General features: G+C 42.8%; 1 protein-coding gene across 1 annotated transcript; it reads left to right on the top strand.

Moving 5' to 3' along the window:
* Window positions 1-60,231: 60,231 nt before the first annotated feature.
* On the top strand, window positions 60,232-71,824 carry SSX4 (SSX family member 4; the record flags this gene model as incomplete). The annotated part of the gene is made up of 4 exons (XM_056128619.1): window positions 60,232-60,306; window positions 60,940-61,054; window positions 61,575-61,661; window positions 71,721-71,824. Coding segments are annotated over exons 1-4 (381 nt in total), but the record flags the coding sequence as incomplete, so codon positions are not given.
* Window positions 71,825-72,089: the final 265 nt, after the last annotated feature.

Below are 72,089 nucleotides of genomic sequence, written 5' to 3'. Positions count from 1 at the left end.
TGATGTATCTTGAGAGTGACACACTAAGTGAAATCCGTCAGGCAAGGTAAAGGACAGAATGATATCTCCATATGTATGAAATAGAGAGACAGAGTAGGGGGGATAAGAAATGGCCAAAGGCAAGATAACCTGAGAACTGATTTACATTCTAAGTTTATCTGTCACTGTCACTGTCCCCCTGTTGTTCATCAATTTTCTCAAGCGGGCCCAGTAATGTCTCCATTGTGAGACTTTGTTGTTACTGTGTTTGGCATATCGAATACGTCACGGGTAGCTTGCCAGGCTTTGCCATGCGAGCTAGATATTCTCAGTAGCTTGCCACTTGCCGAACTCTCCGAGAGGGGCAGAGGAATCGAACTTGGGTTGGCCATGTTGGCTGCGTGCAAGGCAAACGCCCTATCCACTGTGCTATCGCAGGTGAGTGGGGTGAGTGGGTGAGTGGGTCTTCAGGGTGGCATACTGAGACAGCGGTAGAGAGAAGCTGATATTCTGGTGAAGAGTGTGTTGTTGGAACGCTTTATGTGGGAAACCCTACCATTCATAGTATTATAAAACATGGTGACTAAAATAAATATAATAAATTAAAACAACAGGAGCTTCAGGTTGGGGGGTGCCTATTTCAGAAACTGTGCAGCACCCATGAAGATTCTCTATATGCACACCCCATAGCTCAGGACCTAATGTGATCTGTGACTAAACTCATAACATATTTAAGAACTGCTGACAGCACTGTAAAATACTTATGCCACATCGATGGAAATACATCAATGCTTTTAAATGTTGGCAAATTAACAGGAACCTGACACTAATGCACACCCATCAGAAAGAGGAAATACCTACTTGCTTCTGCCAACCTGATTTTACTATAGAGGACATAAAATCTCTCTCCTCAGCCAAGTTTCTCCATAACCCTCACGTATCTAGATGAGCCTAGACCTCTCCTGTAAAAACCCAGGTGCTGACTATGCAGGTTTATTTGACTGGAATATTCTATCCTGTTAACCCCATCTGGAGTTGCACTAAAGCAAATTTGTTGTCACAGAAGCAGTCAGGCAGCAGAGGGAGTCAGGTGGGCCTGTAAGGAAGACAAGCTGACACCTGCTTCCCTCATCTGACACAGAGCAGTCTCCCATGTTTGTCTCCAAATGCCAGCTGATTTTCACTCAGAAGCAGAACCCCCAGGTAAATTCCCCCACCAATCACTCTGTAGCAGAACTCCAGAAGGTCACAGTAGGCTTTGCAAACATTTCCCCGCTACTAATAGTTCTGTGGCAAACAGTGGTTATCTTGGGGTCATAAATGTGGGTACAGTTGAAAGAGCACAAGTGTAGGACATCATATAGAATTTCTATGCAATACAGGTCACTGGTCCAAATAATTATCTACAGAAATAAGTCAATTACCCAAGGACTCTATATCTCAGTATGAAATCTTAGTATGAAATCAAATAATAATATTGCTCTAAAAAACATTATCCTGGCTTACCTTGTTATAAAAGAAGTTTCCCCCAAACATGAACAACTTTGTAACTGTGTATCTCACCATGATTCAATTGAAAAATAAAGAAAAATAAAATGAAGGAAAAAAAGAGATTTCTAAATTTAATTTACCACTCTCTTTTCAGAAAAAAAAAACAATTACTCAGTGCTTGGAAATCTACCTTTTTAAAGTAAAATCAAAGGAAACTAATAAACAAGTTAGAAAGCAGCCCCCAGCGTTCCGGTCCGTCCTTCACGTCCTACCGAGGTCACCAGTTGCCCCCCGCGAGCGGCTCTCCAGCACGGCCACGGCCCCAGAAACACAAGGACTTAATGCAGAACCCGACAGCTTGGAGCAGAAAAGTGAATGGACTATGCGTTGATCCAGGCCATCAGGTCTGTCCGGAGGGGAAAGGGTGTTGCCCCAGTCGCCTTCTCCTCTCTGGAAAGAAAGATGGCGGCCGCATGGGAGCCTTGTGGACAGCAGGTATGAGCCGGGGGAGTGGGGGCGACTAAAACCTCATGGGAAGGGGGGCGTTTCGGTCCACCCTTCACGCCCTACCGAGGTCACCAGTTGCCCCCCCATGAGCGGCTCTCCAGCACGGCCACAGCCCCAGAAGCACAAGGACTTAATGCAGAACCCAGCAGCTTGGAGCAGAAAAGTGAAAGGACTATGCGTTAATCCAGGCCATCATGTCTGCCCGGAGGGGAAGGGGTGTTGGTCCCTTCCGCCCTCCTCCCTCTGGAAAGAAAGATGGCGGCCACATGGGAGCCTTGTGGACAGCAGGTATGAGCCAGGGGTGTAGGGGCGACTAAAACCTCATGGGAAGAGGGGCGTTCCAGTCCGTCCTTTACGCCCTACCGAGGTCACCAGTTGCCCCCCACGAGCGGCTCTCCAGCACGGCCACGGCCCCAGAAGCACAAGGACTTAATGCAGAACCTGGCAGCTTGGAGCAGAAAAGTGAAAGGACTATGCGTTAATCCAGGCCATCATGTCTGCCCGAAGGGGAAAGGGTGTTGGTCCCTTCCGCCCTCCTCCCTCTGGAAAGAAAGATGGCGGCCACATGGGAGCCTTGTGGACAGCAGGTATGAGCCGGGGATGTGGGGGTGACTAAAACCTCATGGGAAGGGGGGCGTTCCGGTCCGTCCTTCATGCCCTACCGAGGTCACCAGTTGCCCCCCGCGAGCGGCTCTCCAGCACGGCCACATCCCCAGAAGCACAAGGACTTAATGCAGAACCCAACAGCTTGGAGCAGAAGAGTGAAAGGACTATGCGTTAATCCAGGCCATCATGTCTGCCCGAAGGGGAAAGGGTGTTGGTCCCTTCCGCCCTCCTCCCTCTGGAAAGAAAGATGGCGGCCACATGGGAGCCTTGTGGACAGCAGGTATGAGCCGGGGATGTGGGGGTGACTAAAACCTCATGGGAAGGGGGGCGTTCCGGTCCGTCCTTCATGCCCTACCGAGGTCACCAGTTGCCCCCCGCGAGCGGCTCTCCAGCACGGCCACGGCCCCAGAAGCACAAGGACTTAATGCAGAACCTGGCAGCTTGGAGCAGAAAAGTGAATGGACTATGCGTTAATCCAGGCCATCAGGTCTGTCCAGAGGGGAAAGGGTGTTGCCCCAGTCGCCTTCTCCTCTCTGGAAAGAAAGATGGCGGTCACATGGGAGCCTTATGGACAGCAGGTATGAGCCGGGGGACTGGGGGCGACTAAAACCTCATGGGAAGGGGGGCGTTTCGGTCCGCCCTTCACACCCTACCGAGGCCACCAGTTGCCCCCCACTAGCGGCTCTCCAGCACGGCCACGTCTCCAGTGCACAGAAACCAATTTCTTAACTATCTGACTTTCAGTAGAAATACTTCCAGGGTCAATAAGTAAAATAGCAGAAATCCAAAACCAACATATAATTCTTGAACCCAGCTGTAGAAAGCAAATCACTTCACAATGCTTTTTCAGCATGTCTGATTTGGGGGGGGAGGTAAACTCTAAATAATAGTGGTGAATCTTTTGAAACAATGAATCTAATCAAAGCAGATAGAGTGTTAACTAGAATTCATCTGCCCCACAGGGACTGGGAGGGGTGGGGGTGGGGTTTTATTGGGGTTCTTCATGGTAAAAAATAAGTTTTGGTAAAGGGAAATGTGTTTGATATTTGCATGACTGAGACCTAAACCTGAAAGCTTTGTAACCTTTCCCACGGTGATTCAATAAATAAATAAATAAATAAATAAGCAAAAAAAAAAAAAGAAAGAAAGCAGCCCCCAAATGACCCAAGGCTACTACCTCCCCCAATCCTTCCAGTACTCCCAGTGGTTTCACCCACTCAGGTTCACTCTTGTTAGACCTGAAGGACATGCCTGGGCTCTTATAAACATAACTTTCTACATGTCCGTTGCAAAGGAAAACAAATCTTGTCTTTAAAGGACTATTGCAAAGGAGGGAAAGTGGCTCTCACAATGGGGGTTGGGGGTAGCAATAGTGGGAATGCTGTGACCATAAGGTCTGCAAGTCTCAAAATCAAACAGCCAAACACTTTTTCTTTTCTAGGGTGAGAGGCAAAGAGAGATCAGCAGATTCTTTGAAGGGGAAGTTGAGCAAGCAAGGGGAAACAATTAGTGGGCTTTGACAGGAAATTGTCCTGTTTTGGCCAGTCAATTCCCCAGCAAAGCTAAGCTAGCAGAGGGCTTGTTACAGTCTTTCGTGTGCTGGCTCAGGCGCAGGGTCGAGGGGAGGAACCTGGAGAAAGAGAGAAGCCTTAATGAAGTTTGGTCAAGATCAAGCAGAGGGGCTGGAGCGATAGCACAGCGGGTAGGGTATTTGCCTTGCACGTGGCCCACCCAGGTTTGATTCCCAGCATCTCATATGGTCCCCTGAGCACCGCCAGGAGTAATTCCTGAGTGCAGAGCCAGGAGCAACCTCTGTGCATCGCCAGGTGTGACCCGGAAAAAAAAAAGATCAAGCAGAGGGTGAGCAGTGGGGGACTGGAAACAAAAGTCCTCTCTTTGCTGCCAAGAGATCAAGTCTGTCCTTCAACAGTGTCAGAGACAAAGTCAGGAAGGGAGTCTGATCTGGAAGTTTTCATGGAGGAGCGGCCCTTCCTGTTCTAGTCCTGTGGCGGGTTTGAAAGTGTGGTTAGGGAGGCAGGTGTTCCTGAGACTAGGAACTTAGCTAAGAAGCAACGTGTTCAAAGGATCCAAGGACAGAGCTCAAAGGGCTGGAGCACAGGCCTTGCATGCAGGATCCCCTGGCTCCTGAACTGCAGTACTGGAGAGTCCCTGAACATTGTTTTAGACCCAAGGAAACAAAAAGAAAGCCTATTATTATAGTCATTCAAGTTTGAATAAGAAATAATTAAAAGCAAGGTTTGCAGTTGAGAGACTGTTGAAAAGATTCGTTCACATTAGGTCTGGGTCGTACTCTGATAATCATCGAGCGAGGATAATGACGACAGTGGCAAACCCACAAATTTGCTGGATTGTCTAAATGTATTCGTGATGCTTAAAACATCAGAGACTTTCTGGCCAAACAGATATCTCAGTGTGATGAAGCACATGCTCTGCCCCACAGGAGGCCTGATAGAGGCTGGGTTCAACAGAGAGAGCACCAAGTGCCTGCTGGGCCTGAAGCCCCTGAGAACTGCCAGCTGTCTCAAAAACATCAATAGGTTTTAGGTGACACATGTACAGCAGTGGCTTCTATTCACTGCACAGTGTTCCTTCAAGAAGCCAGGATAGTGCCGAATGTCAGAGATTATGCAGGTCAACTCACTAGAGTTTCTTGTTTTCTAATTGCTTTCAGTAAAATTGTCCACTGCTATGCTTATTTCCTATATGAAAGATGTTGGGGTTCTAGTGGCCACATCGGAATGGTCCAAACTACAACACTTCTGGATATTCAGGTAACACAGAATTTGCTGTAGCAATTGTTTTGGTTTACTCTCATTTCCTAGTCCTTTATTCTACTTCTTTTGAACCCGATGAGAACAGAAAGCCACAGCCTTCATCTGGAGCTATAATTCTGCCTCATCGGGTTTAAAAGAGGTAGAATGAAGGACTAAGATACCTAAAAATTTAAGTAAACCTAAAAATTTGCTACAGCAAATTATGTGTTACCTGAATATCCAAAAGTGTTGCAATTCAGTTTGGGCCATTCAGATGTGGCCACTAGAACCCCAACTCCTGAGCTGCAACATGCTCTGTTAGAATGGGTGGCTTCTGGAGAACCTGAACAACTTAAATCAGAGGTAATGCAGTAGTCAAGGTGAGAAAATAAAGCAATCTGGTAAAGCATCAATTGCCCTTTATGAAAAGTATTGAGGTTATACAGGATTCTGTTTGAAATATGTCTAGGGAGAAAAGCTACAGTGCCTCTGAGAATGAACACAAAAGATGCCCGTAAATATGGGACAGCTATAATAATTTAGGGAAAACTAGAGGCTCCCTAGAAAAGTAAGTCCACTATTAGCAATCACACATAGGGCAGGCCAGAACCCCATCAGAAAACATGAAGGAAAGATAAACAGTCACTTGTCAGAAGAAGACATATGGGCAGCCAGTTGGCATAGGAAACAATGCTCATCATCACTTATTATCAGGGAAATGTGAGTCAAAATGACAAGGGGACCTGCTACCAGTTAGGATGGCAGTGCAGTATTGTTGGTCCGGGTTTCAGATCCAGTGGCAATCAGAGGCAACAAGGCTATATTCAATGATGCTCAGGGGCCTTAACCTACCAGACCTAACAGGCTGGCTCTATCCACTTATTTGATATGGGAATAAGCCAAAGATCAAAGGATAAATTTTAGGTCTGGAACCAAAAAGACATTACATGGGTGAAGGCCCTTGCCATGCATGCAGCTGACCCCAGTTTGAAACCTGGCACTAACAGGAGTAGCAGAGCCAAGAGTAGCACAGAGCCAGGAGGAGCCTTGGGCATCCCCAAGTGTGGTCTATACTCCATAAAAAAATAACTTTAACCTGTGGGGGAATTGAAATCTTAAATAAATTTAGCAAGTTTTAATTTTTTCTTTTTCTTTCTTTTTTTTGGGGGGGGAGGGGTGGAGCAATGCACAGGGGTTACTCCTGGCTCTGCACTCAGGAATTACTCCTGGCAGTGCTAAGGGGACCATATGGGATGCTGGGAATTGAACCCGGGTCAGCCGCATGCAAGGCAAATGCCCTACCCGCTGTGCTATCACTCCAGCCCCACCAAGTTTTAACTTTAATAGTTCATTAGCTCTGTGTTTCTATATGAATGTCTGTAATAAGGACAATATAAATTTTGTAATAAAGGAAGTAAATGTTGGATTTCTTGGGTGACTCCAGTTCTGAAAAGGATCTGTCACTCAGTTAAAAGGGCTTATGTGAAACACTTGTCCATACGTCTCCCCTCCTGGGAGGATCCTCCAAATACCCTTTATTTGGTGTTCCATTCTCTATCTGAGCTGGAGGGATGGATATTTGATCATTGTATAATCGTAACCCAAGCACAAAAATTTGTAAATCTACAACTGTACCTCATGGTGTTTCACTAATAAAAATTTTAAAAATTTAAAAAAAACACTTGTCCAGATAGCAATGTAACCACTGCAGTGTCAGATGCTCTTTGATTAGGGAGTTTTCCAAGAAAGAGAACATACGGGGATTGAGCCATAGCACAGCGGGTAGGGCATTTGCCTTGCACGCGGCCAACCCGGATTCAATTCCTAGCATCCCATATGGTCCCCTGAGCACCACCAGGAGTAATTACTGAGTGCAGAGCCAGGAGTAACCCCTGTGCATCGCCGAGTGTGACCTAAAAAAAAGAAAAAAAGAAAGAGAACATACATGTTTATAATCATGACAAAGGAGCTAAAGAAAAGGTGTTAATAACATCTGCATATTAATGACTGCTATATAGAAGTGATATAAATTTCTGAAACCACTAACCTAGAATATACTGGAGTTTTTAAGAATAAATTTTATTGGATCACCATGAGATACAGTTACAAACTTTCATGATTACGTTTTAGTGATAAAATGATTGAGCACCCATCCTTCCAGCAGTGCATATTTTCCACCACTATTGTTCCCAGTGTCCCTCCCGCTACCCCCACCCCATCCCACCTCTTACCTCTGTGGCAGGTACTTTCCTTCTTTTTTTTTTTGGTACTTTCCTTCTTACTCTCTAATTTGGGGCGTTAAGACTTTCAATACAGATACTAAGAGGACATCATGTTTGGTACTTTGTCTACTTTCAGCACATATCTCCCATCCCATGCGATCCCTCCAGTCATCATTTAGTTAGTGGGCCCTTCTCCATCCCAACTGCCTTTTCCCCAGCATGTGAGACTGTCTTCTAAACCATGGCATGATCCTCCTGTTCCTTGCCTCTACTGTTCTTCGGTATTAGTCTTATATTACGCTACTTTATATTCCACAAATGAGTGCATTCTCTGTCTGTCCCTCTTTTTCTGCCATATTTCACTTAGCATGATACTCTCCACGTCCATCCACTTATATGCAAATTTCATGATTTCATCTCTTCTAACACCTGCATAGTATTCCATTGTGTAGATGTACCAAAGTTTCTTTAACCAGTCACCTGCTCTTGGGTCACTGTTACTGTCACTGTCCTGTTCATCGATTTGCTGGAGCGGGCCCAGTAATGTCTTCATTTTTGAAACTTGTTGTTTCTGTGTTTGGCATATTGAATACATCACGGGTAGCTTGCCAGGGCTGGAGCGATAGCACAGTGGTAGGGCATTTGCCTTGCACACAGCCAGCCTAGCCGAGTCGGGTTCGATTCCTCCACCCCTCTTGGAGATCCTGGCAAGCTACCGAGAGTATCTCGCCCGCACGGCAAAGCCTGGCAAGCTGCTCTCAGGTACTCGGGTTTTTTTTCCAGATTCTGGCTATCGTGAACAGTCCTGCAATAAACATACAAGTGCATCTATGTCATTTCTACTGTGTTTTTATCCATCTCCGGGATATATTCACAAGAGTGGTATTGCTGGGTCATATAGGAGCTCAATTTCTAATTTTTGGAGGAATGTTCATATTGTTTTCCAAAAAGGCTGGATCAGCCGGCATTCCCATTGACAATGAAAGAGAGTCCCTTTATCCCCGCATCTGCACCAGCACTAGATGTTCTTGTTCTTATTGATGTGTGCCAGTTTCTATGTAAGATGATACCTCACTGTTGTTTTGATTTTCATCTTCCTGATGATTAGCGACTTAGAGCATTATTTCATGTGCCTTTTGGCCATTTGCATTCTTTTTTGAGGAAGTTTCTGTTCTCTTCTTCTCCCCATTTTTGATGGGATTGGAAGTTTATTTCTTTTAAAGTTTTACCAGTGTCTTGTATATCCTGTATATTAAGCCCCTATCTGATGAATATTGGGTAAATATTTTTTTATATTTATGCCCATTCTGTGGGCTTTTTTTGTATTTTAGTCACTGTTTCTTATGAAATGCAGAAGCTTCTTAGTTTAATGTAGTCCCATTTTTTATGTTTGTTTCCACTTGCTTGGTCAGTGGTGTTACATCCTTGAAGATGCCTTTAGATTCAATATCATGGAAGTTTCTGCCTACATTTTCTTCCATGTACCTTATGGATTCAGGGCTTATATTGAGGTCTTTAATCCATTTTGATATGACTTTTGTGCTTGGCGTTAGACAGAGGTCTGAGTTCATTCTTTTGCATGTAGCTGTCCAGTTTTCCCAGCACCACTTGTTGAAGAGGCTTTTTTTGCTCCACTTCATATTTCTTGCTCCTTTATCAAAGATTAAGTGATCATATACTTGAGAGGCTGTGTCAGAATATTCCACTCTATTCCATTGGTGTGCAGGTCTGTTTCTATTATCATACTGGTTTAATTATTACTGCTTTGTAGTACAGTTTGAGATTGGGGAAGGTGATGCCACCCATCTTCTTTTTCCCAAGGATTGCCTTGGCTATTCGTGGAAATTTGTTACTCCTTGTGAATTGCAGTAGTGTTTCGTCTATTTATTTGAAAAATGTCATGGGTACCCTCATATGGACTGCATTGAATCTGTACAATGATTTGGGGAGTACTGCCGTTTTGATGATGATAACCCTCCTGATCCATGAGCAGGGGATGTGTCTCCATTTCCTAGTGCCCTCTTTTATTTCTTGAAGTAGTGTTTTGTAGTTTTCTTTGTGTATGTCCTTTATCTCTTTAGTTAAGCTGATTCCAAGGTACTTAATTTTCTGAGGCATTATTGTGAACAGAATTTTTTAAAAATATCTTTCTTCTTTTTCATTATTTGTGTACAGGAAAGCCAGGGACTTTTGGGTATTGATTTTGTAAGCTGCCACTCTGCTATACAAATCTATTATTTCTAGGAGCTTTTTCTGTGCAGCCTTTAGGGTTCTCTAAGTATAGTATCATGTCATCTGCGAATAGTGCTAGCTTGACTTCTTCCTTTCCTATCTGGATGCCCTTGAGATCCTTTTCTTGCCTAAGTGCTATATTGAATAGAAGTACTATATTGAATAGAAGTGGTGAGAGTGGGCAAACTGTTCCTAATCTCAGAGGGAAGGCTCTTAGTTTTTCCCTCGTTGAGAATAATGCTTGCTGTGGGCTTGTGGTAGATGGTTTTGACTATATTGAGGAAATTCAATTCCCATTTGCTGAGAGTTTTTAATCATCCAGCATCACAGGTGCTGCATCCTGTCAAATGCCTTCTCTGAATCTATTGATATGATAATGTGGTTTTTCTCTTTCCTTTTATTGATATGGTGTATTATGTTGATTTACTTGCAAATGTTAAACCATTTTTGCATCCCCGGGATGAATTCTACTTGGTCGAGGTGTATGATCTTCTTGATGAGTTATTGGATTCTATTTGCTAGCATTTTGTTGAGGATCTTTGCATCTTTATTCATCAGGTATATTGGTCTGTAGTTCTCTTTTTTGTGGTTTCTCTGTCTGCCTTTTTATAAGAGGGATATTTGCCTCACAGAAACTGTTTGGAAGTGTTCGTGTTTCTTCAATTTCTTGGAAAAGTTTGAACAGGATTGGGAGTAGGTTCTCTTTGAAGGTTTGGAAGAATTCACTAGTAAATTCATCTGGGCCAGGCATTTTGTTTTTCAGGAGGCTTCTGATACTATTTCAATTTCCTTGATAGTGATAGGTCTGTTCAGATATTCCAAGTCTTCTTGAGTCAGCTTTGGGAGATTATAGGAGTCCAGGAATTTATCCATGTCTTCAAGGTTGTCTAGTTTCGTGGCAAAAAGCTTCTTAAGGTAAACTGATTATCCTTTGAATTTATCTGGTTTCTGTTGTGATGTTCCCCTTTTTATTTCTGCTTCTGTTTATTAGGGGTCTCTCTCTTTCCTTGTGAGTCTTGATAGTGGTTTATTGATCTTGTTTATTTTTTGTCAAGAAACCATATCTTGGTTTCACTGATCTTTCAGATTGTTTTTGGGTTCCCATATCGCTAACTTCTCCCTTAAGTTTTATTTCTTTCCTCCTGTCTGGTTTGGGCTCGTTTTGTTGGTCATTCTCCGAGATCTTAAGCTGTGAGGTTAAGTTACTTATGTGGGCTCATTCTTCCTTCCTGAGGAATGCTTGTAGAGCTATAAACTTTCCTCTTAACACTACTTTTGCTGTGTTCCATAGGGTCTGTTAACTTGTGTCTTCATTCTCTTTCTTTTCTAGGACTCTTTTGATATCCTCTTTGATTTCTTTTCTAAGCCACTTGTTCAGTAATGAGCTGTTTAATTTCCAGGTGTTTGGTTTGAATTTCTGTTTCTGGGTGTGATTCACTTCCATTTTCAGTGCATCATGGTCTGAAAATATCGTTGATACAATTTCTGTCCTCTTAATTTTATGGAGGTATGTTTTGTGGCCTAGTATGTGGTGTGGTCTACCTTGGAAAATTTCTCAGGTGCACTTGAGAAGAACATATATATATATGGATATATACCCTTTTTTCCATTTCTTCCCTCAGATAAAGTCTATCCTTGTTAAGTGTGGTTGATCTAAAGCAGTGTTGAAATCTCCAACTATCATTGTATTGCTATCAATCTCTTTCTTCAAGTCTATGAGCAGTCATTTTAAGTATTTTGCTGGTTCCTCGTTTAGGTACATATACATTTAGGAGCGTGAGTTCTTCCTGGTGTACAGATCCTTTGATCATTAAGAAATGACCTTCACTGTCTCTTGTAACCTTCTTCATTCTGAAGTCTACATGATATGATACTAGTATGGCCACTTCAGCTTTTTTGAGGGAGTTGTTTGCTTGTAGAATTGTTTTCCATCCTTTCACTTTGAGTCTGTGTTTGCTCTGCTGTTCAGATGTGTTTCTTGCAGACAGCAAAATGTTGCGTTTAATTTTCTGATCCACCCTGTCACTCTGTGTCTTTTAATTGGTGTATTTAGCCCACTAACATTGACAGAGATTATTGTTATGGGGTTTGCCCCATCTTTCTTACAGTAGATTTTTAAAGGTTCACTTGTGAGCTAGTCAAGTCAAGATCTCTACATTTTACAGGATCCGAGAGCTAGTGCAGTGCCTTGCATGCCCAGGTTCAATCCCTGGCATCCCATATGGTCACCTGTGCACCACCAGTAGTAATTTCTGAGCGTAGAGCAGGAGTAACCCTTGAGCATTACAAGGTGTGACTTCCCCAAAAAACAAACAAAAATATTTCTACATTTCTTGGGAAATGAACCAAGCAGTGCTGAGGGAGCCTAAGGCCACTCCCTGCAATTCTCCACCAAATGAACTACACACTTGTAAACAATGACCTGAGGATGCATACTTCTCAGACCTTGTGGTGCCAGGGAATATAAGAACAAAACTGGAAGTGCTCAGGGGTCTCCAGAACTATATCCAGGGCTGCATGGTGGCCATGTGTAGCCATGGACCAAACAAGGGTCCCACAAATGCAAGGTACTACCTCTAACCGCTGTATTATTTCCCCAGCCAGCTGCTTAGCATAACTGACATCACCATGGGTCAAACTGTATTGTTTCTGCATAACATAAGACAAAGAAGCATTCAGGCCAAAAAATAAAAACACTGTAAGAGCAACAAATCTTTAGGAACATTATAAAATTTAAACAACATTTTCTCAAATAACTTCAACCTGGAGAAACTGAGTATTTGGGGGCCTCCCCAGCAGTGCACAGAAGTCTGGGGTTGACTCCAGCAATCCTCAGTCAGCAGAGCAGACTTGTCAGTCCAGTGTGCACGTCTGGTGATGCTCAGGTACGGTGGGGCTAGGGGCCCTCAGAGACACTCAGGTGATGCTTGGGAAGCCTCGCCTGCCAAGGGGTCAAACTTGGGACCCTGAGCATGCAGGGCATGTGCTTGAGCCATCTGAGTAATCTCCGTGGCCCATCCCTGAGGACTTTTGAGACTAAGTAATAGAATTTATATAATATCAACTAAATGTAATTATTGACAGCCTCACATTTTATAAGATGAAAAAGCAAATCTTTGTGACTTTTTTCAAGAGCCCTCTGAGAAATCCTAAAGGCAGTTTATGGGGGTTCATTGGGGGATCCCACGTGGAGTTTATATAGTCTGGGGACTACTCCCTATAGTTCTAAGGAACCAAATCTGATGGTTCAATGTTCAGATACAAGGATGGAATACTGCTTTGGTCCTGCGGTGCTGGGGGTCCACCAGTACCACCGTGGAAATGCTCAGGGGTCTCAAGAATCACACCTAGTTGTACTCAGGTGCATCTAGGGCTTCACCCAGATGTGCTCTGGGAAGTCATGTGGTGTCAGGATTCAAATTCAGGTGCCTGAGTGTTGACCTATCTCCCTGGCCCCTTCAAGTCAGTTTTATATATAAGTTATCCTATCTGATATAAGAAATATAGAATTTGACTCAGGTGTGGAAAAAAAAAGCTTATGGCACTGGAGAGAATGTACAATGGGCAGGTCTCTTGCTTTGCACACCGCCAACCTGGGTTTGATCTCCAACAACCCCAGAGAGTTCTCTGAGTATGACCAAAAGCAATCCCTAAGCACAGAGCCAGGAGTAAGCCCTGAGCACAGCCAAGCATGGCCCAAAAGTCAAAAAGAAAAAAAGAATTGTCAGCATATTGGAATAATCATGGGTCACTAGGAAGCAACCCTTGGTTACTTATTTAACCAAAATAACACTAAAGGGTTTTTAAAGAAAAAAAATTCTCCTAGTAACATGGTACTAAACAAATAATCCCAGCTCTTTACAAAGTGACAAAATTTGATTCTCTTAAATAATAAAGTACTTGATACTGTCAAAATTAAACACTGGAAAAGCTAATACTGCATAGTCTAGGCTGAATACTCAAAAATGCTGAGAAAAAACACTTATTAGTAGCAGAGCAACAGTCAACAGAAAAATTGTGTCATGATGTTTTATTGGGGGGCGGGAGGATTCTCAGGTGCTGAAAGGGCCAGAGTTACTACGACAACACTCGGCCAAGCAATCTGGATGGTTTAATGCTCAGGCCGAGTGAGGGGGTACTGCCAAGGTACAGCTGTGTAGGGGCCTTCAGGGCAAGACCCAGAGGTGTTTGCAGGGCCATTCATTGCGGGGAACCAAACTCTGATGCTCCCCGATAAAATACCAGCACTCCTGACCCCTGAGCTAGCTCTGGAGCACCAACAATTTTAACAGAAAAAATCAAATTTTCTATTATTGAATACAGAAACCTCTCTGGGGTAATTTTTTCTTTTCTTTTTTGTTTGGGGGCCACACTTACCGATGCTCAGGGGTTACTCCTGGCTCTGCATTCAGGAATTACTCCTGGAGGGTTCAGGGGGTCAAATGGTTTTTAATGTCCCAACACTGATCCCACCATCAATGTTAACTTCTTTCCATTAGTGTCCTCCCTGGGATATACTGACATCTTAGAAACAAACTTATCATATTTTACTCCATTTCAAGTCACTGTCACTGTCACCGTCCTCCCATTGTTCATCGATTTGCTCGAGCGGGCCCAGTAACATCTCCATTGTGAGACTTGTTGTTACTATTTTTGGCATATCAAATACATCACGGGTAGCTTGTCAGGCTTTGCCACGCAGGTGAGATACTCTCGATAGCTTGCCGGGCTCTCCGAGAGGGGCGGAGGAATGGAACACGGGTCGGCCATGTTGGCTGCATGCAAGGCACATGCCCTACCCGCTGTGCTATCGCTCCAGCCCCCATTTCAAGTCATAAAATTCTTTCCTGTGAATTTTCTGCAACCTTCTACAGCCACTCAAGTTTGCCATAGACATTCTTTTTCAGTATTTTGGTGCCACAAGTCAATTGAGTTTAGAACAAACTGTCATTTTCCTGAAGAGAAGAATATTTGGCTGCAGGAAGTAGAGGATCTACTGCAGCAAGTGGCGGTGCCTTCAGAGCTGCACTGGAGGGGTTGGCTTGAGTCTGTGCTACCAAGCCAGCAAAGGAGGAAATGAGAAGGGCTGAGGCAGAAAAGACCCTGGAGTCAAGGAGTAGGGCTGAAATGACCAAGAGTCAGGCAGAAATCAAAGTACAGCACCCCTCAGCGGCAGATGAAGCAACTGGTGCCCCTGTCAGTCACCATTAGATGTGCTCCCTCTCCTGAGACCTGGGAGCTACAAGTAAGAGCATTATACCCTGCTGGGAGGATTGGTGCCCTGCTGAGAGACAGTCCCAGAGCTGCATGGATGCCTCAGACCCTGCCTCTGAGGAACACTCGCTGCAAGTGACCTGATCTATCAGTCTCTTTCCTTCCCAGTAAAACAGGGCAGGTTCTGCCTCCTCCAGGCATTGCCATGCAGACAAAGTTTGACTGCGCTGGATGCCTTGAGCCTAATGTGTCCCTGTCGGCAACAAAACTGGGTCAGCCTCTGAGTCGGAAATCCTGGGCTGCATTTGATAGTTGACTGTTATACACTTAACAGCCAGGGTCCCTGGGCTGGTACAGGCCAACCTGACCTGACTCTATCTATGTGCAGTTGTAGAACAGGTTAAAGGAATCGGTATAGAGAGAAGTCAGGACAGTGCTTGTGTCAGCAGGGGATGGTAGCAAGAAACAAGGAAGAAACTATCTGGAGGGAGGGTCATGTCTGGGGGATCTCAGGAGCTTGCATTGGTCAAAACTCTTTGATAACTGGGTCTGGGGCGTGGCTCAGTGTTACAGCACATGCCTTGCTTATTTGAGGCCCTGATTCAATCCTCACCATGGCAAAACAGAAACCAAAAAAAAAAAAGACCCTGAGATTTGTACACCTCAATGTTACATAAATTTTACTCTGTTTTATGATATGCACGTTGAATTAATTATGTGGTGCACTGAAATCTGAATTATACCCAAAAGTCAGCTGGATAAACTTGACAAACAGAGAAGAATGGATGGGATGAAGCAAGATTAGCAACATGTAACTGTCTGGATAGAGGACAGACAGTGGTTTACTGACAGTCTGGATCAAGCATAGACTGGGCCTTACTGAACAGTTTTGTTGATCTTTTGTATGTTTGAACACCCCAGAATAAAATGATGAAAACATAGCATGCCTTATGCACAGAATTTTTTCCTTTGTTGTTATTGCTTTGAATCCTTTCATTTACATATATTGACTATTTTTTTACTGCTACTACTGTTTACACAGAAAAACTAGGAAATATTGTCAACTTCCTACCCTATAACAGCATTTGTAACAAGCTAGCAAATCTTATTAGAATACAGTTTATTATATGCTTATATGTATTTACTTCCTTAAAGCACAGATGATCAGGCTGCTATAAACAAAACGTAACTTTATTTATTGTTTTAAGTTTTTTATTAATTTTTTAAATTTTATTTTCATAGTTTTTTTTATTTTAATTAGTACCATGGAGTAAACCTCCTGGTACTAATCTTGGCTATTCTTGTGTGTTAGTCTCCTATATAAAACGTAACTTTAATTGGTAGATCCAAATACATCTATATCCAAATATTTATATATATTTTTCAGAGACATACACACCAGTGTCCTGGCCCACTCCTGCAGTTCTGATGGACCATGCAGTGCTGGATTGAACCCAGGTCTTCTGCATACCCAGCAAATTGAGTCCTGTCTCCAGCCTCACCATGCTTCTGACAAGATATCCTCATAGGTCATCTTTTAGGAACAGGTCAAGGGTCAGGCCTGAAGACATTTTTGGGTCACACTTGGAAATCCTCAAGGGTTACAGGGTTACACTCCTGGCTTTACACTCAGGAATCATTAATGGAAGTGCTTGAGGGACCATATGGGATGCCAGGGATCTAACCAGGATTGGCCTCGTGGAAGACAAATGCCCTACCCACTTCACTATCTCTCCAGTCTCATTTGAATATATATTTTTTACCTCGCAAGCTGAATTCAGAAGGCCTGGAGGCACCATCTGAGTATTCTCTGCCAACCCAATTGGTGGTTCAATATGAAGTCTCCGAGGAGGAGGTGCTGCTCCAGACCTGCAGTGTCAGGGGTTTCCCTGCCCCCCTGCCCAATCAGGGGCCTCCAGGGCCAAATCCTGGTATGTGGGATCCTGCAGTACTGCACACATCCTCATGTGGGGCCTAGGATGTAAGCAGGGTCATGTGCCTTAAACCCTGTACTATCTGTCCCATTCTGGGATATGTTCCAATACAATACAATGATGAACGGGATGGAGCAATTGTCATTGACTGAATAGAACTCTGTGCTAGCATCCTTTGGCTTGTTTTTGAGGATACATCTACTCAAAGTAGATCCTCTGGGAAGAAATTTCTGGGAACTACCCAGTAACAGACCATCATACTTTGTGGTGAAAAACTCTCATGGGGGGTTGAAGTGATAGTAGAGGGGTTAAAGCTCTTGCTTTGCATGCAGCCAATGCAGTTCAATTCCCAGTACTGAATATTGTGATCCCTGCACATAGAGCCAGGAGTAAACCCTGCACATCCAGGGCTGTGGTCCAGAAACAAAATTAAATACCTCTGAGAAGGCTGATTTCTTTTTTTTTAATTTTTATTAATGAAACACCATGAGGTACAGTTGTAGACTTACAAATTTTTGTGCTTGGGTTTCAGTTATACAATGATCAAGTACTCATCCCTCCACCAGTGCCCATTCTCCACCACCACTAATCCCAGTATCCCGCCCACCCCCCCTTACCCCCATCCTACCCTGCCTCTGTGGTAGGGCACTCCCCCCTGTTCTCTCTCTCCTTTTGGGTGCCGTGGTTTGAAAAAGATGAATTGGGTGGCAATCGTGTTTGGTCTATAGTTTACTTTCAGCATGCATCTCCCATCCTGGGCGGATCTTTCCAACACCCTTTATTTGGTGCTCCCTTGAGAAGTCTGATTTCTATATGACTATGAGCCTTGATGAAAGAATGCTTAGAAAGGTCCCCGGATATAACGGACAAAATAGAGTGATGGCATATCTGACATACCATAGTGTGTTTATTATCCTGTTTTTGTGAATAAAATGCTACTCACCAGGACAGAGAAAGCACTGGGTCTCTGATGAAAACAGTACAAACATGGATGGTCCAGTTCTCCGGAGAAGAGCCCCTTGCCCCGAGATGAAGTAATCTGGTGCTGGACTCAGACTAAATGACACCTAGATGTATGCCACAGTAGCCCAAAAGGAGTACATGCCTGCCATGCACAAAGCCAACCTTTTCTTTGTTTTTTAATGTAGGAGTACTGCTATTTATTTATTCAGCCATTACTTAAGCTGATTGAATTGGGCATGAACTCCACATTACTTTTTAAAATTTTTTAATAAACCCAGAGGCTTTTGGAAGAAATGTGTCTGGACCACGCAGTAGGTTACTGTCACCGGGCCATCACAGGGGGGAAAGGGTGCTGTCCCTCCGCCTGCTTCCCCCTGGTGGCTCAGTGGCCATCATCCTCCAGAGGCCATTGGACAGTCAGGTTTGGGCCCGCAGTGACAAGACATTTTGGGCCTCACGGGATGGGGGTGGAGCCGGTCTTGTCCTCCCCACCCCAATGAGACCCCAAGTCGTCGCCCACGAATGGCCTTTCTGGCTCCTGATCAAGCTGCTTAACGGCCATGATCCCAGAGACTCAGGAGCAAATCTCGGAACCCAGCAGGTTTTGGCAGAAATCCCTCCAGATTTAAGTGTTAAAATTTTGGAATTTCAAAATTGGGCGGCCACTACTGCAGCCACACGACATCATATGTTATTCATAACCAGGAATACAAAACAGATTGTCTACTGTTGCCTTTTCAGCAGATCTGAGTGTTGGGGTAAAATCTCAAATCATAATGGTGGGTCTGGTGTCAAAATATTGAATGTGATCAAAGTAGAGAGAGACTAAAGTGGAAATGATCTGCCCCACAGGTAGGGGGAGGGTGTGCAATGGGGGTATACTGGGGTTGTTGTGGGTGGAGAATGGGCACTGGTGAAGGTACGGGTGTTTCATTGTATGACCGAGACTTAGACCCGAAAGCTTTGTAACTGCTCTCACGGTGATTCAATAAATAAAATTATAAAAAATTTTTAAAAAGTAAGGTGTAGTTCATGCACAATCCAATCAGCTAATCAGTGGCTGAATAAATAGCAGTACTCCTACATAAATAAATAAATAAATAAATAATTTTAATAGAATATCCGTGAGATAGACCATTAGAAATCTGTTCATAATTGGAGTTCAGTCACACAATGATACAGCAGCCACCCCTCTACCAGTATACATTTACCACCCCAATGTCCCCTGTTTCCATTCCCCAACACCCCACCCCCCTACCTCCAGCCTCCCTCTACAGGAGGCACTTTCCTTCTTGCTCTCTCTCCTTTCCCTTTTGGGCATTATGGTTTGCAATACAGGTGCTAAGAGGTCATGGTGTTTCTTGAGTGCATTCAGTACTTTTATCAACAAGGTCTACTTTGATCCCTGGCAGAACACTGCAGGGTATCATCTTGAGCACCTCCAGTGAGCACCACTGGGAACACCACATCACTGTGCTAAGCATTGAACTGTCTGACCTGCACAGCCAGGCAAACTACTGCTGACAGCATCCCAGGGGACTACTGAGCACTGCATGTGACACTCCCTAAATTTATTATCTTGTGGTTGCCACCACTCATCTACCATTGTGGATGCCAGCATTTTGGGTACAAAACAGATATACTAAATGAATTCAGAGCACTGGTACACAATGAAAGCAATAGTAAACAGTATTGGCCCCTGACATAGAGAGTGAGTGGCTTTAGAGAGGATAGGGACTAGACTAGGTATCATGAGACAAGTTAAGTTTGATTGTAATGAGGAGTAGCATCAGAGGTAAAAAATGCATTAAAAAGAATTATCAGATGAAAGGAGTCCTCTTCAGGGAGGCAAAGATTGGGAGGGGAGGTGGGCGGGCGAGGGAAGATGAGGCTTTCTCATGTAGGTCAGATTCAACAAATGCTGGGTCCAGAATAGGGAAAAAACCTGTCCTCTAATAAACAGGACCTTCTTATTGTTTTCATGCAGATGGACGTTGGAAGAGACTCCATGGGACAAGAACCTTTCCCTCAGCTATGGAGGCTCCAGGGGCAACTTCCTATGGGAGTCTTCTGGACCTCCAAACCTATAGAATGTCTCAGGAAAAACCCTGTAGTATGACCCAATGTATTATGACTTCAATGACCAAGAAAATAGTAGAATGAGATCTGCCCTGCACTGCAGAGGCAGAAATTAAAACCTGTCCTTGGAGATTACCATTATATATCTCAAAGGCAGGAAAGAGGTGGGCCCTGCCCTATGACTGCATTCAAAGGAAACCAGTCCCAGTACAAGCCTGTGGATTGGGATAGCTAGCTTTCTCCCATCTGAGTTGGAAACCAGAGAGAACTGAATTACAGCAAACTGTAATGATGACTTCTAGAGAGAACTTCTAGAGAGATATCTGGCATATGGGCAAGTTCTGATTCTACTGAAAAGGCCTAGCAAATACTTCTGCAAACCGTACTCACAATGAACTCTGACCATGCTGTGGTATGTGACATGGTAGAACATAGGCACTGTTAGGAAGATTCAGCTGCCTTATGTCAACAACTCATGTGAGACTACTGATTACTGATGGCCATTGGGAAATGGAAATAAAGCCTCTTAAGGATGTAACATGGATGGGGAATGATTAAAGGTAAAGGTAAAGGCCCTCCCGTTGATCATCGATTTGCTCAAGCGGGCCCAGTAACGTCTCCATTAGAGACTTTGTTGTTACTGTGTTTGGCATATCGAATACGTCACAGGGAGCTTGCCAGGCTCTGCCGTGCGGGTGAGATACTCTCGGTAGCTCGCAGGGCTCTCCGAGAGGGGCGGAGGAATCGAACTCGGGTCGGCCATGTTGGCTGCGTGAGGTAAACCTGTATTTCGCTCATTAACTACTCATGTCTATGTGGAGCCGTTCTCTACAATTTTAGCATAAGGCAGCAGATGAAGAGGATAAAAGAATATGCAGATTTGTACCAGAGCTCAATGGTTTTATAGAACATATTAATTTGTTTTATAGAACATACTAAATATTATAGAACATTTAAATTGACCCCTCCAAGACTAACACCCAAGAATGGCCAGGATTAGTACCAGGAGGTTTGCTTCATGGCTTGGAGGCCAGCCGCACATGCTAGGGGAAAAGGGAGCTCAGATAGAGAAGGAAGCACCACATAAAGGGTGTTGGGAGGATCCTCCCAGGATGGGAGAAGCATTCTGAAAGTAGACTATAGACCAAACATGATTGCTACTCAATGCCTCTTTTGCAAACCACAACACCCAAAAGGAGAGAGAGAACAAAAGGGTATGCCCTGCCACAGAGGCAGGGTGGAATGGGGGGGATGGGGGGTGGGAGGGATACTGGGATCCGTGGTGGTGGGAAATGGGCACTGGTGGAGGGATGGGTATTTGATCATTGTATAATTGAAACCCAAGCACAAAAATTTGTAAGTCTACAACTGTACCTCATGGTGTCTCACTAATAAAAATAAATAAATAAATAAATAAATAAATAAATTGACCCCTCCAAGAATTAGGATTAGTTGTACCAATGCTATTGTTTTCCCAGATATTTGCTTTTTTCTAAATATAGGTGAATAGACTAGTAGGAGCATTTTGGAAAGAGTCTTGCCAACCATCAGGGGATGATGGAATATGCAGTAAATGGTTGACTCAGCTGGCCTGGATCACCCAAATACCGCATATTACAAACGTCCTCAGGCCTGACCCTTGACGAGTTCCCAAAAGATCACCTACAGAGCTATGGAATATATTGCCTGGTAAAACTCTTTGTATACCTGGGATCTTGCGCTATGGCAGATAATTATGCTAACAATGTGATCTGTGTTAATGCCTATTTTGTGTGCCTGGAACTCTTTGGGTCACACTGCATAGGGCTTTGGGTTTTTGCTGTTGTTTTTGTTATTGTTGTTGTTGTTGTTGTTTGGCCATACCCAACAGTGCTCAGGGGTTGCTCCTGGCTCTGCACTCAGGAATTACTCCTGGAAGTGTTCGGGGAACCATATGGAATGCGAGAGATTGAGCATAGGTAACTGTGTGCAAGGCAAGAACCCTACCCACTGTACTATCACTATGGACCTAACACAGCAGCATAACCTTTATGGAGCTAGAAAGCAAATAATGAAGCTCACCATGAGATAATCCATGGCCTACAGTGAAAACCCTAGACAGCATGACTCAGGTGAGCTTCTCAGGCTATACGGAGGCATGTTTTTAGACATGGTTTCTGTAGTGGTGTTATCCTTGGAGGTCTCCTCGGAGGACACCTGGAAGCTCACACCAAGAGTTCCTCCTCAATACTATCCAATGCATCTCTTCCACTTGCTGATTTGAAACCATATCTTTAGCTATAATAAGTTGTAACTGTAAGTATAATACCTCTTCTTTTTTGTTGTTTATTTTGGTTTGGGGCTACCCCAGCAATGCTCTGGGGTTACTCCTGGCACTGCACTTAGGTACCATATGAGATACTGGGGATTGAACCTAGATCCACCTCATGGAAGGCAATCTCCTTACCCTCCGTACTATCTCTCTGGCCCTGAATAACAGCTCTTCTGAGTTATCTGTGTCCATTCAGTTAATCATGAAACAACAGAGTGGTCTTGGGGCTTCCAACACCATATTCATACCTTTTTCCCCCACCCAACAAAATGAAGACAGATAAGTCATTAAAACAGGATCAGAAAAATCTGTAAAGAGCATAGATAGATAGATAATGCACTCTTATGGTCTTCCTGATATATAAATGACACACTTGTCTGAGAACTTCCCAGCAACCACAACAGAAGGAGCAAACATGATTTGTGTTCTTGGTAAGAAGAAAACAAATTGATTCCTAATAAAATGAAGGTTTCCAGGGCCTGAAAACATATATTGTTGGTTATTTCCCAAGATGAGTGATTTCATTTCAGCCCAGGATTCCCCCAAAGAGGCAACATTCTATTAAAATTTTCTAGCTGCTACTTTCAATGTGGATGTTGGCTTTTCTAGTTTTCAGTGGATTATTTTCTGTCATCTCTGTGAATTCAAATCTGAACATAAAGCAAGTTATTTTTCCCATGACTTTCCATTTGAAAAGTATTATTTTTCTCCCCCAGATTTAATTATATGTGGAGAAAATTTTCAAACACAAGGAAAGGAACACCCACATAAAAGGAAAACCTTCCGTAATATCTTTTTCTGATTGCCAATCCAATGTGACATGATTACCTGATTTGAAGATGATCTGGTCAGATCCTGTTTAACACTCATAAAAACTATGTAGTTTGTGTGAAATGAATGTATTGTTTATTACATGATGCATATTACCTTGACAAAAATGTATTCTCAGTTCTGTTCAGCCATTTATTCCACGGTAAATTACCTCCTATGAAGGCATGAAGCAGCATATTCAATCCCCAGCATCACTCCATATGCTGAGTGTAATCCCAAAAATGCTGCCATTTGGGATCCGGGGGCCACAATAAACTGTGATCTCTGGTGCTTTTCAATCAAGTGTGTATGAGCACTGCAACTAAAAATAAATGCATGTGGCCCATGTTGAACACCACAATTAAGTGTGAAAACACCAGAACCAAGTGTGTAAGCACCACAATCAAGTTTGTGTTCCATAGCAAGTAACCGCAGTCAACAAAATATGCAAGGATTTCCACTCTGTGTGATCCCTGGTTATCTCAACAACAGCAGAGAAAAAGAAGTAGGGGAAAGGGAATATGCTATGAATTTTCCATAAAAACTGTCCTTTTATTTGAGATATATCTTTTAGAATTTCCATTAATGAGGATATGAGCAAGATTTCTAAATATTGGAGTCAGAGACATTGTACAGTACACAAGGTGTTTGCCTCGCTCATGGCCGACCCAGGTTCAATCTCCAGCACCTTATATGGTCCTCTGTGCTCTGCCAGGAATTATTTCTGAGCAAAAAGTCATGAGTAAGCCCTGAGCATCGCCAGGTGTGGCTCCCCCCAAAAAAAATAACAAAAAATATTTCTAAATGCCAAGTTGTCTGAAATGTCTTTATTTTTATCTTCCTCTTCAAAGATATTTTTCCTGGGCAGGCAATTCTAGATTGAACAGAAAAATTCCCATCCATATTCTAGAATACTTTAAGGAAGTCCCCCACTATTGTTGAGGTGCGCTGCAAGTCACTGATTTCATACGAGACAAAGCCAAGAAGGCTGGCCACATCCACTTTGGCAAACAATCATGCCTCCATTCACTTTAAATGCATCCTCTAAACAAAGATTACTCATACTTAGGTTTTGAAAAACATATCCTGCTCAGGTTTGACAAACATTGCACAAATCTATTAACAAAATGTCTTCGCTCTCAGTGAAATACAGTAGAAATAAAACCACTTCTGCACAAGGGACTACAAGTTTAAGTATTTATCTTAGATTGGAAATTAAGTGACAAGGTTATTAAGATGCTCTCAAATGTTTATAGTCATAGTTCTGTGGGTCATCACATTTCTACGCAGCATTTACTCCATCTCCCAGGTATTATGAATGATCAAGGTTAAGAATATTAGGATTCTGGAGCTGGAGAGACAGAACAGAAAGTAGGGAGCTTGCCTTGCACACAGTCAACCTGAATTCGATCCTTGACTTCCCTTATGGTGCCCGTGCACCTCCAGGAATAATTCCTGCGTGCAGAACCAGAGTAACCTCTGAGTGATGCAGGTGTGGTGCCAAAACAAAAACCAAACAAACAAAATAAGAATATCAGGATTCATATCAATATGCTCAGCTCCACTTCTCCTGAACCTCTGCTTGTTCCCCCACCTTCAAATTGAGATTAACCTCCCAAGTTGACAAATCCCAAAGCCTTTCTGGAACTGGGGGTGGCTTACTCTCCCAGCTAGGTTTTAGCAGCCTCCATGCCTGACCTCTGCCATATAAAGAGGCCAGCTCCACATATTATGAACCTTTGTATGCTCCCCAGTCATTCCAGGGAGATTGATCTCACGGATGACGCCTCTGGGGCAGCCTTTTTTGGACCAGGAGTAGATTCCCCTCCCTTTCAAATAAGTCCTGGCAGTTTTCACACCTGACCTCCTCCATATCAACATCCAAGCTCCACATCTCCTGAACCACATAGCTGCACATATGGTCACATGACAGTTTTACTTCCTGTCACTGGAAGAAGGCAGGCAGGAAAGCAACTCCCAGACTATTCTGGCAGTCTTCCAGGTGGGGATAATTACAAGGATTCACCCTCAGCACAGCAGAACCACACCAAAGGCTATGAGGAAGACGCACAGAAGCTCACCAAGTTCAATGAGCAAAAAAACAGTAACATGGAAGGCTCAATCAGCCCCACTCAGATCAGTGAATCCTCATGGCAACAAAGTGAAGATGTTTAATGTACTAAAAAATGATGGCACGGGTAGTCAGTAAGCAAAACAAAGTACAAGAGGGGTTAGAAAGATAATATGGTGAGATAGGGTACTTGCCTTGTATGCTACCAACCTGGATTCAATCCTAGACAATTCAATCCTATGGTTCCCCAAGCCCCGCCAGGTGTGATCCATGAGCTTGGAGCCAAGAGTAAGCCCTGAGCACTGCCAGGTGTGCCTTCTCCCAAAAAGGGAAGGATGAGCATCAACATGAGAAATTACAGTTAGAAATAATGGCAGGTTATATAAAAAACTCAATAGAAGGTCTGAGAAGTAGAACAGCCACTGAGAAAAAAAGAGACGAACCCCACGATGAGATAGAAGAAACCACTAGAAAACAGAAGATGCAGGGGGAGTCTGGAAATATATGAACAGCACACCAGAGAACTATGGAATGAGTTCAAGAAGAACAATATAAGAATGTCAGGGTCCCTGAAGAACAGGAAGGCAAAATCTATTCATAGAATCAATAGTTAAATGAAATCCTAGATGAGAATTTCCCAGAGTTCAGGAATACAGGCACCCAGACCCAAGAGGCCTAAAGAGTCCCAGCAAAAATAGACTCAAATTGAAAAACTCAAAGACACATTATACTCAGAGAAAAGCCAAAGACATACAGATTATTGAAAGTAGCAAGATCAAAAACGGAACTTATAAACAATGGAAAGCCCATAAGATTCAGAGCAGATCTATCAAATGAGACTCTGCAAGCCGGAAGATAATGGAGAGACAGGTACAAAAACTCAATGAAATAAATACCTTACTGGGAGTGGAGTGATAACACAGCAGGTAGAGCATTGCCTTGCACGCAGCTCACCGGGGTTCAATTCCCAGTATTCCATATGGTCCCCCAAGGAGTAATTCCTGAGTGCAGATCCAGGAGTAACCCCTGTGCATTGCTGGGTGTGACCCCCCCCAAAAAAAGAGAAATGAATACCTTACCAAGAGTGCTTTATCCAGCTAGATTGTCATTTAGATTTAGAGAAGCAATACCAAGCTTCCTGGACTGGCAACAGTCTAGGGAATTCATGGCCTTGAAACCAGTTTTGCAAGAAGCATTAAAGGAGCTTATTTTTTAATTTTATTATAATTTTATAATGTAGTTCACAATATTTGATTACATTTAATAATTGAACACTAATCCCAGAACCATTACACCTTCCCACCTAAAGGAGCTTTTATAAAAGACAAGACAATACTTAGCACTTGGTATCAAGTATGGCATTCACTCATGGCACTTATGTTTGCCCTCTAGAAAAGTTTTGTTTACTCCAAGCTTGCCAAGATACTTTATAAATTTCCAACGATGAATTAACTTCTTATTTATTAAATGTTTTATGTCTAACCACATGTTTTTAACATCCTTATAGATTTTATTACAATCTCTTATTTATTAATGAAGTCACGGTCACATGGTCCTCCCATTGTTCATTGATATGCTCGAGCGGGCCCAGTAACGTCTCCATCATGAGACTTGTTGTTACTGTGTTTGGCATATCGAATACGACCCGGGTAGCTTGCCAGGCTCTGCCGTGCAGGCGAGATACTCTCGGTAGCTTGCCGGACTCTCTGAGAGGGGCGGAGGAATCGAACTCGGGTCGGCCATGTTGGCCGCTTGTAAGGCAAATGCCCTAACGCTGTGCTGTCGCTCCAGCCCATTAATGAAGTATCTGTAATAAAATATTTTCTAACATAAAAAAATCCAGGATTATGTCAGCATCCTCAATACATTTTAGCAGCATCCCTCCCTTTCCTATGCTCTGGAGTATAAGTAGCACCTTCTAAACAGTGCAACAGACACTAGGATGCCATGATGAACAATCCAAAGATATAAAAGAGATAAAAGCAGGCCAGAGAGATAGTACAGCAGGTGAAGTGCCTGATTTGCATGAGACCAACCCACATTAGATCTCTAGCACCACACCTGGTGATCCGAGCCACTTCAGGAGTGGTTCCTGATCATAGAGTAAGGAGTAAGCCTTGAGCAAGTCTGGATATAGTCCACACACACACACACACACACACACACACACGCACACACAAAGAAATAACAACAGAATGCACAGTAAGAAATACACTGGTATATCTAAAACTAAATAGATCTGTCACATCTGCAAACAATAGAAATTACCAACTAAAAACCAGAATATTTTCAGATTGGATGAGAAGTGGCTAAAGTAGTTCTCAGATGAAAACATAATCCAAAATGCACAGATAAAGGATAATATTAAAATGCAAAATGTGGGGCTGGAGCAATAGCACAGCTGGTAGGGTGTTTGCCTTGTGCACGCAGCCAACCCGGGTTCGATTCCAAGCATCCCATATGGTCACCCGAGCTCTGCCAGGAGTAATTCTTGTGTGTAGAGCCAGGAGTAACCCCTGTGCATCACCAGGTGTGACCCAAAAGGTGAAAAAAATACAAAATGCACCCATAAAGGATGATAGGGAAAAAATTACACATTTAACTAAAGCAATTAGAAAAAGGAAAAATTGGGGGCTGGAGAGATAGTTTCGCAGGTACTTGTTTTGCACACAGCCAACCTGGGTTTGATCCTGGAATCCTATATGGCTCCACAAACCCCACCAGGAGTAATATCTGAGTGCAGAACCAGGAGTTAACATAGCTGGATGTGGCCCAAAAATCAAAAAGGAAGGAAAAGAGAAGAAAAATTTAAAAATCATATAAAAGGAATGTAATGAAATAAAAACACAAATGAATAACTCAGAAAACAAAGAAAACTATATAAAGGTGAAACTAAGCTTCAGGTGGATGGGTAGAACATACAACAAATAAAACATTCTAATTAATTTAACTAAAGAAAAAAGAAATATACTCTATGGAAATGATACTGGAGAAACAACCTTTTCATTGAATCACTATGAATAACAAAGTTTCATAGATATTTATAATTGAGTTTCCGGTGTATATTGTTCCAACATCAATCCCTTCACCAGTGCCTATTACCCTCCAACAATGTCCCCAGTTCCCCCTCCATTCCCCAGCATGCCTCTGCTGCTCTGTGCACTCCTACACTCAGAGGGTCTCTCCCCCATTGGAATTCTCTGACTAATAATTAGGGGTGATTTCTAAGAGAATGTCATGCAACATTTGCTACACTCATATAGTTTCTCCCCAGTGTGAATCTTCTGATGCAAAATGAGGTCTGACTTTTCACTCAAGGTTTTCCCACAATTTGCACATACATATGGTTTCTCTCTAGTCTGAATTCTTTGAAGAATTCTTCTGAATTCTGAAGTCACAACAATGAGCTGTGACTTTCTAATAAAGCCATCACACACACAGTACAAACGTGGGGTTTCTACCCAGCTTGAACTTTCTTATACTGAATAAGGGCTTCCTTATAACTCAAAGCCTTTTCACATTGTGTACATAGGGATTCGTTGCACTATGAATTTTCTCAGGCACTGAGCTGGAAGTACTATAACTAGCGGGTCTCACACATTCAAATCTCTCACTGGGGTTCTGGCCTTCATAGCTCTTATTACAAGCCAGTGAATCTTAATCAGACTTCAAGCTCTTTTCACATGAATAAAAATTATGGTATTTTTAAAATAAAGAATCATGGTCTATGAATCCACTGAATAACTTATCTGACATATTCCATGTAGGTTCTCTCCACGAAGTTTCATGGTTGTTGACTGTGAACTGCTTCAGAATTCTAATTTGTTTTCCTCAACATTGTCCTACTTGACCATGAATATGACAGACATTTAAGATATAGTATAACCCTTGGAGAGCTTTCCAATATCTCTATTTGAGATTAAAATTGTGCAGACGTGACCTGCTAAGAAAATCCATGGCTTTTGTCCCTATGTAATAAAGGGGTGATCAGATATATACCAAAAGAAACCATATATCAAGAAACAGAAGTGTTAGGAAGATGGCTGATATAGGTTAAATGTTATAAAAAGTTGCCTGATCAGCATGGCAGCAGAGGTGCCTCCTCTGCTCTCCACTGGCTCTGTGGCCTAGCTGTCCTGCCCACAAGCTTCCAGTGGGTGCCATCTTGGAGCACCAACAACCCTGGTCCAGAGACACAGCAGCGAGTACCAGATGGCACCACAGCACCAAAGATCCCTCCAGGCCCCATGCTGAGCCAATTTTGCTGGGGAACTCCAGATGGAGCAGGTGCAGTCTCTCCGCCTACTCCAGATGGAATCCCGGCACCTAAGAGCTCCCACAAGCAAGGCGCAGGTATGCGGGTACTAGGACTAAATCTCCAGGCTGAATGGCAGCAGAGGTGCAGGGCGGTTCCACCGCGGCTCTCTGCCCGCTCCTCGGCCAAGCTGTCATGCCCACAAGCTTCCACCAGGAGCCATCTTGGAGCAATAACAGCCCTGGTCCAGAGACTCCCAATTGAATCGCAAAATGGACTAGTGCCCTACAGAGATGTCTCTGGAATCCAACCATCTACAATCTAGAATCCCAAAAGTGCACACCCACAAAGCAGCCACGTGAATTCTCATGATATTCAAAATGAGGAATGGAAAATAAATCATCTAGCATCTGCCCCTGGCAGGCATTCTTGAATGATGGTGGGAAAATTTGGACGAAACATAATTCCCAAAAGTGGAGAGAGAATATTGGGGAAATTGTCTGCCATAGAGGCAGGGTGGGGATTGGGATGAGAGGTATACTGGGGACATTGGTGGTGGAAAGTGTGCACTGGTGGTAGATGGGTGTTCGATCATTGTATGGCTGAATCTCAAACATGAAAGCTTTGTAACTGTATCTCACAGTGATTCAAAACAATTTTTTTAAAAAGCGGCCCGATGAATTTTAAGGAAGATAGAGTTCCATTGATGTCAGGGGAGAATAAATACTCTCTTGATTATCTACCCCATTCTCACTGACTGAGTAGATCCACCTTGACAACTCGTTCTTATGACTCAGGAGTTTCCTTCATATTCCCAACTTGAAAGATAACATCGGGTTTTATACCTGAACATTCTGCTAAGGAAAAATTATAATGGCTATGGCTTAAGCAATGCAGAAGATGCAACTCAGGAGCCTCCCAAAAAAGACAGATCTTTAACTCACAAAGGCAGATTATATATACAATGAAATATAAACCTAAAAAGTAGAAGCTATTAAAGAAAATACCCTGTTAGTGGAAAATCATAAAGGTCATGGCTTTGACAGCTCTGAAGGATGAAGAGAATCCGATTCAATTGTTATGCAGAGAATTTGTCCTTAACCAGAGATATCAGATGGTTAAGGATTTCCAGTGTCACATCGCTATGAAGGGTCTTCTGAACAGAATCTGGCTGCCACCACTCTTCCATAGTTACATCTTCAAATGTCACTGGATCATGTAACAACAGATTCCTTTATAATCTGTTAATTCTGATCATTTTTACACAACATATGCAAGCTTCCTGCTTTCACCTCATGAATCTACTGAGAAAGACTTGATATTAGCAATAAAAGATAGTGGAATTGTGCTAGAGAGATAGTACAGTGAGTAGGGTACTTCCTTGCACACAGCTGACAGTTCAATCCCTGGCATCACATATGGTCTCCCAAGTACACCAGAAATGATCCCTGAAAATAGAGCCAGATCACTGAGTGTGGCCAAAGAAAAGAAAAGATTGTGAATCAAAATAGAGTTTAAAAGTAGATGCAAATAAAAGCAGGAAATCAAATTCATAATAAAGTTAGCATTTAAAGTAACTAAAGGAAGATATTATTCAAAAACAGCTTATTACAAAAATATGTAGAGTTGAAGTCTTTATCTCATGATATACACAAATTTTGAAAATAAGAAAAATCTAGGCTATTTGGAGAAGAAACTATAAATATGGTAGAGATTTTTTAAAATAATGTTATAGCTCCATGGCAGAGCACATAATTCACATGTGCAAGGCCCTAGGTTTCATCCCTGACATCAAAGAAAATGTAAGTGTGGAAGACCCCTCCAAGAAAGCAATATAGAGGCCACAAAGGAAAACTGAAAAATTTGGCTGTTTTATGTATTGCATGGCAAGACAGCATTTCACTAGGGAGAAGATAAGCATACACCATATAAAATAGACAAACTACATTTCTCAATATAGAGAAAAGTCTCCTATAAAGCAGCTAGAAGAAAAGAGCTCTTGAAAAACAATCAGGGAGCTGGAGCGATAGCACAGCGGGTAGGGCCTTGCACATGGCCGACCTGGGGGTTTGATTCCCAGCATCCCATATGATCCCCTGAGCACCGCCAGGAGTAATTCCTGAATGGAGAGCCAGGGTGTGACCCAAAAAGCAAAGAAAAAAGAGGTAAAAAAAGAAAACAATCAAAAGACAGGGCCATCTATTCACAGGAAAGGGAATGTAAATAGGGGGCCAAAGCAATAGTGCATCAGGTAGGGCATTTGCCTTGCACAGGGCCAAGTGGGGTTTAATCCCCAGCACCTCAGGTATCCCAACCACTGCCAAGAGTGATTCCTGAGAATCAGGAGTAACCTCTGAGCATCACTGCGTGTGATCCAAAAACAAAGAAAAAATGTGAATGGCTTCTAAACATGTACAACAAAGTTCAACTTCATTTATGTAAAAGATGAACACAAATTCAAATAATGTACCTTGTTTACATTATATGTTATCAAAGATAAGAGTTTCACAAGTCACTAAGTTGGTGAAGATGCTGGGAAATGAGCATACTCAATTTGTGGTTACACACTGGTGCAACATATTAATATATATGCACCCAACATAGGAGCACCAAATATATATATATATTTATATATATATGTGTGTATATATATAGCAAGTATTCACTTGATCACTTGACATCCTGTTACTCATCGATTTGCTCGAGCGGGCACCAGTAATGTCGCCATTCATCCATGTTGCGTGCTAGTGTACCCCAATGGCGTCTGCTCATTCCAGGAACACGAAGAGCTTTGACAAAGAAGTTTGACCATCTCGTTGGTGGGCGGCCATGTGATCTTTTGGCGTCCCGTGGAATCCAGTCAGTAATGGCTCTAGTCCAGCAGTCATCTCCAAATCACATTATGTGTCCAGCGCATCTGATTTTCGATGCCTTGGCAAAGGAAACAGCGTCCCTGATTCTCGATCATCAACGGAGGTCGAAACTCTGGATTCTTTCTCACACTCAAGTGAAGCGTGATACTCCAAGCATAGCTCTTTCGATTCCTCTTTGGGAAACCCCAATAGCATTCTCATCCTGTTTTCATAGAGCCAGGTCTCTGAGGCATATGTTAATGCAGGAAGAATGGTGGAGTTGAAGAGATGTGCCCAGAGCCTGAGGTCCTTCATCCTCTTAGCTATTTCTTTGATGCTCTTTTGAAGACGTTCCAAACCACTCTCTTCCTCCTGCGCAATTCAGGTGCCAGGCCATTCGTTATGTTGAGTTCTCAACCTAGGTACACATAACTACTGCATTCAGAGATGTTCATTCCATTGAGAGTGAATTGAACGTTAGGAACAAGTCCGTTTCTCATGAACATTGTCTTTGTGAGATTCAGCTGCAGTCCGACCTTTCCACACTCATGGTCAATGTTGTCCAGCATTCGTGCTGCTTGGATAATGTTTGGTGTTATTAGAATGATGTCATCAGCAAAGCGGAGGTGGTGTAGTTGCCGACCATCTATCTTCACTCCCATTCCTTCCCATTCCAGTCATCAAATGATGTTCCCGAGGGTGGCACTGAAGAGTTTCGGTGAAATGGTATCACCATGCTGAATCCCTCTCTTGACGTCAATGATCACTTCCTTGTAGAATGGTGAGATCCTGGTAGTGAATTAGTAATACAGCTCACAGAGCATCCTGATGTATTGAGTTTGTACGCCCTATTTGGCTAGGGCTTCAATGACCGCTTCAGTCTCAACAGAATCAAAGGCCTTCTTTAAATTGATCAACGTGGGGCTGGAGCGATAGCACAGCGGGTAAGGCGTTTGCCTTGCACGCAGCCAACATGGCCAACACAGGTTCGATTCCCAGCATCCCATATGGTCCCCCGAGCACCGCCAGGAGCAATTCCTGACTGCATGAGCCAGGAGTAACCCCTGAGCATCGCTGGGTGTGACCCAAAAAGCAACAAAAAATAAGTTAAAAAAATAAATAAATTGATCAACGTTAGACAAAGAAGCATCTTGAACTCCGGAGAGACCTCAATGAGCTTGGTTACCGTGTGGATATGGTCGATTGTGCTGAACCCTTTTCAGAACCCAGCTTGCTCACATGGTTGTCTTTCATCTAGTGTTCTGCCAATTCCATTCAGGATATCTTGTAGATGACAGTCAACAGGTAGATAGGGTGATGATTGCCAATGTCGTGGATGTCTCCCTTCTTGTACAGTAGAACAGTCCTGGTGGTTTTCCATTGGATGGAACGTTGCATTCAGACAGGTAGCATGTGAAGACCCGAACCAGTGTATTAATGAGTACTGAAGGCAGATTCTTCAGGTGTTCGGGTCTGACCTTGTCTGGGCTGAGTGCTGTTCGCTTCTTTACCGAGAGAATGGCATGTCGGATTTTGGAAGGGAGAACTTTGGGAACGATATATCCATCCTGCAGGATTTGGTATGTTGGCAGGTGGACGTGGCTATCGAAGAGATCCAAGTAGACGCCATGGATTGGCGTGAGCCTCAAGGCAACCATAAGCAAACGTCCAAGCTCGCAGAGCAGTGCAGAGAAGTGATAAAGGAAGACCTCAAAGAGAAAAGAACAGCAGTGCTGGCTGATGCGGCAGAAGCTGGTAAGAGCATTCACAACCCCCGCCTGTCCTTCGCCAGCTACAAGACCAAGATGACTGCCCTCCGACGCCCTGATGTATCTATCACATCTTCCAGAAGGGCAAGGAAGAAGATTATCCATAGCAAGTATTAGACAACTTAAAAGGAGAAACTGATAACAACACAATAATAGTGGTGGACCTTAACGAGATTATATAAACTTCTAAGTATGTATAAGTAAATATACACACAGAACACCTTAACAGAAAGCAGTAGCATGTGCATTCTTTTAAAGTGTTCATGAAAAATTCTCATATCATATGTCAAGACACACAAAAATTTTCAAATTTAGTAAACTTTTCTGGTCACAATAGTACAAAGTTAGAATCAACCAGAAGAAGAAAACTGGGGGGAAAAACCGATAAATATGTGGCAATCAAATAGCATGCTGAGGGGTTAGAGCAATAGTACAGCAGGGAGGGCACTAGCCTTGCACCCAACTGACCTGGGTTCGATCCCTGGCATCCCATATGATCCGCCATGCCCACCAGGAGTGACCCCTGAGCCTACGACCAGGAGTGAGCCCTGAGCCAGGTGTGGCCCCAATACCAATAAGTAAATAAATAATTAAAATGCTCGCATTGCAGGCGTGAGGCCATGAGTTCACACACTCACACCTCCTGCTCCATTCCACTAACATTCACTGAGCACAATCCTTTCAGCTCTGATTCTTAAAATTCTAACCACACAGTGTGAGCAATCTGTGATGCACAGACAGGAGTGTGGGAGACCCCAACTAAAGGGTACATCCAGTCAGGTGGTACAACCAAAGAAAATACAAGATCCACAAGCAATGTAACCAGCAGTATGAACCCTGGAGAACACATATGTGAGCACTCCCCAGTGAGTACTACAACCAATATCTCCAGGAGCACTACATTCCTAAACTAGAGTGATCCCTGACTTCCACATGTGCAATTATCACAACCAAAAGAGTATAAGCAGTAGTGAGCACTGCTAAGTGTGTAAGCACTTCACCCCAAGTCGTGTGAGCACCCCAACCAAGTATGTGCCCCCCACCATGATTGCAACAACAACAAAGGGAGGGGTCAAAAGCAGGTCCGGGATGTGACTCAAAGGTAAAGCATATACCTCATATATGGGGTCTGGGTTCAGTCTTCAACACTGAAAAAATTAAAAGGCAACTTAATGAATAGGAGAAGATATTTGCAAAGCACACATCCAACATAGCATCTATCAGAAATACATAAAGAATTCATATGACAATAATAAAACAACCCAGCTTTTGAAAAAGCAGAAAAAGGTTGGATGTGGATCTGCCATAGAGCATGTGCCCTGCATATTTAAGGTCCTTGGAACCACAAACACAAACAAATGAGAAGTTTTGAGTAGACATTTTTCTCTTAAAGACATAAAGATGGCCAATGGGCACGTGAAAAATGTGTTCATCCATGTTGCAGCAAACTGCATGATTTCATCATTCTTTACAGCTATGTAGTATGCCAAATTGGAGGACATCATATTAAATAAAGTAAGCTGGAAGTAGAAGGATAAACACAGGATGATATCACTTATATATGGTATTTAGAATAAGAATGCAATGTTTTAAAGGGGGGATGCCCAGATCAACCTTGGTCCCAGAGTATAGGGAAGAGAAGGAAAGAAAGAATGGAGGGGAGAGAGAGAAGAAAGAGATGAGAAGCAATGGGGACCAGGTCAGGGGATTAAGATACAAAAGTGGTGTTAAGGAATGACAGAGCCAAATATCCAAACTAGAGTTAACAACACTGATATTAAGAGACCCAAACTATAACAAACTCAAAAAGGTGCCTGTCATTAAGGCTGGCTGGAGGGGGACGGATATGGAAGGGAACCTGGGAACATTAGTAGAGGTAAGTTGACATTGGTGGTAAGATCTGTTATCTAAAACAATATGAAGCAAATACAAATAAAATCTAGAATGATATATGGGGCTAGAGAGGTAGTACAGCAGGTAGGACACTTGCCTATCAATCTGGATTCAATCCCAACCACCTTTTATGGTCCGCAGAACCCCACTAAGAGTGATCCCTAAACGTGAAGACAGGAGTAAACTATGAGCTTACTCACAACTGTCTCATTATTCACACCTGTCTCCTTACTCACACCTTACTCACATGTGGCCCCTCATACCTATCCAAATGGCTTCTATCAAAGAAAAAAAAGAACACGTGTTGGAAAGAATGTGGACAAAAAGGAAGGTTTTTGCAATGTTGGTGGGAATATAAATTGGTGCAGCCACTACAGAAAACAGTATGAATATTTCTCAAAAATCAAGAATAGCTCCTAGAAAGCCGGTTTTCTCCCCAGATCTGTGCGGGACGGGCACGGAGGCCCAGCTCTGGGCAACAAAGCTGAACGGCTCCTCATTCCAACCAGGAGACGTTCCCAACTCCTCGCCCAGTGCCAGGGACTCTTTCTGGAGCCGCGGCCGCATTAGCGGCCGCGAAATATTTTCCAACTACATATGCCATAGGAACCATAAGCTACCTTCTTAGATGGAAACTTCTCTAGTTTAGCTCAGCCACTAGAAACACAGTAGCCAATAACCCATAAGCCTATCTTAACTCACACTGCATATCAAGCAGAATAGTAACAGTGAACGTGAAGGACTAAACCACACTTGTCACAATGGTAAAGCAACGCAAAAGCCCACCAAACTTTCTTATTGAAGAGTCTAGCCCAGATGACACCAACAGTACTGTAGTGTTAGACAACCTCTCTGACAAGGAATTCAGAAGGGAGCTACTTAGGGTGCTTAGGGAACTAAAAGAAACAATGGAAAGCAATGCCAATAGAAGACAAGAGGATTTGACGGCAGAAATGAGGAAAATGCAATCGGAAATGTCAGACCTGAAAAATCTCGTAGGCGAATTGAAAAACTCAGTGGAAGGCCTCAGCAGCAGAGTAACAGCTGCTGAGAACAGAATCAGTGAGCTCAAAGATGAAGTTCAGAGACTCTCCAGAAAAAAGCAGAAAATGGAAAAGAGACTCACAATTCGGGAACAGATGGCAAGAGAAGATCGTGATGAAGCCAAGAGGGGTAACATAAGAATTATTGGAGTCCCAGAGGTACAGGAAGAAAACCTTGATGAAGAAGAAACTGTCAAAGACATCATTGCTACAACGTTTCCAGAGCTGAAGAAAACTTGTGACCACATTCAGGAGGCCCAAGGGTACCAGCTAGAAGAAATCCCAATAAAAATACCCCCAAGACACATTCTGATCAAAATGACCAAAACCTTAGACAGAGACAAAATTCTGAAAGCAGCAAGATCGAAGAAAGAAATCTCTTACAAAGGAGCATCCTTAAAATTCACAGCTGATTTTTCTGATGAACTCTCATGGCCCGAAAACAGTGGTGGGACATAGTGAAAAAACTCAATGAAATAAATGCCTCACCAAAAATACTTTACCCAGCGAGACTCTCATTCATAATAGAAGGAACAACACACAGTTTCACAGACAAACAACAGCTCAGGAACTTCATAGACTCAAAACCATGGTTACAAGAACAACTAAATGGGCTACTTTAAGGCAAGAAAGGCCCCTCAAATACACCAAATACATTTCAACAGAACAATGGGACAAAATCCCATATCAATAATCTCTCTCAATGTCAATGGGCTAAACGCACCAATTAAAAGACATAGAGTGGCAGGATGGATTAGAAAATTGAACCCAACATTCTGCTGCCCGCAAGAAACACATCTCAATAGTCAAAGCAAACACAGACTCAGAGTCAAAGGCTGGAAAACAATCCTACAGGCAAACAGCTCCCATAAAAAAGCTGGGGTAGCCATCCTAATATCAGAACACATCGATTTCAGAGTGAAGAATGTCATAAGAGACAGTAAAGGCCATTTCTTATTGATCAAAGGATCTGTACAACAGGAAGAACTTACAATAATAAATGTATATGCACCTAATGAGAGACCAGCAAAGTACTTAAAACAACTATTCATAGATTTGGAAAAAGACATCAATAGCAACACAATACTAGTGGGAGACTTCAACACCGCTTTGTCACCTCTTGATAGATCAACCAGACTCAAGCTTAGCAAGGACATACTTCATCTGAGGGAAACAATGGAAGAAAGGGACTTAGTAGATATATACAGGACACCTCATCCACAAAAAGCTGAATACACATTCTTCTCAAGCGTACATGGAACATTCTCCAAGATAGACCACATGCTGAGCCACAAAACATGCCTCCATAAAATTAAAAAGATAGAGATTGTATCAACAATCTTCTCAGACCATAATGCGCTGAAATTAGAAGTAAATCACACACAAAAACAGAAAACTAAATCAAACACCTGGAAATTAAACAGTGCGCTATTGAACAACGAGTGGATTAGACAGGAAATCAAAGAGGAAATCAAAAGATTCCTAGAAACGAATGAAAATGAGAACACGAGTTACCAAAACTTATGGGACACAGCAAAAGCTGTGTTAAGAGGAAAGTTTATAGCTCTACAAGCATTCCTCAGGAAGGAGGAGCGAGCACACATAAGTAACCTAACCTCACAGCTTAAGAGCTTCAAGAAGGACCCAAAAAAGGAGCACAACCCGAACAGGAGAAAAGAAATAATAAAACTCAGAGCAGAGATTAACGAGATGGAAACCCAAAAAACAATCCGAAAGATCAATGAAACCAAGAGCTGGTTCTTCGAGAAAATTAACAAGATCGATAAGCCTCTAGCAAAACTCACAAAGAAAGGGAGAGAGAAAACCCTAATAAACCGAATCAGAAATGAAAAGGGGGTCATTACAACAGAAACTACAGAAATTCAAAGGATCCTCAGGGAGTACTTTGAGAAGCTTTATGCCACGGAACATCAAAACCTCGAGGAAATGGATAAATTCCTAGACTCCTACAGACTCCCAAGGCTGAATCAAGAAGACCTGGAATACCTGAACAGACCTATCACCATCAAGGAAATTGAAATGGTAATAAAAAGTCTCCCCAAGCACAAAAGTCCTGGACCGGATGGATTCACTAGTGAATTCTTCCAAATCTTTAAAGAGGACTTACTCCCAATCCTCTTTAAGCTTTTCCATGAAATTGAAATATCAAAAACACTTCTGAACAGTTTCTACGAAGCAAATATCACACTGATACCAAAAGCAGACAGAGATACCACAAAGAAAGAGAATTACAGACCGATATCCCTGATAAACACAGATGCAAAGATCCTCAACAAACTACTAGCACATAGAATCCAACTACTCATCAAAATGATCATACACCATGACCAAGTAGGATTCATCCCAGGGATGCAAGGATGGTTTAACATTCGGAAATCAATCAACATAATCCATCATATCAACAAAAGAAAAGATAAAAAGCATATGATTATATCAATAGATGCAAAGAAAGCATTTGACAAGATCCAGCACCCCTTTATGATGAAAACCCTAGACAAAATGGGTATAGAGGGGACCTTCCTCAACATAATTAAAGCCATCTACCACAAGCCTACAGCAAGCATCATCCTCAATGGGGAAAAACTGAGAGCCTTCCCTCTAAGATCAGGGACGAGACAAGGATGCCCACTATCTCCACTGCTGTTCAATATAGTACTGGAAGTACTTGCAATACCGATTAGGCAAGAAAAAGATATTAAGGGCATTAAGGTAGGAAAGGAAGAAATCAAGCTCTCACTATTCGCAGATGATATGATACTCTACGTAGAGAACCCAATAACCTCCACCAAAAAAACTCCTAGACTCGTATAGTAAAGTTGCAGGCTATAAAATCAATACCCAAATGTCCATGGCTTTCCTATACGCAAACAGTGAGAGAGAAGAAAGCAACATGAACAAAACAATCCCGTTCACAATTGTGCCCCAGAAAATCAAGTACCTAGGAATCAGCTTAACTAAGGAAGTAAAGGACCTGTACAAAGAAAACTACAAAACGCTACTTCAGGAAATAAAAGAGGACATGAGGAAATGGAAAGATATCCCCTGCTCATGGGTCGGGAGACTTAACATTGTCAAAATGGCAATACTACCGAAAGCATTGTATAAATTCAATGCAATCCCTATAAGGATACCCATGACATTCTTCAAAGAAATGGAGCAAACACTCCTGAAATTTATATGGAACAATAAGCCCCCACGAATAGCTAAAGCAATTCTTGGGGAAAAGAAAATGGGAGGAATCAACCTCCCGAACTTCAAACTTTACTACAAAGCAGTAATAATTAAAACAGCATGGTACTGGAACAAAGGCAGAACTGCAGACCAATGGAACAGGGTTGAATACACTGACATCTCCCCTCAATCATATGATCATCTAATCTTTGATAAAGGTGCAAGTAATGTGAAGTGGAGTAAGGAAAGCCTCTTTAACAAATTGTGCTGGCATCACTGGACGGCTACATGCAAAAAAATGGGCTCAGAACTCTGCCTAACACCATGTACAAAAGTAAGATCAAAATGGATTAAAGACCTCAACATCAGACAAGAAATCATAAGGTACATTGAAGACAAAGTTGGCAAAACCCTCCATGACATTGAAGCTAATGGTATCTTCAAAGATGCCACGCTACTGGCTGAGCAAGTGAAAACAGAGATAGATAAATGGGACTATCTTAAACTAAGAAGCTTCCGCACCTCCAAAGAAACAGTGACCAAAATACAAAGACAGTCTACAGAATGGGAAAGGACATTCGCCGAATACACATCTGATAAGGGGTTGATATCCAGGATATACAAAATACTGGTTAAAATCCACAAGAAGAAAACATCCAACCCCATCCAAAAATGGGGCAATGAAATGAACAGAAACTTTCTCAAAGAAGAAATCTGAATGGCAAAAAAGCTCATGAGAAAATGCTCTACATCATTAATCATTAGGGAGATGCAGTCAAAACCACAATGAGATACCATCTCACACCTCAGAGACTGGCCCACATTCAAAAGAACAAAAGCAATGGATTCTGGCACGGATGTGGCGAGAAAGGGACACTCCTTCACTGTTGGTGGGAATGTCGACTGGTTCAGCCCTTCTGGAAAACAGTATGGACGATTCTCAAAAAATTAGAAATTGAGCTCCCATTTGACCCAGCAATACCACTCCTGGGAATATATCCCAGAGAGGCAAAAATGTATAGTCGAAGTGACATCTGCACTTGTTTGTTCATTGCAGCACTCTTTACAATAGCCAGAAACTGGAAGAAACCTGAATACCCAAGAACAGATGACTGGTTAAAGAAACTTTGGTACATCTACAGAATGGAGTACTATGTAGCTGTTAGAAAAGATGAAGTCATGAAATTTACATACAAATGGAACAACATGGAAAGTATCATGCTAAGTGAAATGAGTCAGAAAGAGAGGGATAGACAGAGAAAGATTGCATTCATCTGGGGGATATAAAGTAACAAAATATGAGATTAATACCCCAAAATAGCTGAGATCAGCACCAGGAGGATTACTCCATAACTTAGAGGCCAGCCGGGTGTTCTAGGGGAAAGGGCAGTTCAGATAGAGAAGGGAGCACCAAATAAAGGATGTTTGGAGGATCCTCCCAGGAGGGGAGATGCATGTCGAAAGTAGACTATGGACTGAACATGTTTGCCACTCAATGCCTCTTTTGCAGACCACAACACCCAAAACAAGATAGAGAACACAGGGGATTGCCCTGCCACAGAGGCAGGGGGGATGGGGGGATGGGGGTGGGGGGGATATTATCCATGGTGGTGGAAAATGGGCACTGGTGGAGGGATGGTATCTGATCATTGTATAATCGAAACCCAAGCACAAAAAATAGTAAATCTACAACTGTACCTCATGGTGTTTCACTAATAAAAAGAAAAAAGAAAAAAAATCAAGAATAAAAATGCCATATGATCTATCTATCCCACTTCTAGATATTTATATGATCAACAGTAAAGCACTCATTTGAAAAGATGCATGCACACCTATCATTGCATCATTACTCGTAACAGTCAAGAAACAGAAACAACCTAAGTATCCATCCACTGATGAATGAATATAAAGAGGTCTAATATCTTTGCCATGGAATGCACTGTTGCACTGTCTTCCCACTGTTCATCAATTTGCTTGAGCAGGCACCAGTAACGTCTCCATTGTGAAAATTGTTGTTACTGTTTTTAGCATATAGAATATGCCACGGGGAGCTTGCCAGGCTCTGCTGTGCAGGTGGAATACTCTCGGTAGCTTGCCAGGCTCTCCAAGAGGGAGAAAGGAATCGAACCTGGGTCAGCAGTGTGCAAGGAAAACACTCTACCCGCTGTGTTATCGTTCTGCCCATGGGATACTATTCAATTATAAAAAAGATGAAAGTCTTCCCCTTTGCAACAATAAAGATGGACCTAGAGGATATAATGCTTAGCAGTGTAAATCAGCCAAAGACAAATATCACATACTCTTTGTGGAATATAAAGAAACAAAGCAAAAAAATAAAGTGAAAGCAAACTTACTGAGCTAAGGGCTCCTGACATAAGGGACTCCATATTTATTCTTACCATTACCTGTCAGCAAGAAGGGAACTACTCTCCATTGTTCCAAGATTAGGTGTATAACACATTGTCAGAGGAGGACATGGAGGAATCAACAATTTAATTTCATGTTCATAAAACCAGTGGAGAATGAGCTAAGGGACACTTACATAAATGGCTCCATTTTTATTCACCTCTAAGCCTGTTAGTGGGAAGGGAAATCCTCTCCATTGTTCTAAGGTCGAGGTGTAATCCATTAACAAGAATGGCCCACAAACAAAAAGTGTTCAGCTCTTGGAATCATTACCCCTCAATGATGATTTTTACCCCGTAACTACAAGTCAATAGTTCTCCGTGACCATAAGCCAGTTTAGCCATTAACTAGCTTATTTTGCTTCTGCAACTTGCTTTCCTGATCACTGGTTCTGCAGTCCCTTACATATTGTATCCATTGTCTGGCTACTATTTTTTAAATTTTCTCTTTTGTTTGTTTGGGGGACCACACCCATCGATGCTCAGGAGTTACTCCTGGCTCTGCACTCAGGAATGACTCCTGGCAGACTCAAAGGATCATATGGGATACAGGGATTGAACCTGGGTCGACTGCATGCGATGCAAGTACTTTCCCCTCTACACTATGGCTCAAGTTCCTGATTTTTGTCTTTATAAATTCATCTCTGTCCTTAATGTAGGCAGGTAGATAAGAAAAGTCCCTTGGCAATGAAACTTGGTTCACAAAACTTCTGAGAGAAAAATTCTAAGGTTGATCCACCCAGTGGATATGGGTAAAACCTTGAGCAGCAATGGGCCCTGAGGAAAGTGGACCCCTCCCCATGAAGAAAATTCCTCCAATGCCCTCCACCCTCCCTTAATTTGATTAACTTTAGGGATTCAGCCCAAAAAAAGACCATCACCACTCCCAATCTCCCTGGTAATCTCCTTAGCAACGAACTTTGACCTAGGAAGAAGCCCCACATTGGGGCAGGTTGGAGAAACCCTATAAAGGCCACCTTGAACAAAGGAAGGGTGCACATATGCTGCCCGAACCCATGTGCTGCTTGCACCCATGTGGCGGAGCACATGTGTCACCCGAGCACATGTGTCATCCACATCTCCCCTCTTGAGATGCGTACTTTCATGCTTTCGTGTCTAGTGCTGGGATGTGTCTTGGGGCTCTCTCTGCCCTTGAAGAAGCCCACATTCTCTCTTGAGTGCATTTCTCTCTCTCTATTTCTCTCTCTCTCCCTCTAACCTTCAAAAACACTCCAAATAAAATCTATTTACTTCACTGCTTGCCTACTCCTGAAATTCCTTTCTGCGAGGCAAGACAAGAACTCAGTAACCGTTGGTCCCGGGTGGCAGAGGCGGATGGGGAGAAAGTGACCGTCTTTCTCATCCTCTCTTCACATAAGTCACCTGTGGGGCCCACCAATATCAGTTTGGGGACCACAAAGGAATGATACAGTGAAGAAATCCATGAGGAAGGAGGTAATCTGTGGAAAATCTGCTGTAGAGGTATGCTCCCTTGGAAATCTCTAGGGAGGATGGGGGAGGAATGTGATAACCTCTGTGTGGATATGCATGTGCATGAGCACCCTGATAGGTCTTCCTATCGGGCGTGATTCTGTGGCCCCATGACCTGGCACTCTAAAAGTTCCTCTAAGTCATGGAGCTCGAGTGGGATGCTTGCGATTCCACTGAGGACGTACAGTCAAGGGTTGCACTGGCATAGATGCCTGTCGCAAGTCACAATGCTGAAACCCTATGGTGGCTAAGTCCTCCACCAGTCAGGCAAGCATCTGAGTGGTCTCTGCAAAGAGGCACCCCTCCTTTTTCTGTCTCGCTATGGGAGGAAAACCCACTAGTGAGAAGATTCAGGGAAACTAAGGCAGAGTAGATCCCAGGCAGAAATCCTTTCCCCACTCAGTCTCAGTCTAACTAGTGGATCAGCTAGAGGTCTACTGAAATGCTAATGAAGGCAGCCAGCAGGTTTAGATCTAGGCAAGTATGGCAGAAAGAAAAAAGAAAGGTAAAAGACAGGTAAGAAGCCTGAGGAAGGCAACAAGCCAGCAAAAGAATATGTAGCAAACTGAGAACGGCAGAACTTTTTCTCTTCTCCCCTCCAAGTAGCAAGGCTTCTCGGAAACCCATGGCATTCACACTAGATCCGGCACCACATGCGAGCCATAGTTGGTTGTGTGGACGTTCAGGCAGGCCCCAAGGACGCCTGGGATATCAGGCAGATTACTGGTGGAGACATCCTCGCTTGTGATTTCTGTCCCAAGATAGGCCGGCATGCTGTTGTGGTCATGTCCGAGCTGGAACCACAGCAGTTCAGGTAGAAGGGGATGAAGCCCCTTGGGAGAAATAACCAGGAGAAAAGTTTTGCCAAGGGATCATCCTTTTTCATAGGTTATTGCTGGCACTCAGGAAATAAAGGAAACTCTACATAGATACCCAAACATTCTCCTTTGGGTTGCATATTGAAACACTGGAAGAGCCTCCAACTAGGTAGGTTTAAATAAGGAACATCTTGTTGACCTTTGTAACACCACGTGGCTTGAGTATAAACTAGAGCACAGGGAAAGATGGTCAGTGAATGGCAGTTTGCATTACCAGACATTTTGCAGTTTGATCTTTTCGCAGGAAGTAAAAGAAGTGGGATTATCAAAGCAGAGGAGGCAGGAAAATGCAAGATCATATGATTAATTGTTTAATAACAGGAACAAAGAAGTGTGTCACTAAGGAAGCCTATCCCCATGTCTGATAAGAAGATACTAGCTCCCTGCCTCAGAACTAGCCTTGACCAAAAAATGGTAACATCTCACCACCTTAGGTTTCAACAACTTTGTCATCGTTTATTTTGCCGGCTTATATCAACAAAAGTGCTTTCTTGACCCATTTTTTAACAAGCAGGAAACCGGCTGGTCAGTGGTCAGGCTGGGAAAGGGTCGGGGTCAACGCTCCCAAATCAGCCGAAAGGGCTAATTTTTGCCCTGGGGACTGCCCCTTCCTTTCTTAGTCCATCAGTTTTCTCCCTGCCATTTTTGAAGGGTCAGATCAATCGATCAACTGCATACATGTGCACATGTACCTGTGGTGTTTTTAGTCAGTTCATTGTCTGTCTGTATGTATGTCTATCTGTCTGTCTGTGTGGAACACTAGAGTTTTAGAGCCAGGATGAAATCAGTAGCAGAAATTCTTAGACCCATGACATTGAAGCTAAAAGCATCCTTAAAGATGAAACAGCACTGAGCATGCAAGTGGAAGCAAACATAAACAAATGGGACTACATCAAACTAAGATGTTACTGCACCTCTAAAGAAACAGTGATCAAAATACAGAAAGAGCCCAGAGAATGGGAAAGAATATTTACCCAATACCCATCTGATAAGGGATTAATATCCAGGATATATAAGACACTAGTAGAATTGTACAAGAAAAACCTCCAAACCCATCAAAAAATGGGGAGAAGAAATGAACAGAAGTTTCCTCAAAAAATAAATACAAATGGTCAAAAGGCATATGAAAAAGTTCTCCACATCGCTAGCCATCAGGGAGATGCAAATCAAAACAACAATGAGATATCTCACACCACAGAGATCAGTACACATTCAAAAGAACAAAAACAACTAGTGCTGGCACGAATTTGGGGAAAAAGGGACGCTCTTTCACTGTTGGTGGGAATGCCCACTAGTCCAGCCTTTCTAAAAAACAATATGGACAATCCTTCAAAAACTAGAAATTGAGCTTCCATATGACCCTGCAATACCACTTCTGGGAATATATCCTGAGGATGCAAGAAGGCCAGTAGAAATGACATCTGTACATCTGTAAATGTTCATTGCAGCATTGTTCACAATAGCCAAAATCTGGAAACAACCCAAGTGCCCTAGAACAGATGACTGGTTAAAGAAACTTTGGTGTGGAATACTATGCAGCTATTAGGAGATGAAGTCATGAAATTTGCTCATAAATGGACATACATGGAGAGTATCATGCTAAGTGAAATAAGTCAGAAAGAGAAGGACAGACATAGAAGGACTTCACTCATTTATGGAGTATAAATGAGGCTGACACCTAAAGATAGTAGATACACGGGACAGGAAGATTGCTCCTTAGCTGGAAGCCTGCCTCATGAGTGGAGGGAAGAAGGCAGCTGGAATAGAGAAGGGATCACTAACAAAATGATGGCTTGAGGAATTGGTCGGGATGGGAGATGGTGTGCAGAAAGTAGATAAAGGACCAAACATGATAACCTCTCAGTGTCTGTATTGCAAACCATAATTCCCAAAAGTAGAGAGAGAGTATGGGGAATATTGTCTGCCATGGAGGCAGGGGGAGGGTGGGAAAGGGGGAGTATACCAGGGATATTGGTGGTGGGGAATGTGCACTGCTGGAGGAATGGGTGTTTGATCATCGTGTGATTGTAACCCAAACATGAAAGCTTGTAACTATCTCACGGTGATTCAATAAAATTAAAATAAATAAATAAATGATTAAAAAAAGAAATTCAAGACCTGGGCAAGCAGGATCATCATGAGAGGTCAGAGTGATATGTATTCCAGCAATTTAAAAGGTCTAGGTGTTTTTGGAACTTGTTTAAAACATGTTTTTGGAACTTATTAGCCCAGGTTTAAACAAAGATTTCTCATCAGAATGTTGAGACTACAGAGAAAGCAAAATTCTCAATCTAAAATTATTTATTTATTTATTTATTTTTGGTAATACCTGGAGATGCACAGGGGTTATTCCTGGCTCATGCACTCAGGAATTACTCCTGGCAGTGTTCAGGGGACCATATGGGATGCTGGGAATCAAACACCCTACCCGCTGTGCTATTGCTACAGCCCCCTCAATCTAAATTTCTTATTGAAAGAATATTAATGGTTATTAACAGTTGAAATTCTTTTGAACTTACAAATGTGTACTATTTAGGAAGAACTGCAGAACTAGAGCCAGAAACTAAAATGAAATAAGAGTTAAGAGAATGCAAGGTTTTATCTTACAAGCCTCAGCTAATTTTAATGAAAAAAATGAGGCAGTTTTACAAACAACAGAGGTACAGAAGCCATTAAAATAGAGTTTCCTCATGTTTTCATAAACAGTGGCAGTTCAGGTATTTTCTTACGCTAATACCAAAATTCGGTAAAATCCAAGGGTCTTTTTCTGTGTCTGAAAGCATGTTTGTATTCTTGTGGAATTGTTAAAGTATCTGGCATAAATGCTCATTATTTGAAATAACTAAGGTACAAAAATTATTGTCTAAATGTGCATATTTGTTTGTATCTGCATTGGATTGTTAGAATATCTGACCTAGAGAATCTTGTGAGTTGAAGCAATTGTACCTAAAAACAGGTTCAAAGAGTAATGGTTTAGTTTAAAACATGAGGTTCTAGAGTAATAAAATTGGTTGCGAAACTTATCCTACCAGTGTTTTATTTGATCTCTGATGATAACTTTATTTCACGCAAACCCTTGTCACCAAGTACAAACCTGGTGCTGATCTTCAGAGCACTTTGTACGCAAGTGTGAAATCCTTAATGTTTCATGGTAATCTGAGTGTTTTTAATCTTTATATCTGTGTTTTGTTAGAAATCAGAATTCTAAGATGTCTCCTGGTTAATTTCTAATGTGAAGTCAACTTTTTCCCAGTGAATATATGTTGTAAGAACTTTCATTGTGAGCATATTTTTTTCCTTTTTGGGTCACACCTGGCGATGCACAGCGGTTACTTCTGGCTCATGCACTCAGGAATTACTACTGGCAGTGCTCGGGAGACCATGTGGGATGCTGGACCATGTGCAAGGCAAATGCCCTACTGGCTGCGCTACCGATCCAGCCCCTTGAGCATCTTTAAAACTTTCTGAATATCTATTGAACTGATATAATGCTTTTGAAATGGTACTGCAGAGTAGTTTTGTCACGTTAAATGAAATGATTAGTAACTTGTGTCTAAACTTGGGAGAACACACTGTACTAAGTTCAATAAAATAGGAGTCTAAACTTGTGAGATGTCTATAAGGAATACAGATGTATGTCAAATCAAAAAGATAATGGATGCAGTTATCATCAGTGGGAAAAAGGAAAGGAATCCTATTAAAATGAAATTGATTTTGAAATGGAATGAAGGAAAGTTACAGGACAGAATGAATGTAGAGGAATGTGTAGAAGGTTTGAGGTTGTGTTTTAAGGAAAGGAACTGATAAAACTGTATTGTTATGAGAAACTAAGTTACATCTGCAGAATTGTTCTAGTACCTTTTTGGCAAATATCTGTTGAAAAGATACTGGACAGATTATCCGGACTCCTTTTACAGTGCTCTTAGATAACGGAATTCCTCAAAAGTTGCAAGAAATCAAGGGTTTTTTAACATGGTATTAAATGAATTAGACATGTTAAACTGTACACTGGACTCCTGGAACAGTGCTCTTATTAATGGTAAGTCAAGGTTTTCAACATGGGATTGAATGAATTAAACATGATGTTAAATTGTATGCTTTATCTTTACAGATTTTAGCTTCTTTTGACTAGGACAACAACAAACAGGTGTATTACATCTCATTGTGAGTAAAATGAAATGCTTGCTTTTCTCTTCTTTTATACCGTCAGTATGTTTTTGATGTTTCATGGCACTATGTTGGTTTGCATAAATCCAGATAAAAGTTATTCCTCTCTGTAATAGGGTCTACCCCCCATGCAGACAGGAAAAAACAGTTATGGAACCCCAAAGCCCTCTTTCAAGGAAACAGCCAAGGGATCGGTCTAAATGACAGGAGCAGGTATTTAACAGGTACTGTTTCAAGTACCCTACAAACCTCAGGGGTACCCTACAGGCAGGCCGGCTCAAGGAAAGACTAGAAATCATGTCTGCTATGGACAATGAGGAATCTGGAAATCTGTAATGACTGACTCAGCCTGGGCCATACTCTCAGCACCAAGAAAAACCCTGGAAACCAGGATCTCTCCTAGCCCTGAAGAAGAGATGAGATGGACTCCTTTCTGCCAGGACACCTCTATGGAAAATGAGACCCAAAGCTACATCCAGTTCAACCTGAAGGCTCGAGGCCCTCCAGTTCATCATGGGACATCTTATGGCCTGGCCTGGGTAACTCTGACGTGCCAGATAAGATTAATGCCATTATTGGTGTGTCTCCTGTCTTTAGCCAACCCCCAGGACTTCTCAGTAGATAACAGGGTAGCCCAAATGGAGAGTTCTTTAATCTTGCTGTGTTTATGCAAAAGAACAATTCAGGTTTGTTAAGCCATCTGGCAAAATTTTAAAATGAAGGTGGAGAGAAAACCATGTTTCTGTAACTTGCTTTTTGTAAGAATCAGATTCTAATTCTACAGAGGTGATTGAAATAAATGTATTCTAATCTTGATCTAAAAGGTATCCCTTTTGGGTAATTCAGATAAAACGTGTTTTACTGACTGTAAAGTAAGCAGCCTAGTCTTTAGGACTCAATGTTGTACATACTGTCAAGAGTCTGACCAGGGCATTGGAAGCCAGAACTTTACTAGGGGGAACCTCAGTTCAAAGTGCAGAATCAATTGCTTTTCCCCAACCTATCAATTGGCTAAAGTGCCAAGAATGGGCATCTAAACTTGTTCTAAGTATTCATCCTTAGTTCTAGTAACACATATAGTCATTTGGAGAGAACAAGGATTTTTAATAGCTCTGAATTCTTGTTGCATCATGGGATTAATACCCCACCCAGAGAATATTTCCTCTAAACCAGAATACTCTGCAGAAGAGGAACAATGGGCATTGGAACAAGGGTTCCAAAAGGAAGTTGATAGATGGTTTACCAAACAAGGAAAATTGCTAATCCCTGGACCAATGCAGTGGAATACTATTAAACGGTTATGCTTTAACATTAGTAAAAACCATCTTCTATGGAAAGGGACTGAACAGGACAGTAAGGTAGAAGTAACTCAAAACTGTGCTTTCTGTTGCCATTAATGAACCTAGTGGAAATCTTGGGTCTCCTCTACAAACACCTGTTCAGCATCAAGGAACTTATCCAGAGGAGGATTGGCAGCTTGACCTCATGCAAATGATCAAATGCTCAAATGTTCAAGGTATAAATATCTGTTGGTTCTTATTGATAGCTTCGGTGGATGGATAGAAGCTTTTCCAATTCCTACTGAGAAAGCCAGACAGTGGCTTGGTGTTTCTATGTCCATTAGAAAAATCTGGACACAAGAATTCGATTTCTATTAACCCTAGGTGAAGCAGTTATTCCCTTCCATTATTTTTATGGTAGATATGGGTATGGGATTATGTTGCTTTGGTTTTTATTGTTTTAACTCTTATGTTTTCTAAGACGGGCTGGAGCGATAGCACAGCGGTAGGGTGTTTGCTTTGCACGCAGCCAACATGGCCGACCCAAGTTTGATTCCTTCGCCCCTCTCGGAGAGCCCAGCAAGCTACCGAGAGTACCTCAATCTACCCGTGACATATTCAATATGCTAAACACAGTAACAACAAGTCTCAAAATGGAGACGGTACTGGGCCCGCTCGAGCAAATCGATGAATAACGGGAGAACGGTGACCGTGACCGTTTTCTAAGACATCAAACTATTCTGTCTTTACTGAGTCAGAAAAGGACCTTCTATTACTCTAGGGTCTAATAATTTCTAAGTGACATTCCTCAGTCTAACTGATCTGATCATTTCTTTCAGATAACTTCAGGAATCCAACTAATTCACTGCCTGGGGCCCATTAAAAACTAAGGTAGCATGAGATTTCCCCCATGTGCAGACAGGGTCAGTTCCCCTTTGTCAGCATGAAGCAGCTCCAGAAGACGGACCTTCAACCATTCTCCCTTAAAGATTTAAGGTGATGAAATCACTAGGGGAAAATATGATGTAGGCAGGTAGATAGGGAAAGGCCCTCGGCAATGAAACTCTGGGAGAGAAATTCTAAGGCTGATCCACCCAGTGGATAAGAACAGCAACAGTCCCTGAGGAGATTGGACTCCTCCCCACGAAGGAAATTTCTCTAATATGCTCAGGCCTCTCCCTTAATCTGATTAACTTTAGTGATTCAGCCCAAAGAAGACCCATCACCACTCCCAACCTCACTGGTAACCTCCTTAGCAACCGACTTTGACCTAGGAATAAGCCCCACATGGGGGCTGGTTGGAGAAACCCTATAAAGGCCACCTTGAACAAAGGAAGGGCGCTGCCCGAGCCCATGTGCTGCTTGCGCCCACGTGGCCAAGCACATGTGGTGCCTGAGGACATGTGTCACCCAAGCACATATGTCACCCACATCTCCCGTCTTGAGATGTGTACTTTCATGCTTTCGTGTCTAATGCTGGGGTGTGTTTAGGGGCTCTCTCTGTCCTTGGAGAAGCCCCTGTTGTCTCTTGAGCGCATCTCTCTCTCTCTCTCTCTCTCTCTCTCTCTCTCTCTCTCTCTCTCCACACCTTCAAAAACCATCCAAATAAAATCTATTTACTTCACTGCTTGTCTACTCCTGAAATTTCTGTCTGCAAGGCTAGACAAGAACCCAATAATCCTGGGTCCCGGGTGGCAGAGGTGAATGGGGAAAAAGTGTCTTTCTCCTCCCCACTTCACATTAGTCACCAGTGGGGCCACCGACATCCTCAGAGTTCTTTGGGTCACTAGTCTGCTTGTGATCGCGGCCTTCTGTAATAAAGATTCCTAATTCGAACTCTCTGACTGGCGCTCATATGTTTCTTGCAAAACTCCTCCCTTACATTACTTATAGCAACAGACTGATTAACAGCAGGGAAGAAAGTTGAGAAATAATAAACAGGGATCAACTATTTGATGATGAATGGCAACTGGGTTTTTGGAGGTGAACATGATGTTGAGTATCTTGATGTCAAATTACAAAGCTGTACAGGCAAAACTTATATATGCTGTTAGCTAAGTTTTTAAAAAATGTCGCAAAAAGTCTGGAGGATATCAGGAGTCAGGGATATAAGAATACAAATTCGATCCCCAGTATCACAAAACCCTGAGCCCAGCAGGCTCCCAAATATTCCTGGACAATAGTAGCCCATCACTGATAAGCGAGTACTTCAAAAGTGGCTCCCCTCTTTTGCAGACCACAACACTCAAAAGGAGAGCGAGAACACAAGGGATTGCCCTGCCACAGAGGCAGGGTGAGATAGGAGGGATGGGGGTGGGAGGGATATTATCCATGGTGGTGGAAAATGGGCACTGGTGGAGGGATGGGTTTTTGATCGTTGTATAATCGAAACCCAAGCACAAAAAATTGTAAATCTACAACTGTACCTCATGGTGTTTCACTAAAAATAAATAAATAAACAACTTTTATACTAGCTCAAAAAAAAAAAGTGGCTCCCGGCGCCCCACTGGGATCAACATTCCCTCCACAGTCCCTTTGCCTGTCACCCTCCACCGTCTGCCTAGGCGACAGGTCAGCTTCTTTCTCCCGCTCAAAAATAGCCGCCAAACCCAGCTCTACCAGGATCAAAGATGGCGCCACTGCGTCCGCGCCCAGGTCCTGTCGCCGGGCGGGAAAAGTCCGGGCCTCACCCCGCGCCATGAGGCTCCCATCCCAGCCAGAGGAGAAACACGTTTACCCCGGGGCGGGGCTGGGGTCCCCGTGATATTTCGGGGGCAGGGAACTCGGACTTAGTGGTTGGGATGTAGTGTGAGGCTCGAAGCGTCGCGACTGTACCCGGCGGAGTGGGCGTTCCCGGCCATCAGCAGGGGCGCCGCGGGCCGGGCTGCTCCGTGCCAATGAGGGGAAGTGGGAAGGGCGGATCTGATGGGCTCTGCCTAGGGGGCGGCTCTACGCTCGCCTCGTTTCGAAATCGTCGGGATAAACTGAAGAGACCACACCGTGTGTCCAGTTAGGGGGCTCAAATACACACCCTGCAAACCTGTGGGACCTGCCGTCACTGTCCTCGCGCCGTCCTTAGATCCTTAAAGGTGCAGGGCCCGCCCCCGTCTCGCTCACTTGCTGGCTTCTCAGCCCTCCCGGTCTTCCATTGGTTCCCTCTGATGCGGAAGAGCCCGCCCTCGCCTGTCACTCACAGGCTGGAATTCCTGCCCACATTACCTCAAGTGCAGGGATGTGACCCTTTATAGCTCTTATGGAACCAAGACTTTAATAGAGTCTCAGATTTAAGGTAAAAGCTTAAGGGGCAATGGATTTCCGAAAACTGAACAAAAGGCTGGATTTGGGGTTGTCCTGGAATGGGATTAAATAGTTAAGAAATGGATTCAGATGAGAATAAATTCAGATTCTCAAAATGGAGAAGCGGAGTTTATCCTCCTCTTGATGTCAGTGGACCCCATGGGTGGCTCATGTAAAGCGGGGAGGAGAAAGATGATCACTTTCTCCCCAACCGCCTCTGCCACCTGGGACCCAAGATTACTGGGTTCTTGTCTCGCCTTTCAGAAAGGAAATTCAGAAGTAGAGAAAGCAGTAAAGTAAATAGATTTTATTTGGAGGGCTTTTGAAGGAGAGAGAGAGAGAGAGAGAGAGAGAGAGATGCTCAAGAGAGAACGGGGGCTTCTCCAAGGACAGAGAGAGCCCCTAGACACATTCCAGTATTAGACACAAAAGCATGAAAGTACACATCTCAAGAGGAGAGATGCCGGAGATACATGTGCTTGGGCACCAAATTTGCTCGGCCACATGGGTGCAAGCAGCACATGGACTCGGGCAGTATATGTGCGCCCTTCCTTTGTTCAAGGTGGCCTTTATAGGGTTTCTGAAACCTGCCCCACTTTGACCTAGGCTTCTCCCTAGGTCAAAGTCCATTGCTAAGGATGTTTCCAGGGGGGTTGGGAGTGGTGATGGTCTTCTTTGGACTGAATTACTAAAATTAATTAGATTAAGGGAGAGTTCTGAGTGTATTAGAAGAATTTCCTACATGGGGAGGAGTTCAATCTCCTCAGGGTCCCTTGTTACTCAACGTCTTATCCGTATCCACAAGGTGGATCAGCCTTAGAATTTTCCTCCTAGAGTTTCATTGCCAAGGGCTTTTCTCTATCTACCTGCCTATATCACTTTGATCAGCTTCATCACACCTGAAACAAACCCATAGTGTGAAAACGTCAAGTGTATTGACCTTCTGCAATGAGGGAAACTACACTCCAGAAGAAGCATGGGACAACTCATCAAACACAAGAAAAGATAGGTATTGGATTGGGGGGATGAAATTGAAATTAATCTTGCCGCATCTGTTCACAAAATATTAATGCATAAATATATTGATCATAAGGATCACATCTGTGCATGGACCTACTTCTAATACCGAATCTCTCAACTTCACCTCTACTGCCATTTTGGACTGGATATTTCGTTGTTGTAGGGGAGCTATCTTATAACATGTTAGGTCTCTTCCCTAGCCTCTGCATACTATATGCAAGTAGTATCTTGAGATATTATGCTTTAAAATTAGAAGAAATATATTATGTATATATACCCATATGTAGTCTCTGATTAAGTTTCTGACAGAGCTCATAAAACCCTTGTAATGTCTTAGGTAATAGGAGCACCAAATGAATCTGGTTTTTCCTAATATTTTGTCTTTGACTCTGGCTCTTGACATAGGGCTCCTTATAATTTCTTGGGTGATAAGCAAATATGTCTTTCATTCTGATAAAGCAACTCTGAAACTGCCCTTGCAGAAGTACCAGCAATGAAAGAAATTGAAATGTGTTGCTAATCTTGGGATTGTTCATCTCTTTCCTTTCTTTCCAGTATCTAAAAGCACCATCCACCTGAAAGTCTTTGCTGGTGGTATTTAGAGAACAAGAGTACAGCTTTCCAAGAAGGTAAAGGTACCTATGACGTAGCAAGGAGATGGTTAAAATGCTCACTTGCAGAGAAGCTCAAGGATACATTGCCTAGGGAAATAAAAGGAGAGTTGACTTCCAGTGGAAGCTGAGAACATACGAAAAAGTCATGGACTCTGGTGCAGAAATTGAGCCTACTTGATACCTTATTTCATCTGAGCCTTTGCTGAGAACATTCTAGCCAAAGAAAATGGTCTCCATATTTTAATTATATTGCAGAAGTAATAATGTTTGTGTTCATAGTCCAAAATAGTTGATGACTTTGTTTTTGTTCTAGGGCCACATCCAACTGTGCTCAGAGACTGCATCTGGCTCTGTGCTCAAGGACTACTCCTACTGGGGCTCAGGGGACTCTTTGGGGTGCTGAGGACAAAACCTGGGCTGACCACATACAAAGCACATGTCCTACCCACTTACTATCTCTCCATCCCCAACAGTCAATGAATTTGAAACTCACCAGAGAGTCAATAAATAGGACCAACTTGCTCCTGGAGTAGCTCTAGGAGCCTGCTCCAACACAGATGGTTGTTGGTTGACCAACAGCATCATGCTGGTCAGAATTGCTTCCATATCATACAGGGTAAGAAGTGCTAAGTTTTTTTTCGCCCCAGCAAGCTGGTCAATTTGCTCTTTACTTATGAGCTACTCAAGAGGCTCCAAGGCCCAGAATCGCTACCTATGCAGTACACTTTGATCTCATCTGCTCTAATGATCCACCACTCCTTCCTGCTGTACCTGCTCTGGCAAGTGGGCCTCCCCATCAAGTTGACTTGAGTGTGGGTGCAGATAACCCTGCCACTCTTCCCTGGCTGAGCCCTAGGCAGCAAGCATTTTAATGACTTGCAGAGGAGCTGGGGTTTGATTTGCCAAGGGTCCAAACTGACAAAAAGAGAAAGTCCATGAAACAACCACTGTAAATTTGTAGGTGATCAGGTCAAAGAGAGCTGGTGGAAGGGTCAGAGATTTGTGAGGAGAAGACTTACTCTGAAGAACTGACCTTTTGATTACTTGCTACTGTGATTACTCCCCTGCTCTCATTCTTCTAAGCCTTCTGAAAGCTTTGCACAGCCAACCCTTCTATGAGGTTGGCTGTTGGCATAAGATATTCATACCAACAAAGCATTTTCACCAAGACTCGCAAGGGCTGGGCAGGTCCCCATGATCAGCACAGAGATGGCAGAGGACCTGGGAAACTGAGTTAGTTGTCTCATAAATATCAGAAGTACTTGGGCCGGAGCAATGCTACAGCAGGTAGGGTGTTTGCCTTACACGCAGCAAACCCGGGTTCAATCCCTAGCATCCAATATGGTCCCCCAAGCACTGCCAGGAATAATTCCTGAGTGAGATCCAGGAGTAACCCCTGAGCATCGCTGGGTCTAACCCAAAAAGCAAAAAAAGAAAAAATCTCAGAAGTACCAGCCTGTGTGCTCTGCTAATGACAAAAGCATCAGCAGTATGTATTTCCAGGTTCTATAGACTCAAACACCTCATTGATCTTTTTCCTTTTTGAAATACTGGTCACAGGACAAAAGAGATAGTACACTTACCTTGCATGCTGCCAACTCCTGTTCAATCTCTGGTTAAACATAGGGTCCCCGAATACTGCTGGGAGTGAGCCCCAAGCACAAAGACAGGAGTGAGCCCTGAGCATTGCCAGGTGTGGCCCCAAAACACAAAAATAAAAATAAAAAGCAGAGGGCTGGAGCAATTGTGCATTAGGAAGGGTGCTCGCCTTACACACGGCTCACCTGGGTTTAATCCTTAGCATCCCATATGATCTCCCAAACAATTCAGAGAGCAGAGCCAGGTGTAAGTAAAAAATGAAAAGCAGAATGTATGCAACCACCACAACAAAGAGTGTGACCTGGCAAGCAGTGATGTTCCATAAAAGAGCATTGCAACCCTATGTGAAACTCTCAGGTTCTACCAACACCAAAAACTAATGTGCAAGCACCAGAGCCAACACCCTGCCATGATAACAACACTTAATGGGAAAGGAGAAAGAAAAAAGACAAGAAAAAGGCTATTAATACTACTCAACTGTAAACATTTGCTACCCTTCAAGAGAAAAACTTCAAGAGAATGAGTCTGAAAGCACATCTGTGAGTTCAGAGAGCAAAGCCTTGAGTCAGAGAGGATTATTTCCAGGGATTAAACCCAATAGGATTGGCCATACTAGATTTTGAAATTTCTTGGAACAAGTGACTCCTTCCCTTCTTCTATATTCTCCTGTTTGAAGTAGAAATGCTTATAGTTATTCTCCTACCAAAGTATTTTGGGATCTGAATATTTGTTTCCTAGTGTCTAAATCTATGAATAGAGGGGAATTTTAAACCAGGAAGGATCACACCCAGAGTTCCTGCCATACTATTTTATGGCTTTGGTTTTCTTCTTCTTCTTTGGTTTTTGTGGTCACATCCAGGGGTGCTCTGGGGGCACTCCCTGGTTCAGTTCTCAGCAAACACTCCTGGTGGTACTCAGGGGATCATGTAATGCTGGTGATCAAACCAGGGCCTCCAGCAGGGAAAGTATGCACTGTAGCCATTGAATTATTTTCATGACTCTCTCCATAACTAGTTTAGATGATGAGATGTGGTACTTTCAAGTTGTTGCGCTTTTTAGATTTCAGCTGGCACTGCAATGGCTTGAGAGATTTGGGAATGGACTGCAAACATTTTTGTGGTGAATATATAATTCTGTTAGAAAAAAAAACCCCACACAAATAGTCAGATCTTTGGGGCTGGAGAAATAGTACAGTGGATAAGATGATTGCTTTGTCTGTGGTAGGTCCGGGTTGAATCCCTGGCATCCCATATGGTATCCCAAGCACCACCAAGAATCCAGGAGTAACCCCTGAGCACCACTGTGTGGGCTCAAAAACTAAAAAAAAAATCCTTAAAAGAAATAATCAAATAGATCCTAATTCCTAGAATCTATGAACAGTAATCACCTTACAACAACAACTTTGTGGATATGATTAAAGAAAAAAAAACTTTAAAAAAATTTAAGTGGGCCGGAGTGATAGTACAGCAGGTAGGGTGTTTGCCTTGTAAGCGGTGGACCCAGGTTCGATCCTTGGCATCCTATGTGGTTCCCCAAGCACCTCCAGGAGTAATTCCTGAGTGCAGAGCCAGGAGTAACTCCTGTGCATCTCTGGGTGTGACCCAAAAAGCGAAAAAAAAAATTAAGTTACTAGGGAAATGCTAGAAAGCTTCAAAAAAAAGTTTGCAGGAGGTTTACAGGAAGGATTTGCACTGTCAGTACTATCAGTTAAAATGAAACTAAAGCACAGCCCAATGGCAAGAGAACATGTGAGCATGCGTACTTATGGACCTATGGAACATGGACGGTCAGTTCTGTTTGCTGACATCTAGTAACAGTCTCGTTTCCAGCCAGCAAATCAGTCTCCGCCCACTTTGCAAAAGCTCTTACAGTCCCTGCAACCCAGACTCGTAGACCCTATATCTACCTCACGTGTACTTCCCATACCCTGATCTCTGATTTCCGGATCAAGTTCGCTAACTGCTCTTATTGGTCAACTGCCATGGATCGCTGAATTGTGGGATTTTTTCCCCTCTACCCAGAGTTCCTTGTCGAGGCCGGTAGGTTTTCTGCGAATTTCCCTGGACAGATTAATGGGGGGAGTTAGGAAAGCTGGGAGCCTCTATCTCAAGAGGTTGGGTTTTTGCCCTGTCTCGCAGTGTTCTCAAGATCTTTCTTAGGAATGAGAGATACCAATTAAAGCCTTGCGGGAGCGCCTGGGTCAGAAACGAGCAGTATGGAGTATGGGAGGCGGAAACATTCTCACCAGGCTGTGGTGAAAAGAGTCTTCAATCTGTGAAATTCCCTAATTGTTCTTTCTAAAACAGCCAAATCTCAAGTGCGCAAATGAGTCAGCTGCCCCTAAACTTTCACCACTGTAGATCATCGTCTCTACCTAAAACATGCTTCTATGATCTCCCCTGAGAGAAAACAACAGTCTTGACCTCAAAAATTCTGAAACTTACTCTCCCTAATAACCTTATTTTGGGGAGGGTCGGGGGGTGGAGGGTGGCTTTTGGGTCACACCTGGCGATGCTCAGGGGTTACTCCTGGCTCTGCACTCAGGAATTACTCCTGGTAGTACTCAGGAGACCATCTGGGATGCCGGAGATCGAACACAGGGGGCCGTGTGGGAGGCAAACATCTTTGCAGCTGTGCTACCGCTTCTGCCCGGCCCCAATAACCTTTAACATGAGTTCCGAGAGTGCCAGATTGCATTACTAAATCTAACAAGGTCTCTCCTTGAGAATGGCTAGTCCTGCAGTTACAGAGATGCCAACACTCTTCACTAACTTCCTATTTGAAAATAGTAAATAGTCTCAGAACCACTCAGTTTAGTCATCTTCATTTCTCCAGCAGAACAAAGACTCTCCTTCCCACAAACTTAAGCTCATAAACACCACAAAATCTCTGAGACTTACCTCCCCCACCACTTAAGTTCAGAACACATGCCCTCAATAAAACTACACTCAAGTAGAGAAGGGGCCAGAGCAGTAGTACAGGGATTAAGGTGGTTGCCTTGCATGTGTTAAACCAAGATTCAATCCCAGATTCAATCCCAGCACCCCATATGGTCCCCTGAGCACTTTCAGGAATGATCCCTGGGCTCAGAGCCAGGAATAAAACCTGAGCACCACCATGGTATGTGGTTCAACATACCAAAGGAAAGAAAAGAAAATAGAACCTTTATTCCATCAAATGACATGGCTTTCCCTCTGTGATTCTCTGTCTCTACAGGAACTTCGTACCTATGACTGGAGAAATTCAGACCTGGTCCCTTTGACATCAGTGCATTTCCAGCACCATGAGCAAAAACAGCCTCTTAGAAAAAGTTGGCCAGCAGGATCACAAGCACAGACGACAGGAAAAGAAATCCAAGGTGAGTGATCTAGAAGGGGTAGAGGAGAGGCCCAGGGGATTGTGCTGGGTTGATAAGATTTCTGAGAAGGTGAAGTTGGAGGCACTCGAGGAGATAAGAATCAGGATATCACCATGAAAGCCAGAGACTCCAAAACTTTCCACTTCCAGTATTTTTCAAACAGGTCTCTCACCTTGACCTGCATTTGATGACTCTCAGTGCATTCTGAAGAGTGCTGCCAGCTTTAAGCACCTACTGAATGCCAGGAGGGGGAGAGACTAGAGAATGCTACTCATGTCCCCTTGTTGGCAATGATTAACTTGGAGGGATTTTTTTTATTAACTTGGATGGATTTTTTTGTTTGTTTGTTTGGTACCACAGCCAGCGATGCTCAGGAGTTACCCCTGGTTCCGCACTCAGGAATTACTCTTGTCAGTACTCAGGGAACATATGAAATGCTGGGGATCAAACCCAGGTTAACTGCATGTAAGGCAAGCAACCTTCCCACTATACTTTCTCTCCAGCCCCAACTGGGAAGGATTCATATCTCCAAATTATAGACCCAGTATAGAGATCTTATGGAAGAGGAAGCAATCCCACTTGAATAACCACATATTTGATTGAGTTGCAACTGGAATTTATATATTTTTCCAGGCCTTCGAGGATATTTCTAAATATTTCTCTGAGAAACAATGGAAAAATATGCTGTACTCCGAGAAAACCACCTGTGTATACCTGAAGAGAAACTATGAGATCATGTCGGGGCTTGGTAACAAACTTTCTTGGTCCAGTGAAGTCTCGGGAAAACACAATCGTCCTTTAGCTCCTTTACACACCGCACTTGATGCTTCGACAGCAGCAAGTGCACCAGTTTTTCCTTTTCTTCAGGGAAGCTTTGGGGCACTGTGTCCTCTCAGCCTTTGTAGGACTCGGGCGGGAGTGGGGGATGAGGAGTTGCCCCAGAGATGCTCATATCTAGATCCCACACATTTCTACTGGTCCTTGTAGAATTCCTGTACCAACACAGTCTGTCACAGTGGTAAGCTTTGTTGTTCATGCTGCCTCCCAGCATCTCACACTGCATTCTTCAGTCTCTTTTTTTACTTGCTTGGTTTTGTGCCACGCACCTCCTATGTGCTCAGGATCATTCCTGGGAATGCTCAGGGGACCAGGTGTAACTGCAATCAAACCCAGGCGTTCTGTATGCAAAACATATGCTCCAGATCTTTGATCAATCTCCCTGCCCTCTCAAACTGTCTCTAAAGAACCAAACTTCTGCTTCTTTCCAGGTTTCAAGGTCTCCCTTCCAGCTTTCATGAATCATAATAATTCAGCTATAAATTTCTGTGGACATACTTCTAAACATGTGAATCAGAGTGAGTTACAGGAGAGACCTCAAAAGGGTTCCCTTAATTTCTTCTGCGTTGGGATGCAGCTGCTTGGGACAGAGTCTTAGGAAGTTGCTTCCTTAAAAAGTACCATGGCTGAGTGAAAAACATAGATGCAGAAATTAGGTAGAGTCAGAGGTCATTCATATAAAACCCTGAAACCTAAAACTGTGAACATAGGTTTTCATAATCTATGGTCCTGAGTTACTAATATTACCAAGTAAGGGGGACGGAGGGAAGAATGAAGAGGTGAACTAGAATTAACATAAGGATATTGGTGGAGAGCCCTGGGCCCTTTGTTGGTATCGAGGTAACTATGGTAAGTATGTATAAAAACCATAAGTGTTAATCACTGTTGTAAATCTGTTACCTTAACTATAACAAAAATATTTTAATCTTACACAAAAATAACCATGGGAAACAGAATATATAGCTATGCGTTGCTTAATGATGTTCTGAGAAATGTGTCAAATGCATTAAATGCATCATTTTGCACATGTCATAGAGTTTAATCATCTGAACCTAGATTCTATAGCCTACTGCACACCTAGTCCACACATGGTATACTGTTTCGACCACTGTCACATATGATACATACACACACACACATATTCCACACCTGACAGTGCTCAGAACTTCTTCCTGGGGACAGTGCTCAAGGGACCATATGCAGTTCTGGCCATGAAACTAGAGTAAACCACATGCAAGGCAAGTGCCTTAACCCCTGTACTCTGGCCCTCGTGACTATATATTTTTATAGATAATGAATAAATAAAAAGTAAAGGCCCTCCCGTTGATCATCGATTTGCTCGAGCGGGCCCAGTAACGTCTCCATTGGAGACTTTGTTGTTACTGTGTCTGGCATGTCGAATACTCTCGGTAGCTTGCCAGGCTCTCCGAGAGGGGCGGAGGAATCGAACTCGGGTCGGCCATGTTGGCTGCGTGCAAGGCAGACGCCCTACCCGCTGTGCTATCGCTCCAGCCCATAATGGAAAATGTATAAAAACCTGAATTAGGGACCAGAGCGATAGTACAGAAGGGAGGGAATTTGCCTTGCATTCGATAACCTGGGATCAATCCCCAGCATCCCATATGGTACCCCAAGCCCACCAGGTGTGATCCCTCAGTGCAGTGCCAGGGATAAGTCCTGAGCACAATCAGGTAAACCCTGAGCACAACTGAATGTGCCCACCCCCCACCCACCAAAAATATGTGAAAACCTGATTGAGACTAAATCACATCAAATTCAGGAATGGATTTGTGAATGAGGAAGCCAGGAATCTCGAGGTCTGCACAGGTGATCTCAGCTATGGCTGGCTTATAACATTTGTTTCTCTTTCGAATAAAGATCTCAAAACAATCTCAAGTAGTGGGCCAATGTTGAGATCTGGCTAGACTCACCCAAGTCTCCAGTATCATTCTCTGTGAATTTCTGTATGCTTGCAACATTAATTTTTGTAAAGTTCTTTTTCTTGATAAACACTTTTAATGAACCAAAATATTTATGAAAAAGTTAAATAAAAAGATCTTTCAGGGTCACACATTAGGTAATGACCCGAAGCTTTACCTGATTGTCTGTGTTAGGCTTGGAAGGAGGTTTGATAGAGTGATCACACACACCCAACCTTACTACTTGTCACTGAGCAACATAGGGTCAAAAAATGATACTAGGACTCTGTATGTTTGAGATAGGGGATGGTCACTTGCTCTTCTACTCAAATAGCACAGTTAGAACACAGGGTCAAAATGATCAAACTCTCTAAAATAGACTTATGATTCCCCTTAGCTAAACAGGCCACATTCCACAAAGTTTACAATTACTGTGAAAAGGCTGAAAAATGTGCTCAGGGTTTACTCCTGGCTCTGAACTTGGGGTTCACTCCTGGAAGGACTTGGGGGACAATATTAGGTGCCAGAGATTGAAGCAGGGTCAGCTGTGTGCAAGGCAAACACCCTACCTGATCTACTGGCTCTCCAGCATCCCCCCCAAAAACCCTTTTAACTTATTTATATATATACCCCCTTTTAATTAAGGAACCATAATTTACAAAGTTATTAATTTACAAAGTTTTAGTTTCATTTTTGGTATACAATATTACAGCACCAGTCCCACCACCATTGTCAAGTGTACATTAGACTTTAGTTGTCACACCTCTTTTAAGTGGATGCAGTTCAACTCCCCAGCCAATCAATGTATTTCTTTGGGAAAGAAAAGTAAAAATATTTAAAGGAATATAATGAGGATATGATGGGGTTTAGTTGACAATCACAATCACAATCACATATCATCCTGTTAATCGTCGATTGCCTCGAGCAGGCCCCAGTAACGTCTCCTTCATCCTAGCCCTGAGATTATATTCAAGGCTCTTTAGGAGAATGAGACCCATCATTGTTACTGGTATTTGGCATATTGGGTACGCCACGGGGAGTTTGCCAGACTCTGCCGTGTGGGCAGGCTACATTCGGTAGCCTGCCAGTTTGTCCAAAGTAGGAATGAGATAATAAGATGTCATAATAAGATGTCGCGCGGGGTTTAGTTGACACTTTATAAAATTAAGGCATTGTGATTCACAAATTTGTTTACAATAGAGGTTTAAGTATACACTATTCCAACATCAGTTCCTCCACCACTGTCCCCAAGTTCCCTCCCACCACTCAGCCCAGCTCTAAGCAATTTTTTTTCTTTTTTCTTTCCTTTTTATTTTTGATTTTTGGGTCACCCAGCAGTGCTCAGGACTTATTCCTGGCTCTGTGATCAGGGATCACTCCTGGTGATGCACAGAGGACCATATGTGGTACTGGGGATTGAACTCTGGTCAGCCCCATGCAAGGCAAGTGCCTTACCTGTTGTACTATTTCTCCAGCCCTAGCAATCACATTAAGTTTAATTACTGTATTTTGGGTCTCATGCTTACAGTATTGTTGGCTCTGTGATTTACACATGCCTCAACCCAACACCACTGATGTAGTTCACATTTTATAAACCATCAGTAGGAAAATTATGAATTGTTGCTCCTAATATTGCATGTCATTACTCAAGATAATTTACAAATGAGTCTCAAACTAGCTCCTTGACTATGAGTGGATTCATAATTCTCTGCTGGATAATTCCCCAGATACTACAGAAATCTCTGTGGATTGAGGGGTTATTTGCCAACAAATGAAAATTCTTATTTATTTTCTAGAGAATCAATCTAAGGCAGTTTCCAAAGGGAAACAGAAGAAAACTGTAAGGGTGAGTATCTCCCAAGTCTATAAGACCTTTAATATCTCTCTGGATGTATATACTGGTAAGTGACAGAATCAAAAATGGCCTGGCACTTGCCTTGTATGAAGCTGACCCAGGTTCAATCTTGGCAACGTATATGATATCCCAAGCCTGCCAGAAGTCATCCCTGAGTGCAGAGCCAGGAGTAAGCTCTGAGCATTGCTGAGTGTATCCCCCCACAAAAAAAGTGTCCTGGCTGTCACTACCTCCCTCTCTTTAGCATAATATCTGATGTAGTATCAGTAGCTTAGTAAAAATTAACAGCAATTTTGAGAGCTGATACTTCTTTTGTTACCATCATGATGCAAGATATTATCTTAAATTCACATGGATTAAGAGCGATAGCACAGCAGTAGGGCGTTTGCCTTGCACGCAGTCAACATGGCCAACCCGAGTTCGATTCCTCTGCCCCTCTCGGAGAGCCCGGCAAGCTACCGAGAGTATCTCGCCCGCAGATATGCCAAACACAGTAACAACAAAGTCTCCAATGGAGACGTTACTGGGCCCGCTCAAGCAAATCGATGATCAACGGGAGGGCCTTTACCTTTACCTTTACCTAAATAAAACTTTCATGACTTTGTTACTGTTATTATTCCCAAGTAATGAGGATGTTGTTATTATTATTACATATAGTTCAGAAGTGTTAACTAATTTGCCTGAGACCAAGTGACAGTGGAAGTAGTCTAATGCAGTATTTCTCAACCTCTTTCTGACTGTGGATCCCTTATCCTACCTCTTGGCCCCTAGTCTTGTGCCATAGGCATCCATATGCACGGTTTTCACCCGTGGCTCCCTTGGTGATACTCCTGGGAATATGACCCCTTGTTGCAAAATAGCTGAAAAACAATGACCTAATCCAAAGCTCTAAAACATTTCCAAATTCAGTCATTTTTTCTTATGTTTATGAAGTTCAGAGATAGCTCAAGGGCTTGATCCCCTCAGATACTGCTGATATTTCCCTTTAATCATCCACTCTCACTCCAGGAAGCGCTAGCTCGTGTTTGTCTGTATGTCTCTGTTTCTCTCTCTGTCTCTTTGTCTTTCTGTCTCTCTGTCTCTGCCTCTGTCTCTGTCTCTGGCTATGTCTCTGGCTATGTCTCTGTCTCTCTGTCTCTCTTCCCTCATCTTCATGGACCCTCTAGTCTGGTTTGGGGGTCTTTCGGACTGTGGACTTACCCTGCTGTGTCTCAGAACCTCAACTGTGCCCCAAGCATCACTGAAATTTTAGGGACACCCCTAGAAATTTCTGGATATTAGTTGAATAAGTGATTGCACAATTGCAGATTGTCTCTAGAAGAGTAAATGAATATGCAGGTTGCATGGCCCATGTCTCTATAAGACACTAGAGAATTCAAAAGATCATAAGCTAAAACATCCAGTACTCCTACATTAAAAAAATAATAAGCTAAAACATTAATTTTTATTATTACCACTTTGGGAGGCTTTTTGAGGCGGGTATTGGGGCCAAACCCAGCACAGGATGCTCAAGGCTTACTCCTGTCTCTGCATTCAGCAATCACTTACGGAGGGCTCTGGCGACTGTATGTGGAATTTGAAGTGATGTCAGACACATGCAAGACAAGCTCCATACCCATTGTGCTCTCTCCAGCCCAATAGTTCAGTTTTATTTTTTAAATGTGTTTCTTTTTGGGCCTCCCAAGCAGTATCCAGGGGCCCCAGGGTTACCCCCAACCATACTCAGCCAACCTAGACAGATGGTTCAATGCTCAGGCTAGTGATGCTCTGCTGCTTAAGCCTGGGGTGATTGGGCTACACCTTGTAGTGCTGGGGGCACATACAGTGCCATATTATAGCAAGCACAAGTGAAGCATGTACCACTGTCCCTTGTCTGTAATTCTCAGGTTCTTTTTGTTTTTGACAGTGTCGGGAATCAGAACCAGGGCCTCACACGTGTATGGTATTACTCTACCAGAAAGCCACATTCTGGTCCCAATGTTTATTTTAGATACCTCATGTAAGATTGTACAGTATTTATTGTTTAATGTCCTACTTATTTTACTTTTTATAATTCAGTTTGGGTTCATCAATGGATTTTCCCCCTTTTTAAAAATTATTATTAGAGTACTGGAGCACAGCAGGTAGGGCGTTTGCCTTGCACGTGACGGACCTGGATTTGATTCCTCCGCAGTATCCCGCCCACACGGCAGAACCTGGCAAGTTCCCCGTGGTGTATTCGATATGCCAAAAATAGTAACAACAAGTCTCACAATGGAGACGTTACTGGTGCCCACTCGAACAAATTGATGAACAACGGGAGGACAGTGCTACAGTGCTATTATTAGAGGGTTTGGAGGCCACACCTGACTACGTTTAGAGCTTACTACTGGCTCTGTACTCAGAGGGTGGGGGAGGGAGAGGGAGATAAGAAAAGTCCCTGCCATAGAGGCGGTGTGGAGGGGGAGGCAAAGACTGGGGACATTGGTGGTAAGGAATATACATTGGTGAAGGTATGGGTGTTTGAACATGATATGACTGAAATCCAATCATGAACAACTTTGTAACTGTGCATCTCACTGTAATTCAATTTAAAAAAATGGATCACTCCTGACAGTGCTAGGGAATCATTCAGTGCTGGGGCTCGAATCTGGGTCAGCTACATGCAAGTCCAGTTCCTTAATCTCAATACTATATCTGCAACCCCCAAATTTTATATTTTTGAAGAGTCATATTGACAGGTGTGAGGTAATTTCCCTGTAACTTTCACTTTTGTTTCCCTGATGATTGGTGATATTGAATATCTTTTCATATACATTTTGGCCATCTTTTTTTAAAAATTGTCTATTATGAGCTTCTTCCCATTTTGTTGGGTTTTTTTTGGGGGGGGAGAGGAGCATACCCAGTTTTTGCTCAGGGCTTACTCCTGGCTCTGTGTCCAGGGATCTCTCCTGGCTGGGTTCAGAGAACCATATAGGGTACCATGTATTACCCACATGCAAGGCAAGCTCCTTACCCTCTGTACTATTTCTCTGGCACCTCTTCTGCCCAATTCTTTTAAAACTAAGATTGCTGTTTTGCTTTTGAGTCGTGTGACTGCTTTTGGTTATATTTTGGATATTAACCCCTTATGAATTATATGATTTTCAATTATTTTCTTCCTTTCTGTTGGTTGACTTTTTATTTTATTGATGGTTTCCTTTGTTGTACAGAAGCGTTTTACTTTGGTGTTGTTTTACTTGGGGTTTATTTTTCAAATTTTATTTTATTAAGGCACCATGAGACACAAAGTTATTCATAGTTGATTATTTATTTATTTATTTATGGATAAACTGGTCATTTTATCTTTTTTAATTTTTTAAAAATTTTTTGAACTCTTTTTAAATTTAATTTTTATTAGTGAAACACCATGGGGTACGTTTGTAGACTTACAAACTTTCATGCTTGGGTTTCAGTTATACAATGATCGAGTACCCATCATTCCACCAGTGCCCATTCTCCACCACCAATGATCCCAGTTACCCTTTCACCCCCACCTCCACCCCATGCCCCTGCCCCGCCTCTGTAGCAGGGCATTCCCTTTTGCTCTCTCTTCCCTTTAGTGTGTTGTGGTTTGCAATAGAGGTATTGAGTGGCCATCGTGTTTGGTCTATAGTCTACTTTCAGCACGCATCTCCCATCCCGAGCGTACTGTTCCCTTTACTTGGAGTTCCCTTCTCTAAGCTGCCTTTTCCCCCAGCATGTGCTGCCGGCTTCCAAGCCATGGAGCAAACCTCCTGGTACTTATCTCAACTATTCTTGGGCATTAGCCTCCCGGTCTGTTACTTTATATTTCACAGATGAGTGCAATCTTTCTATGTCTGTCCCTCTCTTTCTGACTCATTTCACTTAGCATGATACTTTCCATGTAGAATCACTTGTATGCAAATTTCATGACTTCATCTTTTCTAACAGCTGCATAGTATTCCATTGTGTAGATCTACCAAAGTTTCTTTAACCAGTCATCTGTTCTAGGGCACTAGGATTTTTTCCAGATTTTGGCTGTTGTGAACAGTGCAGCAATAAACATACAAGTACAGATGTCATTTCGACTGTACTTTTTTGCCTCTCCAGGATATATTCCCAGGAGTGGTATTACTAGGTCAAATGGGAGCTCAATTTCTTATTTTTTTTAGGATCGTCCATAATGTTTTCCAAAAGGGCTGAACCAGTCGGCATTCACACCAGCAGTGAAGGAAGAAGAGTCCCTTTCTTCCCATATTCATGCCAACACCGATTTCTTTTGTTCTTTTGGTTGTGGGCCAGTCCCTGTGGTGTGAGATGATATCTCATTGTTGTTTTGATTTGCATCTCCCTGATGATTAGTGATGTATAGCATTTTCTCATGTGCCTTTTAGCCATTCGGATTTCTTCTTTGGGAAAGTTTCTGTTCATTTCGTCACCCCATTTTTTGATGGGGTTGGATGTTTTCTTCTTGTGGACTTTTTTACACTTACTCTCCCAGCAGCTATCTAGGAACTTCATTTTGCTATCTGCAATTATTTATATTTTTTCAAAGTTACTTTTTCTTTCACAGATATTCTATAATCTTCTATCGCTATTTCCCCCTAAATTTTATACAGGCCACATTATCACTTACATGTGAGAAAGTCAGTCTGGGAAGAGAATGTGAAAGACCAAAATTCTAGTGCTGGAACTACCCTTTCCATTTTAGGAAATGGTTCCAGCCATTTTTTTCCTATTAAACTCTCAGGTTCCTCATTATCTAAGTAAGGATAAGGTTATGATCTTTCAGAGATGTTGATTATTGTAAGGTACTGTTTATTATGGGACTGGAGCGATAGCACAGTGGGTAGAGTGTTTGCCTTGCACATGGCCGACCCGGGTTCGATTCCTCCATCCCACTCGGAGAGCCTGTCAAGCTACCAAGAGTATCCCAGCCGCACTGCAGAGCCTGGCAAGCTCCCCTTGGCGTATTCGATATGCCAAAAACAGTAACAATAAATCTCACAATGGAGATGTTACTGGTGCCTGCTTGAGCAAATCGATGAACAATGGGTGGACAGTGCTACAATTCTACTGTTTATAATGAGACTTTATAAATCTAAACCACTAGAGAAAGGTCATTGAGACATTTATATGTAGCTTCAGATTGAAGAGATGATACCCAGGAAGTCAAAAAAAGAAGTAAATGATCAGAAGCCAGCTTACTCAAAGAAGAATGGCCCTCCTGGAAAAGATTGTGACTCTGATCAAAAGGGTAAGACCTTAAGTGAGAGAAAATGATTTGGGAACAACTCCTCTGGCTTCCTGGTATATGTTCAAGTGTGACTTAGGCACGGGGGATGGATGCTGGGCATTGATTAAAGCATTGATTAAAGCACTGATTTAAATCTTGAAAATATGGCAACCTGAATGGTATTCAAATACAACTAGATTAATCTAGGAACATGTCATGCTCACAACTGAAACCCCAGTTCTGAGCTTCATGCCTGACATACAATACATACAATAGAATAACATACTATGGCAGAGATGTTATGAGAACAGATCCTCTTTCACTATTAGTGGGGATTTTGTCTTGTTCAGCCTTTACGGAAAGCAATATGCACATTTCTCAAAAAAATAAGAATTGAGCTTCGATGGGGCTGGAGCAATAGCACAGCTTGTAGGGCGTTTGCCTTGCACATGGACAACCCGGGTTCGATTCCCAGCATCCCATATGGTCCCCCAAGCACCCCCAAGAGTAATTCCTGAGTGCAGAGCCAGGGCTTAACCCCTGATCATCGCCTGGTGTGGCCCAAAGAGCAAAAAACAAAAAAAGGAAAGAAAAGATTAAACCTTGCAGTTTACTGCAACATAGATGGAAATCGAGGGTGCCATGTTAAATGAAGTATGTATGTCAAATGGGAAAAGACAAGTACCAGATAATCTCATTCATCTGTGGTATAGAAAAACAAAACAAGGGAATAGAAGGCATCATATGTAACAAATTCTTCACCCTGGATAAACTGAGATTACCAAATTGGGGCTGAGGTGGAGTTAAAAAGCAGACCAGAAGTAACATGAGGACTTTGTGAGGGCGGAGCCATAGCACAGCATATATGGCATTTGCATTGCATGTGGTTGACCCAGGCACCCTATCTGGTCTCCTGAGCCTATCAGGAGTGATCCCTGAGCACAGAGTCAGGTAAGACCTGAGCACCTCTGGGTATGACCCCAAAACAAACAAACAAAAAAACACAACATGAGGACTTCTCTAGGAGAGTACTGGGTATTTTAGTGGTGGTGAGATGTGGTAACCATACATCAAGACCAAAATCATTAACACTATTGTAAACTTGTTATCTAAACTACAATAATAGCAATAATGCACACTGAATGAAAGAAGGTATGAATGAATGCTCTGTAAATTAAAAAATTTGTATTCTGAGCCTGTCCATGAGAGGATCCTGAGACTTGAACTGGCATTTGGCATATAGTGACTATATTGATACAAGTATAACAGATCAACATCTCTGAAATGGAAAATTTGGAAAATAGTATATTCTAAAAGACCTATAGTTTCTTGGGAAGGAGGAGTCTTCATTTTTTGTGTGTGGGGGGAATACCCAGAGAGGTGCTCAGGGCTTACTCTTTGCTCTGTGCTCAGGAGTGACTCCTGGCATTGCTCAGGAGACCAAATGGGGTGTTGGGGATCAAACCCAGTTCGACTGCATGGGCAGGATAAGCACCCTACACACTGTACCATAGCTCCAACCCAGGGCTCACAAAAACTCCCCAAACCTACCCTACCCAAATTTACCAACTCTTCTCTACCTTAGGGCACAGAAGAGGGAGAAATACTTCCTGTGCCTATTCATTGCGGGAAAGAAAGTATGTAGTTGCATATGAAGAGATCAGTGATCCTGAGGAGGAGGAGGAGGAGGAGGAGGAGGAGGAAGAGGAGGAGATGGAGAAGAAGAAAGAGGAGGAGGAAAACAAGGACTAACTGTGTAAGTGACCTTTCAACGCATCCCCAAACTCCTGGAAAAAATAAAAATGGGACTGGAGAGATAGTACAACAGGTAAGGTGCTTGCCTTGCATACAGCCGACCCAGGCTCAATCCCTAGCACCCCATATAGTCTACAAGCCCACCAGGACTAATCTTTGAGTACAGAGTCAGGAGTAATCCCTGAGCACTGCCTGGTGT

Source organism: Sorex fumeus, unplaced genomic scaffold (genome assembly GCF_029834395.1).
Source record: "Sorex fumeus unplaced genomic scaffold, SorFum_2.1 ptg000065l, whole genome shotgun sequence".
Lineage (NCBI taxonomy): Eukaryota > Metazoa > Chordata > Mammalia > Eulipotyphla > Soricidae > Sorex > Sorex fumeus.
This window is presented reverse-complemented; position numbering and strand designations above follow the sequence as displayed.